Raw genomic sequence first — 68,246 nt, 5'->3', positions numbered from 1 at the left:
CCTATGCTAGTACCAATCATGACCACTTGTCAAATTCAGTCCTCAAATAAATGTAAGCAAGCAAGAAAGCGAGTCTTTACCTTGTTTTCTATTCTCTAATTCACTGGTTTTCTAGATAATTGCCCTTCGGAGAGCGAAGAGGAGAAATATGGAACGGTTGGTTTTGGCTTGTGGAGGAGAGGCTGTAAATTCTCTAGATGATTTAACTCCTGATTGCCTTGGTTGGGCTGGACTAGTCTATGAGCATATCCTTGGAGAAGAGAAGTATACATTTGTTGAAAATGTGAAGAACCCTTATTCTTGTACAATCTTAATTAAAGGTACTAGACTATTTTTGCAGCTTTTTGAAAAGTAGAGATTATTGTCATTATGCAACCACTTGACCAAGAGGCTATTGTAGTGACATTTGTTGGTACTACTTGTTGAGATGCATAGTTTTATTGCCATTGGTAAATTCAGTTGTGATTCAATCCTCATTGCCACCTATAATGTTGCAGGGCCTAACGACCATACAATTGCCCAAATAAAGGATGCTGTTCGTGATGGCTTGAGGGCAGTAAAAAATACTATTGAAGATGAATCTGTTGTCTTAGTGAGTTTCCTCAATAGAATTTCTTTGAATTTGTATGAAATTTATGAAAGTTCTACAATACCGATTCAGTAGACAATTATTATTAGTTTCCTCGATAATGTTTATCCTAATGTCCTTGTTACAATTAACTCTAGCATGTGCAGTGAACAACACTAAAATATTTATTGTGCAATGTACAATGCCTCTTTCTACAGTTAGAAATGGTCTTCATTCTTGAAGTTAAAAGTTTGGAAGGCACAAAATATGCACATTGGTATAGGTTGAGAACTGAAAAGAAATAGACATAAATGTGATGGAAAACGGTCTTGTGTAAGCAAAATCGAATTTGTGTCTTAACATAAGTTTTGTTTAATAGCATTTGCTACAAAGCTTGGACCATGAGTTTTATCAGAATGAGCCTGCAACAAGGTGACTGATAGTCTGATATGGCCTGTTTAAATGGGGAAAATTACAATGTGGTTTTTAGGTTTCTGTTTTCATGCCTAAGATTTGATTATATACATGATGAAAGAACAGTCACTAAAAGGCAATGTAATTTTTACTTACAATTTCTTTGCAAGGAATATGAATTGGCTAGGTTGTAACAAGATTGAGTCTTTCTTGGTTAGATGTGCGTAATAGGAGAGTGTTCCTTTTTGTTTTGGCAATCTTTTTTAATTATTATTCTTGTTATATATTTAACTGGGCACTTGGTACTTGCTGTTTATGCTTTGGATATTGGATTGTTATTTCCCATCACCATTCTAGAGACAATGAGTGAAGTAGAGGGAGCAGGAAAAAGGAAGAGGACAAATCAGCAACTAATACAAATGCTGGATTAATTGCTTGTTTAGCTACTGATTGTGCTGTTAAACATAAATTATTTTTTCATATTTTTTATATGGTTTTGCTTTGTACGATTAAGCTTTAGCTCATACCTACCTCAGTGCCTACCGTATTTGAAAAAGTGGCTCACATATTCTGCTACTGTTTGTTTTAGATGATGAGGTATGTTTCTTGTCTTTTGTCCAGGGTGCTGGAGCTTTTGAAATTGCAGCTAGACACTATCTAATGAACGAAGTAAAGAAGACTGTTCAAGGGGTAACAAAATGTCTCCCAAAATTTTCAGTGCTCATAAAAATATTTGTAAGCATTGATTATCTTTCTAAACATATCTGGTGTTTACAAACTTGGATCAGCGTGCTCAACTTGGTGTTGAAGCTTTTGCCAATGCTCTTCTTGTGGTGCCCAAGACACTTGCTGAGAACTCTGGGCTTGACACTCAAGATGTTATCATTTCTCTTACGGTATACTTTCTTTAAAACTCATTATTTATGCTCCTTTATTAAAGAAGAGGGGAAGTTAAGCATGTTTGAGCTTTGTCATGCCATCTGGATGTTCAGGGAGAGCATGACCGAGGGAATATCGTGGGATTAAACCAGCACACAGGAGAACCTATTGACCCCCACATGGAGGGTATTTTTGATAACTACTCGGTGAAGCGCCAGATCATAAATTCAGGGTATGTGGGAACCATTATTTGAATTTTGATGCTATTGTTCACTTTTTCAGTGTTAACCTTTTTCTGCTAAATTTGTTTAGTTCATAAACTCAGCATCTCTCTCTCTCTCTTAACCTCTTATTTTCTGATAAAGACAGTCTATTAGTTTGATGCTCATTGTTTGATCTCATGAGCTACTTAAACTTAAGAAGAAGAGTAGCCCTCTCCACTACCATCATGATGGCACATGTATTAAAGGAAGCATTTGGAAAATCCTTTTTCCCAAGCTTTCTTCCAATTTCAAATCATCAAATCTTTTGTCTTTGCTTTTATCTCTTGTATACTCTCTCTGTACTTGGGTTGCATCTTTTGCGCTTTTATTGATATTTTGATTACTTGTCAAAAAAAACTTGTGTCTTTGCTTTAATGTTTTCTGGTTTTATATAAACGGGTGAATGCTGTATGCTACTCTGCTTGCAGGCCTGTAATTGCATCCCAGTTGCTATTGGTGGATGAAGTAATTCGTGCTGGGCGTAACATGCGGAAGCCAACTTAGCTCGTGATATTCTTGAGGATGTGGTTTTTTTTTTTAATGTGGAAGTTTTCAACTGAATGTGAGAAACCTACTTTTTGTGAAAAGAGGGGTCTTATTTTTAGAGGATCGTTATTGAGGGAGTCTCCATTTGCATCTGACATGGGATTTTTTTGGTGCGCGCGCTATGTGCTGTTATCGGTATTCCTCAAGATTCGCAGTTGTAATGGGGACCTGTCACGAGGAATGTCTTATGGACATTTCTTGCTTTTGATGACCTTTTTATTGTCTTAATGGCATTTTGAAAAGAAACATTAAACAGACGATCGTTATTTCTACTTGCATTCAGGCCCTTGATGAATTGCGCATATGTGCATGCGTGTGCAATCCATTAGAAATTCTCTATTATTTGATGTTGTTAGATTTGGAACCCTTTTCGATTAGAGTAAGGGATTCAGGTCGAAGTCGGCAGGCAGTGAAATGATTCCATGCGAAGGCATTCATCAATATATTTTATTTTTCTTTGGCACGGAAGAAAGATTGAGAAAAAAAAAAAAAAAAAAAAAAATCCACCAGACAGAAGGAACATACAAAGCAATTTAAGGAGAATTTTTCCACTGTCAATCAAGATTGAGAGCCGGAGCTGGGGAGAGTGGGGGTGAATGCAGGCTGGAGGTGGCTCAATTTGTCACTTGGTGAGCACATGAGTTTGCGCTTTTGTGAACTTTTCTGACCTCCCAATTGGAAGAGGCCGGAAGGTTGGTGATGATATCCGATCTAGCTGGGGAGATTTTCCAGTCGGTGGTGAAATTTGGATGGTTAAGGGTTAAAATGATAGTAAGAGTCTCATTTCAGAATAAACTTATTGAAGTCTCGGGAGAGCCAAACGGGCAGCTAGGAGTTCTGCTAAAGCTTCTCCAGTATTTGAATTAGATGGACTTTGGTTGGAAATTGCTTTGAGGACCTGACCCTCAAAGTCACGACAAACAAAAAAAAAAAAAAAATTAATCTTCCAAGACATTTGTTGAGGAGGAAACCATTTATGCATAGTAGCTTAAGAGGATTTACTCTATTCAGAGAAATGCTCCAAAGCAACCTTTTAAATCTGTTTAGCCAATAATAGAGCATCAGGAGAATGGTTATCATTGAAAAAATGTGGAAAAGATAAACGAACCTCTTGCTTGGGAATGTTAAGAGACTTCTGGTGTCAATAATGATATGAATCCACTATGCCATGGAGAGATTCCCCAGAGCAAGAGTGTCTAAAGGGCTAAAAAGATTCCCTCCAACCAACTCGAGCAAAGGTACGACTAAGAAATAAATCCTAAGGGACTCCTCATCACTCTTGCTAAGGGGACATAAAAGATTAGGTGCTGGGGAGTTGACGAGGGATGAAATGCTAACCTTGGAAGGAAGCATATTTCACGAGATTTTTCAGAGAAGTAGTTTTCTCATGCAGATTTAGCTTTCAAAGGGCCTTCTATTTATTTTCTGCAAGGGGGGAGTGGGGCAGAACCCTCAAAATCAATTTGGAGCCGATAAGCTGATTTGGTGAAGGCTCCAGATTAATTTGTTTTGAGGGGGCTCTGGTGGGGATTCTCAAGTTGAGAATATTTTGGGCACTAGCAGCATCAAACAAATTTTGGGCACTAGAAAGATTGATGCAGGTTGACCTAAGCATTATTTTTGCCTATCACTCTTCAAGGTACAACTCCAGTGGAACTTAGAAAGTAATAGGTTTATAACCAATTGCCTGGAAGATGACACCCCAAATTAAAAAGAATACATCCATTTCCACTCTTAAGAAAAGAACCTTGATTTCCCACATACACAATTACATGCAGCCCTTCCAAGTCTGACAAAACTGTATATCAAAGTCTCTAGAGTGTGTCCAACTCCGAATGCTGTGCAGCATTAAAAACAAGTACCATTCCAGCAATGGTCCCCAATTCGGCAATTTATCAAATTGCTATGCAGAATTAATCAAACAATTGTTAAATCAAACAGCTGATAAAGATGCAACTGAATTACTTAGAACTAATAAGACAGCCTTTTTATTCCCAAAATTAACAGCTTCATACCCAAGCCTAGAGCTAGAAGCATGACCTCAGCAAATATCCAATAGGTAGCATATATTCTCGAGCCAACCCCCAGACAATGGGATGAAGATAAGGTTAGCCAGCTCCTCAAAGAGAGACCATTGAATGCATCCTCTCTCTGAATCCACCTCCCACAAGAAATTTCTATTTGTAGCTATTTCAAGACTCCAAAGGTAATATATTCTTCATGAATGGACAGTAAAAATTCCACCTGATGAGCCAACTGTAAGAGAAGCAAGGCAGCCCCTCTGGCCCTCTTACCATCTCAGATGCTACCACACTCTGATTTACCAACATGATTGTCGAAGGAGACTCAACAATCATTAGTGTCATTCAGAACTAGAACCTAACACCTTATTGACAAATCCCTTCTATAATCAGAGATATCCCTAGTCCTCTCAGCAACTCCATGTCTTTGTCTACTGTCATAATCCATCAAAGTGCCAACTTTTCTGCACAACCTTACAAAACGGGTTGCCTCCAACAATATCACTGGAAGCACTCCCACACATCTCCTTTCCCCCTCTGATTGAAATTACAAATCTTGGTCTATTGTCATAATCATCTCTCAAAAACATTTCTTAGAAGAATAATTTCCTAGTTGTAACTCCATAGCCAAATATAAGTCCTATACTACCACAATCGTGTATAGATTGGACCAAAATTCCAATCAGATAAACTCCATTTTGTTTGTTCTTCTTTTCTTTTCTTTGCTTTTCTTTTTTGGTGTGTGTGTGTGTGTAAGTAATCAGAGAATCTCCACATTGAACCATATGTTTTTTAATATACTAATTCCATAAGGATTTAGAATTATTCCTGCCCAACAACTTCTGAGGAAGATACAAACATGCAACTCGTAAATATCTGAAGACGAAACTCAGTTGCAGCATAACATGCATCACCCAATGAATAAAAATTCTTTTACCATGCATTAAATAATAAATTGTACATGAAATGTTACACCATAAAATGGCTTAGACTCCTGAAGATCCCTTTCCGTCTTGTTGAAGCATGTAGTCTCTCTTCATTTCTTCCAAAACAGAATCATTGGTGCTGCAAAAGCCAAAACAACTTCTAAGATATTTGAATATTCATAGTCATATTGTTTAATTAAAGTATTTCCTGACTGTTTCTTTTAAGTTACCCTTCTATATATTTTAATTTTTAATTCCATTTCACTACTGACAAGTATTAAATCTCCAAAAAAATTATGAATGAGCTTTGCGTATTACATACAGCAAAGTTCATGTCTGAACTGAAGCAAAGAAAATCTGATAGTGGCATTCAAAGTCGTAAGTATCTTAAGAGTGGAACTATTAAAAGTGACTACAACAGAAGAATTGCCAAATTTACGCTAGCATATCTCTATGACCAGTAGGATTTCCATTACTACAAATTGACAAATGTTTTCTAGAAAGCTCAATTAGGACAACTAAAAAAATGCATGGAGGCCATAAAAAATCTACGAGTAGTAATAAAATTAGAATAAAAGCATCATGAATATCAGGATCTGAAGTTCTGAACTAGGATACAAATTAAACATACTGATGCATATGATAGCCAGTTGCAAGTAGTTGGCTTTCATGTGTGTTTTGGCCTACTTCAAAAGCTAATGGACAGGGGACAACAGCACATCTTATTAATCATCCATTTTTAATTGCAAAATTGAATCTTACTCATAGAATCTTTGTTTATAATGTTGCTTATGAGTAATTTGCCAAATGGGGTTGAATTTGCAATTTATTAACTTTGATTGAGCAGAGGAACCATCATTATATAGCATATGACATATGCAACATCACAGGCTGTTGGATTAAGTGTATTTAAATGTCTTGCAGTGGAGGCTTGTCTGAAGTAACAAAAAATTGATCACAAATGGCAGTTTGAAAGGAAAAAAGCTGACCCTTTTTGTCTGGCTGATATATCTTTATTATTTCCCCCTCTCAATAATCTACTACTCATATGACCACCTTATTTTTAGATCACATTCAAAACAGAAACACCAAATTTAAAGTTTCACAAACATAAAATAACACTTTGATTGTCTTTCTTTTTCATCAGAGAGCTTTTGAGTAGTCATAAAGTTGGAAAGTTCATCTTCCTGTGCCAGCATACAAAATGCCTTTTCTAGCATCACCAAATAAAGTTAAATTGTTTTGATACTACTGTCTCACACCATTATGACCAAATCTATAATGATGAAAATATAAAATCCCTACATACTCTTGATAAGCTAGTATCTAGAAACACTCTAAAAATTTAATATGAGCAACATCAAAGCCAAATGTCATTGCAGAGTAAAAATTAGGTGATGGCAACATAATCATCCATACCACAACCATAACACATGAATTGCAGGATGGCCACGGAACAAGTCAAAGGCAACTTGCTAAATTAGTGTTAGAAAAGTTTGGATTAAACTGTTTAAAACATTGTGATTAAATTTATTTGAGTTTATGAAACTCAACCAGGTATGCCATTGTACACTGTCCTATCTGGGATTGTTTAGCAAATGTGTAAGTACAACAACCCTCGTTTAGTGGTTCTCTCTGAGTGTTTAACAATATTTAGCTGACCACCTAACCAGAGAAAAAATATTAGGCCAGCTGCCTTGGTAGGTGAAAGTAAACGCATCAAATCTTTCACACCAACCCACTCCCCCCAAGGAAACCCCATCATCTAGGTCAAAGTGACACTTCTCCATTGTGACAAAAATTTGGTGCTCCAATAACTTGATAGAACCTTTCTCAGGTGGTGCATGGCTACATGAACTCACTAGATATGAATATTCCTTTTAAGAAATATTCTGATAAATGCAGATAGGCACAACGCCAAACAAGTGTCAAGTGCTACTTCTCCTTACGATTTCCAAGTATTTTAACCAAGTTCAACAGCTGCTGGAGAACAAATATGAAGAAAGACTTTACAGCACTACGTCCAAGTAGGAATGTATTTGCAAGACCAGCAAAAACAGCTCAAAACTTGGTAACACGGTTAGTCTTCTGGAAGCCTTCCTCGCTCTAGACCATACAGCACAATGAGTATTGAACAGTCACAGCAAGCTATAAGCAGATGAATATCCTGCTTAGATGCTTTGTAATCAATAATGGGTCTAAAGCAAATATAATATCAATGATTCATATTTGTTTTTGTGATGGTATTACCATATTAATCACTAATTGATGCTTCTCTAGCATGAGAGTGAACTTTTACAGCGCCATTACAAAAATCCATGCTAACATCACATTTCAAAAGTCAAAGCAAAATCATAGAGATTTAATCAATATATTTACAGGATAGTTGGATCCTATGGACAGCAAAAGGACAACTTTATTAGCTGTATTCGGGGTCTAGAATATAATCTCATAAGACTAGGAGGTGAAAGTTACACAACTTGTGAACGTGTCAGAAACCGAGTCACTGTTTCCCCAATTCCACAATCAGGGGAGAACAGGGGAGGGCATGCTCCCACACCCCCCTCCCCCTCCTTTTCCTCCCCAACTATAATATTTGTAATACATATCAAAAACTTAAAAACAATGAAATGAAATATCGATACCAATAGGTGTCCAATATACAAAATCACACTTACTATTGATGTAGGCAATCATTCAACTCCTTAGCTTGCTTCCTACACTGCCAAACAACCGATAACGTTCTTCCCAAAGAACATTGAGCATACTTTGAGGTGTACTGATCACACTCCTTTAGAGCCTTCTGCTTCATTTTGCTTCTTAAAGCTGGTATTCGAACATAACAGACATTTATTAGCTCTTCCAAACTCAGATTGGTAACATACATAAATGACACTAATTAGAAAAATAAGAAACACAGTATATAGAAAAATGCATGAAATATACAATTTCCTAGCAAATCACGATTTTCTTTTTTTAAAAAAATAATAAATAAACACTCAATTTCGCCTCAACTCGCCCAATTCTCGCTTGGAACAGTTAAATAGGAAGAAGAAATAATAAAAGCAAATTATTAAAGGACTTTTAGCTGCTAAAGCAATGCAATAATAAATGCAGCAAGGAATTCCACAAAGCATTCAAGAAATCAGAGCAAGTGAAACTGTATGCTTCGTTGCCGAGAAATGGTGAGATAATTAGACAGATAAAAATTCCGAAACTATGAAAAGCATTTCAAAGATTTCTCTGAATTTCTTTTACTTTTGTATTATTTTCCCACGCTTTCATTTTTTTTTTCTCGGGAACCAAACGGGGGTTTAGGGTTTTTACGTGATCAGAAACCATTACCTTCTTCCACTTTCTTCTTCACGTGGTTTTCACGTGCTTCCTGTACGTATCCCATTGGGGAAAAATGATTTCAAAGCCTCGGGGACTCGGAGCCCTTCTGATTTCAAATGCTAGCGTCACGTTGGCTTTACTGGAGAGGGAAACTCCCAGACTAGCAACTTAGATTCGGTGAGCCAATCAAAATCTCTCTCTCACGTTGAGTTTCAGGGTGTAAGAGCCGGGCGTCTATTTGTCGTTTATCTCACGGGAAGGTGACGATATCATGGCTTAAAATGGGCTGTAAATGTCCGGCCAGATTGTATGAAGTTTTGGCCCAATTGCCCCCTATTTCTCAAAATATTTGGGCCCACTTATTAACCTATTGAGCTATCAAATTTTATTATTTAATTATTTTTTTTTATCCATATTGCGTCATGTGAATCATGTGATACTCATTTGGACTACAAACATAAGTTTACGGGGGATTGTAGTAAAAGAATAGTAACTCAAACAAGATTGTAACTAATTCTTACAAATCATTATAAAAATCGCAAAGAGAAGTATTTCTTAAAATGTGAAAAGTACATTTTTTTTAATAGTATGTGTTTCTCGCATATTTTTTATATAACATTAATAAGAAAGTATATAAAAATTAATAATACATGTCACTTTATTATACTAGTTTGTAAAAATTAACTATAAACCAGTTCATAGCTAATTTATGTCCTAATTTGCCTTTATCATAACTAAAAATTAATATTAGAAGCCAAGCGACTTCTAGCCATATTTGCTTTTATCACGTCAGTACCTTTTAAATTGTATTTCTTATATAAAATTAGTGTAAATTACAAATCACTTAATGCGGTATAAAAAATAATTAATAAGTCCTTGTGGTAGGTTAAAATGATAATTTAGTACCTGTAATTAAATTTTGTCATAACACTTGATAGATTCGATCTATTAGTATGCTACATCACCAATTTAATTATGATACGTGTAAGCTTTTTTTTTTTTATTAAAAAAAAAAGGATAGAATTAAAATATAAATATATAAAAATATAAATAAATAAAGGGGTGGCCTGCGAGACACCCTTAGCCCATGGGGATGGTCGCACGCCACTCCCGGCCCCATCTGGGTGGCTCGTAGGCCACATGCCACTCGCTCCCTTCAATCATGATTGTAACACTTCGGTCTCATATTGGGAAGAGATGAATAACTCACATATAGTGAGTGATTTATAAAGATAATCATGGGTGGTAAGTCACATATTGCCTAGTTACTAGGTAAAACTGGGTTTTATAATAAATTATAGGAGAACTTCAAATTGACTAGTCCTTTTTGAATGATAGCGCAGATGTGGCTAGCACTTTTATTGGGTCATTACAATGATCCTCTCAAATTATCTACCCGAATTTTAGAGAGTTTGGGTATGTGATTATAAGAGACTATTCATGAGCCCGACCTGACCGAATAAATGGTTGTGCAACTTATTTTTTATTTGGTCATGTGGGTCCTATAAGTGGTCTTTTCACAATCACTTGCCAGAATTCTCTCAAATTCGGGCAAATAATTTGAGAGGATCACAATTCAAAAGGAGCAACCACTTTCTTTTTATTTTTTTATTTTTTATTTTTTAAAGTTTTATATATTGATATCTTTTGTTTAATTAAGAGTGATATGTGTCATTATTCTATTGATGCAGATGTAATGCACTAACGGAATCTGTCAAATATTTTGGTAAAATTTGACTACAGAAACTAAATTATTATTTTGACCTACTCCAAATATCTCTAAATTATTTTTTATAAAAGAGAGATCGATTTGTAATTTAAGTAAACCACAAAAGGCTAATTTTACTTTTAAAAAAGAAACATGCTTTAGAAAAGTTGCTAAGAGGGGTATGTATTGTTCAAGATGGTACGCTTTTATTTATGTTTATTTTATTTTATTTTGTGAGTAGAACACCTCTGTTGACGCATGCCCTGTGGTTTGTTTTAAAATAAGGGTTAAATACTTCATTGGTATTTGAGTTTTAATCGTTTTTAAATTTATTACTTGAATTTTTCATTTGTATCATATGTGGTACCTGAGTTGAGGGTAAAAATCTATTTGGTACTTCTATTAAATTTTTCGTACTAAAATTAACGATCTGCCACGTGTTAACCACTGAAGTTGACACGTAGCACTATATTAAAAAATTAAAAATAAAAATCTTTTAAAAATTATATACAAATAATTAAATAATACAATTTTTTTAATTTTTTTTTATTTTTATTTTTATATAAAATAATAATTTGGGACTTCATGATGGGAGTGCTGCTAAGGCAGCATGGAGTGATGCACCTAAGTCTTGATATTTTTTTTTGTGTGATTGTCTTGTCTTATTTATCGTAATTGTGTTTTTATACATATTACCTTAAATTAAAGAATAGTTATTTTCTCATGGACAATAAGAATAATTATTTTAAAGTTATTTCATTTCACCTTTTATTCTTAATAAAATCTATTCATTTTTCTAAGATAATGGTTATTAACTTATTATGCATGCCAAACGCCCCTTTAGGAATATAAACTATGACGAGAAGGAAGAGATCTACTAAAGTATAAGAAAAATGTTATTTACACATCATGGACACAACAGGAGCATGACAACTCCTCACATGGGGGTGGGCCCCAGTGTGTGGGGCTGTTGTGTCCCTGTTGTGCTCATGATGCGTAAGTAACAAGCCCCAAAGTATAATAGCTGCCATCAGTATGAGCTGAACTTTTGAACCATTAAGCTGACTCAGCACAACTTACTTCACAACCAGTAAGAATAACAATTTGTTGTTTTTAGTAATTAATGCAAATGACTTGATATCATATAAAATATTACTCACCTGTATGATTTATTGCTTATTGATCAATCCAGCATCAACACGCTGAGAGAGTGCCAATGATCCAGATTCTGTCACATAGGTGGTATTTTTTAAAGGCCTTAAACTTTATGGTTGAAATAAATGGTGTTTACAAGACAAGTCTATAATTTAAAAAGGAGAATTTTAGAACTTCTTCTAGTATCCTTTTGAGATCATTTTATATTGATATGACACTCAAGTATTACCCTTGGGGATAAAACCGATAGGGTTATTTTCAAACATGGGGGTTCCTTTGGCTGCAACATGGACGTCCACGTGGGAGATCCTTGCGTCCTTGGTGGATGGTGATCGTGGGGCACTTTTGACGGCAACGGGGAAGTTGAACCTTTTTTTTCTTTTTTCCTTTCCTTTTTTTTTTTTTTTTTTTTTTTTTTTTTTTTTTTTTTGTTTCTATGTTTATTTGTTTTTTAGTTTGTTTTCTCATACAACCTGCTCTGTTTTTTATATTAGACCTGGACTACTTGTATGGTAAGTTGACGTGTATCTGGATACATGTGTCACATTTTTATTAGTCTAAAGAGGACAATATAACGTGTGACAAGGTTTTTCATTAAAAATTGGATGAAAAATTCAACAAGGTGAGAGCTATTTGTCACGCGAATAAAGCATATGACTTTAATTATCAAAGTAAAAACCTTGGGTCCTTATGTATCATAGAGGCAAAACTCATTGATGTTTGGGATAATCTGCCTTTTGTTTTTCTATTTTTTGCGCTTATGTGTAACCTTTGAACCGGGACTAATTAATCTAGCCAACTTTTCTATCATCATGCCTAGTTTGACATTTTGGGCTAGAAATTAAAAGCATATGAAATTGGAAACATATGGTTTAAAGGTACACGTCACCTCCACCTTATTGAAAACCATTTATTCTTTTGTTTTTATTTTATTTAGATACATTTGAGGCTATGCTCTTATACATCTTTTGTACAACTTTTTTGTAAAGTCATGAAACCCACATGTGATTTTATAGATTTAATGAAGAATTTGGATACATTTTGTACCCAAGATGGATAAAAGATAAGTGAGAGACTCAAACCAAATACTTATTTTTTTTAAATATTATTTTGTATGGGAGAGAGTATTAAAAAAATAGGAAGAGAGAGAGAGTGAAAGAAAGAAAGGTAGAGAGAAAAAAAAAAAGAAAAAAAAAGACTTTTTATAATGTGAATAATGAATATTGAATGGGTTGGAGAGCCTATTTATTGTTTATTGTTCACATTATAAAAAAAAAAAAAAAAATTGTTAACATACATAAAAATAATAATTTATAATACTTAATTTAACTATTATGAAACTATAATACTATAATAGGAACTAAAGGCGGCTATAAACAATAGCCATCCGAATTTCATTGACGAGTGAACAACAGGTTTACAAATAAATATTTTCTTAAAATTGTAGTTTACAATATAAATTCGTTCTATGTGCGACTTATGATTTAATAACAATATAAATTTAGCCAAAAGCGTAAATAATAATAACAATACGAAGAATTTGCATGCGAATGCAACTGGCGTATTTTTCTAATGCTACCCGGCCCATCTGACTCACATTTCACCTATGCCACATTGCCACAACAGCAAGCCATGACTTGCTCTCGATCAGCCTCGTCATGCCGGCATGCCGTCATGTCGCCCAAATGGACTCACATTATTTATATTTTATTGTGTTCAAAATAAATGAATAAATAAATAAATAATAATAATGATATTTATTAAACCGGAACAACAAAACCGTAGAACTGTAGAAGCCTCCTCGCCTCCCCCAAAAAGTAAATCCCCATACAACTTCATAAAAAAATTAAAAACCACTAATATGTAGTTAAATGAGAAACTCTTTTTCTTTTTCAGGTTTACCCCAACGAAAAAAAAAGAGTAAAAAATAAAATAAAATGAAAACGGCGAGAATATGATGTTTATAGACAGAACTTAAGAGTCCCTTCGACACCCAAAGGGAGACACCCCTTCGTCATCATAATGCACCAGTCTTTATTTATTTATTTTATTTTATAATTTCAATTAAGATTCAATTTACCAGTCACGTCTAGTTTATTAAAAAACATAAAACCACTGACAAATACTTAAATTAAAAACTCTTTATTTTTTATTCTTCAATTTTTTTTTTTTTCATAACGGAGAGAAACTCTGGTATCCGCAACTAACCATAACATCGGAGAGTATAAATTATAATTCACTTGTCAATTGAGAGTAGTTAGGAAATATTTATCAGTTATATATATATAAAATCGGAACATAAAATAGGAAACGGCGATAATACGGCCTTTGGGCTCCATTGCCAGGCTTCAACATAGCTGGAAATTTGTTCAAAAAAAAAAAAAAAAAGCTGGAAATTGTTAAAAAAAAAAAAAAAATAGCTGGAAACGATAGTCAAGTCCGCCCTCCCCCAACAAAGACGCAATGATGACGTGTCGCCCTGCAGGGCCTGTTGACGGTCAACGCCAGCGTGCAGACTCTCGCCCTAAGAAGGAACATAAAAGACCAAAAACTCCCACGGATTCTCCGCCTACGCACCACATGTCGCGCTCTGATTGGACCAACTCTCTTCCTTCTCACTCGTGGCGACCTTTATTAAACACCAGAAGCCCTCCCCTCCTTTCCCTTCTCGTTTCCATTTCTTTCTCTAATTTCACGCACTCACAGAGAGAGAGAGAGAGAGAGAGAGAGGGTCTTCTACGCGAACCAGAGAAGAGGTATGGTCGCTGTCGCTCTGATCGGTTTCTTTGCTTTGCAGGCTTAGGCTTAGGGTTGGGGTTAGGGTCAGATCCGTTGGATTTTCGTTTTGTTTTGGTGTGTTTGATGTGTGCTTCGTAGGCTGGTTCTTATGAGATCTGGAGCTATTGTTTGTTCGATTTGTTTTTTCCTTTGTCTTCCATTGTTATTAAGTTATTTTTTGGTTTTATTTCGGTGTTTTTGACTGGATCTGCTAGATTTGAGCTTTTGACGCATGTTGATTTGACCGGAGTACTGTTGAGATTTCTACTTATGATTTGGTTTGCAAGGAAGTGTCTGAAAAGAAAGAGATAAGGAAAATGATTGGAGTTTGAATCTCGGTTTTGTTATTGTTAAAGACGGAGGGTATGATAACCTTTCCTCAAGTGAGTGTCCAATGACTGTTTGTAATAGTTTATGTGAGTTTGTGGTTCTTTGGAGAAATTATCTATATATATATATATATATATATATATATATATATATATATATAGCGCAAGTGCGATTTGATCTGTTTGGTTGCTGAGAAATTTTGATTCAAGGAAAGAAATAAACGTGTTGGGTACTGGTGTTAGGGCTTGAAACTTTAAGGGGGAAATCAAAAATATTTCTCTGAACTGTTCCCAATGCTAAATTTGTCACCTTTCTTTCTCATATATTTCAGCAACCAATCACTGAGTTAATTTATATTTGCTTGCTATGTTAATGATGTAAATGATAATGAATTGCTAACCTATGTATATCAGGTTATGATTGAGAATTTTGATGTTTTGGATTTTCAGAAAACTGATAGTTGTCCTCACCGTGCCTCAATCATGTACTGAGGGTCGGGTTTCATTTTTCTGTATGTCACAACAATTTTAGGCATAAGATTTCAATAATTCCATTTTAGTTTTGCTTCCTAATATCTGCTAGCAACCAGAGAGATGGTCTGGTGATTAGTGCTTAATTGCTGACTGCATTCTAATGTTAATTCCGTATGTGATTTATCATTGTTATGCAAAGTTTGCCGAGTACCTATTTAGATGTTTGATTTAGAGTTTGTAATATCTAGGTCATGATATTAATAAGAATGTTTTGAATTGATTTGCAGACTTAAGTAATTGTTTGGTATAGCAAAGATGTCGCCCGCTGACTCTTCTCGTGAGGAGAATGTCTACATGGCCAAGCTGGCCGAGCAGGCTGAACGTTACGAGGAAATGGTTGAGTTCATGGAGAAAGTTGCAAAGACGGTGGATGCCGAGGAGTTGTCTGTGGAGGAAAGGAACCTCCTTTCCGTGGCTTACAAGAATGTGATTGGGGCCAGGAGGGCTTCATGGAGGATCATCTCTTCCATTGAGCAGAAGGAGGAGAGTAGAGGAAATGAGGATCATGTTGCAGTCATCAAGGAGTACAGAGGCAAGATTGAGTCCGAGCTGAGCAAGATCTGTGATGGCATTTTGAGCCTTCTTGAGTCACATCTCATCCCATCGGCCTCATCTGCTGAGTCAAAGGTGTTTTATCTCAAGATGAAGGGTGATTACCACAGGTACCTGGCTGAGTTTAAGACTGGAGCTGAAAGGAAGGAAGCTGCTGAGAGCACCTTGTTGGCTTACAAGTCTGCTCAGGTAGGTTTTTCGGTGTTGGTAGGTTTTTTTGGCTGACAAATCTGCTCAGGTACGTTTGTTGGCTCACCACAGGTACCTGGCTGAGGCTTTTATCACTTCATTTCCCTTTGTGATTGTTTTACTCTATTTTTAAGGGTATTTTCTGTATAATGATTTCTGAGCCTGCTTTTTTTTTTTTTGATACAGGATATTGCTCTGGCTGAACTTGCTCCTACCCACCCAATAAGGCTTGGTCTTGCACTTAACTTCTCTGTATTCTACTATGAAATCCTTAACTCACCAGACCGTGCTTGCAATCTTGCAAAGCAGGTATTTTCACTCTACTGCTTTTGCTTATTGTTTTGCAGTTGTTGTTATATGGGTATGCTTTACTAGAATGTGTTTGATTGCTTGATTCCTAGTTGTACACGTGATGTATAAAATTATAGGCCATTTTTTTTGGCTGGTTCAAATAAATATTAGCTTCTAAGAAATACATGTTAGCAGGTGATGATGGAGATCTGGATATTGAGTGATCTTTTTGGTTTTGTGAACGTATCCATGCTTGCTCTAGATTTATTATGATAGGGATGATGCTCTTGACTGTAGGTTATATTAAGGTTCTAAACTTTTTATTTCTTTGTTGTAGCATTTTTTTAAATGGAATGGCATTTGTTAAAAAATTGTTTTAGCTGTCTGAAGTTTTACTGAAATTTTGACAACAAGGATTTAAGCCATCCACAAGGTTGTCTGCCACTCTCTCTCATTGTCGCCTTTCTTAATATTTGGCAGGCTTTCGACGAAGCTATATCCGAGCTGGATACATTGGGTGAGGAGTCATACAAGGACAGTACATTGATCATGCAGCTTCTTCGAGACAATCTGACTTTGTGGACTTCTGACATCACGGTCCCCCTCTCTCTCACTCTCTCTCTCTCTCTTTCTGTGCGGGCGCACGCGAGTCCATAAGCTTGCATTCCTTTGCATTTGTGTGCGACCTGTGTGTGTCGCTGAATTTTTGTTGTCCAAACTGCTATGTTATCATCATGAACAAAAATAGGAAACCTACCTACCTGGCAGTTGCACCACCATAATCTTTGTGCATTAAATTCATCTTTATTCTTGTGTGCTGTGCATTTGGCATTTATAGAATGTAAGCTGGTCTGAGCTAGGTTGGTTTGATATTTAACCCGGGTTGTGCTGGGATCAAATTACCAGGTTTGATCCGTATGAATGGGTCATGGTACCTAAAATAGTGTAGCTTTCGGCGAACACTACCTGGACCCAAAATTTGTTTCTCAGTGCATTAAAAAGTAAGTGTCAAAATTGACCAAGGCTGGGTTGTACTGATTCTGGTCACAGTATACATTGATCTAAAGTTGCACCCGATCCATTAATAGTGGGTGGGTGGGTGCACAAGTTCAGCTGTGTATGATTGTTGCTTTCTCAAGTTTTCTTGTTGATATATTTTTTCTCGCTAAATGTATATGTTGTCTTCTATTTTATAGGACGATACTGGAGATGAAATTAAGGAAGCATCCAAGCGTGAGTCAGCCGAGGCTCCACAGCAGCCACCGTCGCAGTGATAAGTTCATAGGATGTGTACTCTGTACTTTTTTAAATTTGAGACCTTTTACATAGATGGCATGTGGGTTGTTGTAGCATGATTTCATAATGAACTGGTGATCTTGAGTGCTTACAGCAGCACTTGGGGTTGAATTGTTCCGAAAGATATGAATGTGCTTTTATTATTGATGAGAAGAATGTGGTTTGGTGTTTCAGTGATGCTGGTGTACAAGTAGTGTTGAAATTGATGCTCTTTAAGTATCAGGTGCATGGCAATTTTGGTCTCATTGTTTTTGCTTTCTGTTTTTGCATATTTGTTGTTGCACTTTTGTTACTTGGCAAGCCGGAATTTAAAACCCTAAATGGAGTTTGTCTTGGTGTGTCTCGACTCTCAAGTGTAGCAAGGCTAAGCCTGCAGTGCTTCCCCAAAGACGGTTAATCCTTTTTGGATCCTGCCGCATATATTCCCTTATAATTTATATCATGGTTCCTCTAGTCTTAGGGCTCTGCTGAAGCTAAATTTGGTGGTGGAACTGAATTGAATTTGTGAGGGTTTGCCTTTTTAAATTGGGGTGCTCCAGTAAAGGTGGGGGGGAGGCATAGACTTGATGGTTTCTTTTTTTTTGGATGAATAAGAACTTAATAAACCAATTAAACAAATCAACTACAAACCAGCAAAGCTGGAAAACCATCCGCCCAAAGGGCCTACGGCAAAAGAACAAACAAGAAAACACAAGCCCTTACACATTAGTCCCTGGGCAAACAAAGCAGAAAACTACAACAAAGAAACAGCAAAAATCAGCAACTTCAAGCTAAATTCTGCAGATTCCAAATCTGCATCAGCCGAGTATTTACTGCTGTCCTCCGGTACTTCCCCTTCCCCTTCCCCATAAGCCTTGACCTGATATCCCATTTAATCTCGGCAATAAGGGTCTCCTCCGAACACAATGCATTGCCATGGATCAAATTATTCCGATGTATCCAAATATGATAAACAACAGCCTCAAGACTCGGCTTACAAAGTCTAGTTTCTAGAGTGATTCACAGGGGACGGTTTCCCGTCCCCTGTCCGACCATTTTTATTAAAAATCCATTTTTTAATAAAAAGGGACGTGTCCCCACAAATCATTTTCCAGTTTTTAAACCTTACCCCTTCGGCTGATTTACACTCCACTGTGCAACTTCTGACCGACCCTCAACCAGATGGGATTCCAAACAATCCAGCATTACATTCCTCCACACCCAACTACTGAAGCTACACCTGAAAAATAGGTGTTCCCTACTCTCAATTCTGGCTCTACATAATGGGCATAAACAATCACCTTCATAGCCCCATTTGCACATTTTTTTCCTTAGTAATCAAGGCATCCCTAAAAACAAGCCAAAGCAAGAAAGAGTGACGAGGAATGGCCACCGAAAACCACACAATCTTCCACCTCTCAACAACATTTTCCTTCTCCCGCAGAGCATCCCAAGTTTCTGCACAATTGTAAACTCCTCTCTTTGCTTTCCAAATAGCTAGATCCTTTACCCCAATATTTACCAAAGAGAGCTGACCTTGGATGTGAACTAGAAGATCTGAATGAGCATAAGGCCAAAACCACTCCCCACCTTGGATGATGGAAGAGAGCTTTGCATCAACACAACTACCTACATCATAAACAGGTCCAAATCCATACCTATCAAGAAGATAACCATCTGAATGCCAACAGTCTAGCCACATGAATATCAGGGTTCCCTCGCCAACCTTGAAGCTCAAAAACTTCTTAGCCACATCTCTTAGCTTTAGAAGTTATTTCCAGCTCCAAGAGCAGGAATTAGGGATAGAAATTTGCTAGAAACTTTTACTCTTAAACCAATTCTTTTCTACCCAAGTAATCCATAAGAAACCAGCTTGAGCAAAGTGACTCCAAATATGTTTTAACATAGCAGCCTGGTTCCAAATAGCCATTCGTTTTATACCAAACCCTCTTCTTTCTTAGACTTGACGGTTACGTTTGGTAAGAAAATGAAATAATTTTGGAATAGTCATTCTGATGGGTAATTACATTTTTATAAACTGTAACACCAGCGTTATTTTATTCTATTTTTTTTTCATTCTTAATAAAATTTTATTTATTTTTAATGAAACAATCATTTAGGGTACCAAAAAGTTACTTTAATCCTCTTTTATCAATTCAAAATTTTCTCTCTCCCCATTAGCTTAGAATTTGGGCTGAGACTGGTTAAAGCAACATGACAATTTGGCATGAAGCTTTATGGAAGTGCAAAAAATATTAAAGAAATTAAAAATCAGTCATCGCCCTCGCAAGCAAATAGAGAGAATCTTATTCCTTTTTGCTAGGTTCGGAATTCCACAGTTGGCTTGACATTGTGGTGGCTTGATGCCTTACCCAATCTGAACGCAGCCTAATACAGTTGGAAACAAAATTAGACGTTTTCAACGTTGTAATGATTGTGATTACGGGAAGTATTATTGTCATAGAAGCTTATGGTAAAGTCACTCCCTTGATCAATATTAGGTTTGTTCGAAGGCCAGGGATTGAAGGAAATATATGAGGGGCAGAGGGAAAAATGAAGTGAGAGGGCAAATCCCTTCGTTTGAGAGAGGAGGCAAAACCTTTCGGGTCCAACTAAAACCCTTTGGCAATCTATGAGGGTCAAGACTTTCGATTTTTTTTTTTTTTAGTGTGTCCTGTGGTGGCCGAACAACCCCTAGACCGGTTAAGAGGGTGGCTCCCCTCTTTTCTTTTCTTTTTTTTTTCAGTTTTTTTAATTTTTTTTTATTTTTTAATTATTTTTTAAAGATTTTTTTAAATTTTTTTATACTAAAACACGTGACACATGGGGCCGTTAGTTTTTAGACGAAAAATTTGACTCGGGTATTAATTTGGTCATTTTTCAAAACTGAAGTATCATTTGTGATACAAATTAAAACTTAAATATCAAAAATTAAAATTTTTAAAATTCAAGGATTAAAAACGTATTTAACCATTTATTTTATTTTTTAAGCTAAAGGCGTTATCAAAAAGAGGCTTAAAAACATCTGTCCTTACTTCATCCCTCTTGCCAACCACGACCACGAGGGTAAATGGGTAATTGACGCTTGAAAAATGAAAATTTATACCACACCGTTCTTAGTTCCCACAACCGTGTGCTCTCCATAAATCTCCTTCGTCATCTTTTCTGGTCCCAATTTGGAATCGGGTTCGCTTTCTCCAACTGATAGAAAGTGACTTTGTCTCTATCTCTAATATATAAATTTTTTTTTTTTGGATGAATCAATTTATATATATAATTATATATACATATTAAAAAAAGAAGAAGCAAACACACTAACCCCCACTGCTGCTTCAACTTGAAGTACTCTCGCAATCGTTCTCATGGCCTACAATACCTCCGCCATCATCGCTTGGTCTGTACTCTCGCTCTGTCTCTCCCTCTGTCTCTCTCTATATATGTGCACATAGTTAGTGGTAATGGAAGAGAGATTTTTTTTTTTTTTTCATATTTTTGTGAATCTCAGGGGCTCAGGAGAGGACGGGCAGTTGGGGATTGGGAACAACGAAGAGAAAGAATGGGCTTGCGTCGTCAAAGCCCTCGACTTCCACTCTGTCCGCTCCGTCGTCGCCGGCAGCCGCAACTCCCTCGCCATTTGCCACGACGGCAAGGTCCCCTCCCACTACTTTTTCTGCAACCTTCTTTTTCTTCTTCTATTCTATTGCTTTAGATTCACTATTACTTATCTCAACTACTGCTGCTGCTATTATTATGACTGATTTTGTTTTTGTTGGGTGGTTGTTAGTTGTTTACGTGGGGGTGGAACCAGAGAGGGACACTGGGGCACCCGCCAGAGACCAAGACTGAGAACATCCCGAGCCAGGTTAAGGCGCTTAACAATGCTAAAATTGTTGAGGTAATTGCTTAAGTAATGCTTTCGATTTGAAATGCCGAAAAGGTTGGTTTCTCTTTCCATGCGGTAATTTTGATTTGTTGTAGGCGGCCATTGGTGGGTGGCACTGTTTGGCTGTTGATGATCAAGGCCGAGCGTATGCCTGGGGTATTTAACTACTCTTTCTTTGTTATTTTTTTAAAAGATTGTTTTTTTCATTTATAACTTGTTATAAAAAAGGGGTTCGCTCCACTTAGCTGAGAAGTTGGGTTCATGGTTGTGAAATTTTGTTATTTTGGTAAACTTTCCACTTAACAAAATAGACATAATTTGATGTTAGTTCCTTCGTTTCTGCTGTGTTGTTTCAAAGAGAGGGTTGATGGGATTTGCATTGATGCGTGCTAAACTAATGTAGGTGGAAATGAGTACGGGCAATGTGGGGAAGAACCGGAGAGGAAAGATGACACGGGTAGGCCTTTGAGAAGGGATATAGTGATTCCTCAACGCTGTGCACCAAAGCTTGTGGTTCGTCAGGTAATTTTAGTCATGCCAATGCATGGAATTGTGCTATAAGTTTATCACACGGTATCCTCTCGCTGTGTTTTGTTTCTAATGATTGAGTTTATAAAAATTTATTCTGTTGTATCATTTGTTTTCTAGGATATGGTTGAAAGAAATGTCCAACCCTTGGGTGAATCCAAGTTAGATAGTCATAAATTTTAATTTTTAGATCAATATGTTCTTTTTCACAGCTTGAAGGCCACTCATGTTTTAGCACCTTTATATATTACTTCAGATACTCATGCTGGTTCTTGTTTCATATGGTGAATCCATCTTACACCACATTCTCCCATCTTGAGCTCAACTTCATGCGTGGTGTCTGTGTGTTCATCTCTCTACAGTTACATCAAAATGTCTAAGCCTTTTTTCCCCTTTTCCCTGGGTTTATATTTTTTTATTCATTTGCCTCTATCTGTCAACATGGTGTCTGAGAGCATTCCCATCCGATTATGTACAATTTATCTAAAATAGCTAACGAAAACCTACTTTTGCTAGTTTAGCTAACCACTTTTCAACACCTTCCTCCATCAACTTATCTAAACTTCATCTCTATTTTATTAAAATAATCAATTTTAACCCACCTAAAAGCCAGCTGCAACCCACTTCCTCGATTCCTCAATCGCCCAACCATTGATATCTTGACACATCACCCTATCTCCTTCTTGAAGCTTCTTCCATCTCTGAAAACAATCTTTCCTCAACATTCAACAGCTCGCAAGTCGCAACGGGTCTTTTTCAAATTCATCATCTTCTTCTTACGACCCGTAACACATTGTATATCCTCTGTGAGATTTTCAGTGATGGTTAATGGCTCTCCCAATGGATTTTTCAGCAGTTCACGTGGATTGAGACAAGGGGATCCTCTCTCACCCTTGTTATTTGTTTTTGTGATGGAGGCATTGAGTCGAATGATTTCAGCTGCGGTAGGGGGGGGCTTACTCGAAGGATTTAGTGTGGGTAATGTTTCATTCTCACACTTGTTATTTGCAGATGATACTTTGATTTTTTGCAATGCTCGCCATGCTCAGTTGCGTTATCTTAGAAGCCTCTTTCTTCTATTTGAAGCTGCTTCGGGCTTGAAGGTTAATTTGGCCAAGTCAGCTTTAATCCCTGTGGGAGACGTAGTTCAAGTGGAAGGTCTTGCCGATATTCTAGGGTGTGGGGTTGCTAATCTACCGGTGAAGTATCTAGGCCTTCCGTTGGGGGCTTCCTACAAATCTATTCATATCTGGGATGGTGTTATTGAGAAGGTTGAACGTCGGTTGGCCAGCTGGAAAAGGTTATACCTTTCCAAGGGAGGTAGAGTTACCCTAATCAAGAGTACTCTTTCCAACTTGCCCACGTATTTTTTGTCTCTTTTTCCTATCCCGGCAAGTGTAGGTGCTCGTATTGAGAAGCTACAACGAGACTTCCTTTGGGGAGGAATTGGTGATGAGTTCAAGTATCATTTGGTGAAATGGTCTAAAGTGTGCACTCCAGTTTCAGAAGGCGGGTTGGGTATTAGAAATCTGGTGGTGTTTAACAAGGCTCTATTAGGCAAATGGCTGTGGCGTTATGGGATTGAGAGGGATGCTTGGTGGAGAATAGCGGTGGATTCCAAGTTTGGAAGTCTATGGGGAGGTTGGTGCTCCCTAGAGCCTACATGTACTTTTGGGGTGGGGTTATGGAAGAACATCAGGAAAGGGTGGGAGAATTTTGTAGGATTCTCTAGATTTGAGGTGGGAGGTGGGGCTAGAACAAAATTTTGGCATGATTTGTGGTGTGGGAACTCAACTCTTAAGGAAGCTTTTCCTGTGTTATTTGGAATTGCTCGTGCGAAGGATGCTTCAGTTGCGGATAATGTGGAGCCTGTGGGGGGCTTCAATCAGTGGAGAGTGTGCTTTTTTAGAGAAGCGCATGATTGGGAAGTGGATACCTTTGCTGCGTTTTTCCAGGTATTGCACTCGGTCAGTCTTAATAGAGGCAGTGAAGACAAATTGTGGTGGACCCCTTCCAAAAAAGGTTTGTTCAAGGTAGGGTCTTTCTTTAGCTCTCTGACTTGCGATGTGAGAAGTCACTTTCCGTGGAAGAGTGTATGGCAGACTCAGGCTCCTCCGCGGGCGGCTTTTTTCGCTTGGTCTGCGGCTCTAGGCAAGATCCTAACGGGGGATAACCTCAGGAAGAGGCATATCATTGTGGTGGATAGATGTTGCATGTGTAAGAGAAGCGGGGAATCAGTGGATCACCTTCTCCTTCACTGCGATGTTGCATACGCTATGTGGAGTGCTATTTTTTCTCGTTTTGGGCTGTCTTGGGTTATGCCTCTAAGAGTCCTTGACTTGTTTGAGTGTTGGTGGACGGCTGGGAGGCAAAGGAGTGCTGTTATCTGGAAGATGGTGCCAACATGCATTCTCTGGTGTGTTTGGAAGGAAAGAAATGATAGGTGTTTTGAGGACTTGGAGAGATCATTGGAGGAAATTTTAGCTTCTTTTTTTCATACTTTGTATCTTTGGACGGTGGCTTTTGTGTCACCGTTGTCGTTTACCTTTGATGAATTTCTTGTTCGTTTTTCTCTTTCTAGCTAGGTGCGTTCTCTTGTATACTGCCGGTGTATTGAGGGGCGCCTTACGCTTTTAATAAGACCTACTTATTACCTATCAAAAAAAAAACACAGCAGTAGCTGAACAGGAAAAAAAAAGAAAAGAAAAGCAAAAGCCATGAAGAGGGAGCTGGATCCTCATCTCCACTCTCTGCTGGACTCTTCGAACACGGCGACAGCCAGCTCTAGCAATATGGGCAAAGCCAAGATGTGCTGGGAAGACGACTTACAACAGTAAGAGGAAGAAAGTGAAAGAAAGTAAGGAAAGAACAATAAAATATTCACTAGATTTGTGAACAGTGCAACGCTACATGTGGCATTGCACTGTTCACAAATGGACGGCAGCTCTATTCTAGCGTTGCTTTACATAAGCTAATGGAGGAGGGTTTTCTTGTTTTTGTTAAGTACTCTGGCCAAAAGATGAGTTTAGCTACTCCACTGTGAGTGCTCTGAATGATTTTAAACCCACATTTAGAACTTTTTTTTTTCTTTTCTTTTTTTATTTCTTCTTTGTATGATGGACATAATGCTAGTGCTATAACTACAGTCAATTTATGGATCATTATGTTCATCTTTACAGCCTGGATGCCACCCATGTATATTCATATGCCTTCCACCCTAACTATATCACTCCATTATACTCTTGCTGCTCCTTTGCTTCGTATGGCGATTCCATTTCAACATACATTCTCTCATGTTGAGCTCAACTTTGTGACTATGCATGTGGGTGTTTGTGTGTTCATCTATCTTCACCTATGTCAACAGTTAGATCAAGGTAGCTAAACCTTTTTTTTCCTCCCTTGGTCTTAGATTTATCTATTTATTTGCCCTTATCTGTCAACATGGTATAAAAAAATCTTAGACCTACATTTAGAAAACTTCTCATCTTCATATGACGAATATAGTACACTGCTAAACTTGAGATAAATGTCAATCTAGCCTGCTAATTTGCAAAATGTTGTATTTTCAAAGCTCTTCATGATTACTTGTTTTGAAACTCATTCAATGAGCCAAGTCCACTTGTTTTCAAACCATATTCCAATTCATAGGGCAGTTCATTCCAAGATTCATTGTAGTGGTTGTACTTATCCGTGAAATACATAAGCATTTAAAGCTGTTTTTAGCTAAGATGGCTCTTTATTTTCAAAATCATTCATATTTTTTATGTCCTCATCTATTCATGCATTGATAAGCACATCAATATTTTGATTGATGCAACTATAAGTAACCCAGGTGTTTAGTTTCTTAAACTGGCATGACATAGTAATTTTCTTATCTCCACCTCTTCTCCCCCCTCTTCTCCATATTAGCGTTTATACATTGATGTGACTGCCCTATTTGTATTTAATATCCTCTTATTGCTTATATCACAGGTGGCTGCAGGAGGTACTCACTCTGTGGTACTTACACGTGAGGGGCATGTATGGACATGGGGTCAGCCATGGCCTCCTGGAGACATGTATATTCCCCTTAGACTTAATTCTGTCATTTTATTTTAATTCATCTCTTTTACCTTATTAATGAAACAGGTTAGCTTGTTTCAAACCTTATGGAGTGTGTTTTACTTCTTCTGTCACACTGTGATAGTTTGCTGCATGCTTGTAAATAAGTAGTCTCTATTTTACGTTTACATATTCTTTATGTCATATTCACAGAAAACAGATCTCTGTTCCTGTTCGAGTTCAAGGTCTTGAAAGTGTGAGGCTCATTGCAGTTGGGGCATTTCATAATTTGGCTCTCCAAGAGGATGGAACTTTATGGGCATGGGGCAATAATGAATATGGACAACTTGGAACCGGAGATACCCAACCAAGATCACAACCTGTTCCTGTCCTTGGACTTTCTGGTCTTACTTTGGTTTGTAACTCATCATTTAAAATCCTTCTGTTTTATTTGTATGTTCCATTTCCATTAGGTATTAAATATTAATGGTTTGCAAGGTGCAGTTCAAGTGTGCCTTGATCCATGATAATATTCTGTCAAAGCAAAGTGAAGAAAAAGGGTTTAAGAATCAAATTGATCATGGAGTGTGTTTTCTATAATTTACACTTTCTTTCTTGATTCATAAGTTACATGCACACTCAATGAGTCTCGAACCCACAATCTCATCCTCCACCTTGTTTAATTAGTGAGATTCAGCACGCTTGCTCAAAAGTGTCCAAGAAGCCTTCAACTCAATTTGTTTTTGTTGGTATCCACTTGGCTTAGTGTATCAACTTAGTCACCAGTTCATCTAGGTTTGAGGTCAAAACCATTGACAAAAGACTGAAGATTCGATGTGGTTTTCTTCAGTAATGAATCCTTTGTGGAAAGGTTTAGCACCAGTAACATTAGATCATACACTCTACATAACATAAAATAAAACCGCAAATCTGTTTTCCTCTTTTACTTTCATTGGTTCCGAGATCTTATTCTGGCTTTAGACCTTTCAACCATTTCATCTTTGATTTTTGTTATTTACATTTAGCTAGGATGGAAACAATGTCTTACATATGTTTTGATGGTTAAATGTTCAGAACTGTGCTTGTTTGTTGGTATGTGGTTGAACTATTCTGATAGCCCCTTTGACCTTTATGCACCTCTAGGTTGATATTGCTGCTGGAGGTTGGCATTCTACTGCATTGACTGATGAAGGAGAGGTGATCTCTCTCTCTCTCTCTCTCTCTCTCTCTCTCTCTGTGGTGTAGATCTATCGCGTGTTGTTATATTTACTTGTTCAGGCATGTTTAATTGAAAACGTGAAGCTGCTAGTATAGATTGACAAAATTAGGATCTGAAGTGGTGACCTTTTGTTTAAGATTAATCCCTCAAGAACTTAGATAAAGTTTTAATTAAGTTTATACATGATTTGTGACTAGCAAAATTACTGTTTGAACCATCGTTTAGTATTAATTTGTCCTTTACTTTCTATCTCATATTTGGTTGGTCTTTTTGTGGTAGGTCAGTTTATATGAATGTTTAAATGCTTTTTCAGTTTAAGGCTTGATTTTGGCTTTGTGGTCTTCTGCAAAATGCAAGAATTGACTTTACCTTTTTGGTTGAAAGTTATGTACTGGTGGCTTCCTGGTTGGAATATCATATATAAAATCTTATATCTTGAGTGAGTTTCTTCTCTGTTATATTGATTTTGAGTGCCAAAAAATCGAAATTGGAGTTAAATGCAGAACAGTGCCTATGACTGCTTTTTTCTTTTTGTATCTCTTTTCTCCATTCTGATACTTATCATAATGTCTTACCTGAATCGGCAACTGACTGAGCCATTGCCTACTGGAAAAGAAGCTGTTTTACACAAGTTTTCAAGTGTATTGCCTTAAAATATAAGCCATTCCCTTGCAGGTTTATGGATGGGGAAGAGGTGAACATGGGAGGCTGGGATTTGGAGATAATGACAAGAGCAGTAAAATGTTGCCTCAGAAAGTTCATCTCCTAGCTGGAGAGAACATTGTTCAGGTACTGGCATAGTAGCATAGATTCATTTTCCGCCAACCACCAACTATAGATTAACTTAACTGGAAAGAGGGGTGTCTAAAAAGCGTAGATGGATGTCCAAATCAGTACAGCTTGCAATTATGGTGTCATGATCTGCATAGTGTTGGGTGAGTAAGAGACAAATCAAATCCACAAGGTTTCTAACTTATGCCATCTTTAAAGCCAAAGTCACCATTCTTGTGGTTTCATCACCGAAAAAAGAAATCCCAAGGGTCTGCGAAATGTTCAATAGATACAAAGATCATATCAAGAACCATGAACAAAGAAATATGAGAACATTGTCTGGGATGGAGGAATTTGTTCGTACAGGCACAATCAACCTGATCTAAGTCATCTGTATGGATTCATAGAGTAATAATGGAAGCAACAATTAAAGAATTTCTGGTTTTTCCCATTGTACTTAAAAGTCTTAAAGGCATAAATCCCTTTTTCAAAATTGATTTTTACAAAGAAAAGTCATTACCTATAAAGTAATTAGCAAGGGTTGTATAGCAAAATTTTAGTACACAAGTTATGACAACGTTAAGTTGTTTGTATTCATTTTTACGTGATTCCCTATGCATCCTCATTTTTCTTTTGTTGCAGCTCCAATGGATGAACTATTCATTGAAAGGTTATTAGGGAAACTGTATTCAGTGTCATTTCAATACTTTGAAATCTTTTTCTGAATCTGCTACATAATTTGTTCATCGGTGATCCAGGTGTCTTGTGGAGGCACGCATTCTGTCGCACTTACACGTGATGGGCGCATGTTCTCAGTAAGTATCTTGAACACTCACTCGTTTAGGGAAATGCCATAATTTGTATTTCCTTGAAATGTAGCACCTTTTTATGTTTGTTTTTCCTATGATCGGAAAATATTGAAATATTGATTATGATTACCCTGGTCATGATTTTGACAGTTCGGTCGAGGTGACCATGGACGTCTTGGATATGGTCGGAAGGTGACCACTGGTCAACCAATGGAAGTGCCAATAAGCATCCCACCGCCAAAAAATGTCAGTGAGGATGCAGCCGAGGGGCGTTGGATTGCTAAACTTGTTGCTTGTGGGGGACGCCACACTCTAGCTATTGTAGAATGGGAGACTGATGAATCTAAAAACAAGCGTCATGAATTTCAGTCTCTATAACTTGCAACTTAAGATCAACAAACCCACATAGAAAGAACAATTTGATCGATGAGCAGGCGGGTGATCAGATTCTATAAATAATCCATCTAAATGTATTGCTGGGCTTGTTGGTTTGGATTTAGTGGTAATTGTTTGTAGGATTGCCGCCGTTTGCTTTATTATATATTGTTCGCATCTTCTGGAAGGCGTTTTGGTAGGCGTGGCTGCGTCACTTCCATTACACCTAAGATGATGGGAGAGCGTTTGGAAAAGCTAAAAGAAACACGTTTGCAAGTTTCATCTATGAACAGTGATAGAACATGCGTGTGAGATGTTTCATACTACAGAAGTGTCGGTCGTCTGGGGTTCGTGACCCATGGCAACGCCGCCAGCATCGTCAGCGCCATAGCTCCGATAACCTGGTCCATATCTGCCGTCAAACACCCCAGCATGGAGAATCCCCACATACAGCAACTGACTCATTAGTGATATGAATATGAAGGTCTCCAATGTCCGCTGCAAATTATCAGGTTATTATTAGGTTAGAATATAGTTTGATTGAAGGCCTAAATGTCCAAGCAATTTACTTGAGAACTCTTACCAAGCGTTTTCCTCTATGTCCTCCCAAAATGATTTCCTTGCACGCTAGACTGCCAAGATATCCAAACCAAAACTTAAGTCAGAACATGATTGGAATGAATTTAAACTGAATGTTGGGATTAATTAGAGAGAGGTGATTGTGTGGAATACCCAAAAGCTATAGCAGTAATAGCCCAGGAGATAACTGCTAAAGAGCTTGCCCCAACCAAACTATCACTCCGCCAAGCCCGAAGATGCACTTGCCCAGACAGCACAGAACAAACACCAACCACACCAGCCATCAAAGCGAAGATCAACATAAAGCTTGTTGATGGGTTCCCACCCAAATCTGTAAAGACGTAATCGAAAGTATCATATGAAAAAACACTTAAGAGATACCCAGGTAACTAGAGAGAGAGAGGGCATACGGGGGTGATTCTGTTCACCATTGATGTATTTGTCAAGGGACCATCCAGCCAGTCCAAGAACGATAAGATACGCCACCAAGTTGGTCACCAAAAGAGGACCGATTAGGTCTCTGCCACGCCTTCCAACAGCCATTGTTATGCTCAAGCTCCACTTCTGTCAAACATACAGACAGACCGACAGAAAGACACGGGTGGTTTTTGAAGTTGATGAAAGAAAGGATTTGCTTAATTGCTTGGGTGGTTTCTTTTTGTTGAGTACTTCAAAACAAATACAGGTGTGTGTATTTGGAAGTGTGTAGTAAAACGTGGAGCGGTGGAGGGGTCATCATCCATATCACATATTTAGAGGCGCGTACGGGAGACAAAAACTTAGTTGAATTACAGATTAAGTGACGTAATTAACCGCATGTAAGGATCAGTTCTATTTAATATTTGAGAAATGATTCTTGTATAGTTATTGTACATCTCTTTTCTAAATTAATTATTGAATTTTTAGGACCTACAAGAACCCATAGATCTTACAGATTCAATGATTGATTTAAAAAAGAGATATATAAAAGATGTACATGTAACATGTCTCAAGTGCTTTAAGGCAAGACAATGATGCTTGTCTTTTTAGCAATGGGTACGGCTATGGCATCAGTGGGGTGGGGTGTTTGGTAAAGATTGTTGAGTTGATTTTTTTTTTAGTAGTAAAAAGTGATTGATATGATATAAAATAGAAAGAATTTGTATGGAAAAGTGAAAAAAAATAAAATTGTATTATAGTGGATTTTGTTTTATTTGAATAGTAATAAAAAATTATTTATGTGATATAAAAAGTGAAAAAGTTACAATGTTTTGAAGCTGGTTGTTTTCACTTCTCTCGAAAAAATCAAATCCAAAACATTCTAACCTTTTTTCACTTTTTATATCACATCAATCATTTTTTTTTTTATTATTCAAATAAAAAAACTATTTAATTAAAATTAAAAAGAATTATCAACCCCTTCCCCATGGAAAAGCTCCGTTCTCTCTCCTCTTTGTGATATTTTTTCTCTGTAAACCGACATGGAAGAGAAGCCAAAAGCTTCCCTTCCCCCTTCCTTGTAACACTACTATTCTCCCCACTTTCTCCTCTTTCCGCCCAAACAACCAACCAACCAAAAACCTTGAGAGTTTTCTCTCGAACCAACCAACCAACAAGCTTTCTGCTCCGACTAGAGGGTTCTCTAACTTCAGAGAATCTATCCACCAGTTACATCATCGGTGACTGCTTCTCTCTTGCTGGATCGGTTTCTCCCTCCTCCTTCTGCTCTAAGCCATAGTTCCTTTGATATCTTGAAGTTTTTAGATCTGAGTGTTTCCAACTCAGATCTACTAACTTCATTAGGCATTTTCCATCCAAACCTCCAATCCGTCAGGTTCCATAGTCCTTCAGCTTTGATCCATCGGTAGCGTCTTCATCATCGAACCATCATTCACTGGAGTGTGCTCCTCACGTGCCAACGCTAGGTCACGTTGATGCTGGTTTTGCTGCTCTCCACCAACTTCCTCTGCTTTTGCCGATCTCCGAAGGTGGATTGGCCGCCATCGATGGTGTATTTTGGGTTTACTTGTTGCTTCTATATCTTTTATTTATGTGTTTGTTTTTTAGCTTTTCTGTTGCAACTTCTCCTTGTTTACCCATGTTTTGGTGTTTAGGTCATTGGGACTCAATATACATCACATATCACCTCCACTGGCGATCCCGGTTTTGTGGCATCCGTACCTCAAACCAAATGGCCCGTATCTTCGCGAGCATTACTATCGCGTACTTTCGTTTTTAAGTTAAATTTTGAGTTGCCCAACCCTTGTGTTTTTTCTTTCCTGTTGTAATTTTTGTTCATGTATCTATAATAATAATAATAAAAAAAAAAAAAAAAAAAAAAAAAAAAAAAAACTCACTACAAAAAAAAACTTTTTTTACTTTTTATAAAACAATACCAAACTTTTTTATACATTATATCATATTAATCACTTCTTATTACTATTCAAACAAAAATTTCACAAGACAACCATTTACCGCGCACACCCGAAGTGATTGTTACCAAACACCCTCGCGTCTTGTCAGTGATGCGCTTTTAGGACGCATGTTGCACATGCATGGATCCTCAATAAAGTAAGGTAAACCATATCTTGTCCCAATCCTAATCTTGAAGCCCAACTCTCCGTCCTAGTCTGTTTTTGGCTGGCTAGGGCATTCAACAGAACATCTCCACTTCCTAAGAATTCAAGGCGGGCTCCAAAGGTGATAAACTAAAAGAGCACTAATAACAGATACTCGTTCTATTCCTTAAAATAAGAAAAATTAAAAAAAAATTACAAAAAAAAAGCTACAGCAGTTACCCTATTTTAGGCTCCATGCTTGAATAGCTACAGTACTACATGCTTGAATAGCTACAGTACTACCCAATACATCGGGTACAGTAGTAGCACTGTAGCTACCCAATACTTAATATAATGATAAAAAAATGCCTCTCTCTCTCTCTCCTCTCGCAGCTCCCAATGACTCCTTCCACCACTGGCGATCACGAGTTCCTCGCCACTGGCCAATATCGCTTAGGTCCATCTCCGGCTCCACCGGCTTCGATTGGTCAGCCGCCTCATAGGCCTTGCACAGTCGCACTTGATCGAATGTCTCCGAGCTTTCAAACTCAGATTCTCAACTGATGACAGGTGCAAAGGCTTCGAAACTAATAGGGTCAGTCGCTCCTGTTTATGCAGAGCCGGTAAAAGCAGCGAGGATAGCCTAATCGACGCCGCCGGCAATCTCTTTCGGAGGAACAAATCGGACCCATTAATCGTCGTCATGACAGATTGTTTCAAGGAGCAAATCATGGCGTAAAAGATCGAGTTTTCAAAGGAAAATCCAACTGGGTTTTCTGGGTATCTTGCAAAAAGGAAAAAAAAAAAAAAAAAAAAAAAAAAACGATCGGAGAATATTTATAGTTTCAAAGAGATATGGAAGCTTTTACACAATCAGCTTGGATTTTCTCTGGATTCTGGTGGATCTCCAAAAATGGGTATAGGTTTCTAGTAAATTTGTGAGAAGTATCAGTTCGGTTTTGGAATGTGGGGTGCCAAAGTGGAGAGGGATTGTAGAATCTACTTGCTCAGCCACCATGCCTGGATTCTGCATCTGTGTGCTGGGTTTTACTTCAGCATCTTGCGTTGAAAGGAAGACGGAGAAACGAGAGAGAGAGAGAGAGAGAGAGAGAAAGAAAAGAATAAAAAAAATTAAAACTTTTATTGTGGAGTGTATTTGTATAAGGAAAGAAAAAGTGGTTTGATTCTCTAAATTTTTTTTAAAGTAGGGAAAATGATTGTGAATCTGCTGCTAGTGCTTAAGTAAAGACTTTTGTAATATTTAAACAATATTAATATTAATTTTCTGTTTATAATTTTTATTTAAAAATTATTTTTATTGCTTATTCCTCTTAATTTTTTTCAAACAATTTGTAGAATTTGTCTCTACTGTTGAACATTTGGTTTCTGACATATTTGGTGTCATTCTCTTACACATTTTTTACAAATTCACCATTAAATATGCGGAATTCACGTTTTTTTTTTTTGACATGTCCACACAAAAAGAAGAAGGAGGATTCAAACTAGTAATCTCCGCTTCATGAGGCGTAGTCTTCAGCTGATTGAGCTACCCCTTGGAGATGTGCAAGTGAATGAAACCAAACATTGAATATGTGAAACCTACGTGTGGTTCTATGGATTTAATAAACGAATTTAGTCAATATGTTAATTTTACGTTTATGCAAAATTACTTACAGCTTTAGGGTGCCATTAATGTAGCTTTTCATTTTTATTTTTATTTTTTCCCTTTCTTTCCCTCTAAATCTCAATATCTTGGAATTCAATTTTTTGATTTTTTGATTTTTTGATTTTTTTTTTACCATAATTGAGTCTTAACTAAAAGCATTGACTAACCATTTAACCATAATTGGAGCCTTAAAATATTTCTTTTGTTAAACAAAAATTAATTATGTTATTACTAATTGAGACTTTAGACGGCCGCCTAATTGGCCTGGCCAATGAACCTGCCAAATTTGTGAAATGGCAGTCAACTCGGCTATTGAAGATAGGTCATAGGTGAGGAACCTCATGACTTATTCCAAATTTGTCAAGAGGTTTGAAACTTTTAAATTGTCACTTATTCCCAAAACTTAATTAATCACTTAATCAGTGAATGTTGTGACAGAGTCCATAATGAAATTTAACAGCACTTCCAAAAACAGGGAAGAAATGAAAAAAGGAAAAGACCTTTATTCTTCATGTAAATATACAGATATATATACTTGTCTTTATTTCCGACTAAGAAGTAAGAATGGCCCCTTACATGATACAAGAGATTAGAAACACTATATATATATATATATATATATATATATATATATATATATATATATATATATATACATCTTGCGTCGTATTTCCACATTTCTATGCAAAAACTGTCAGATGCCACTCGCCAGGACGTTCAGAGGAGGTTCAATAAAGAAAAGTAAAGAGCTTAAAACAAGAATGAAAATGGTGAAGAAAAGAAGTGATTTACAAGGATCAGAGTATCGTCTAACAAGTGTGATTCCTTCTTCTTGACCACTTCTGGAAGCTGCATCATCCAACTGAAGCGTTGGGCATGTGAAAAGGCCATACGCTATACCAGTAAAAGCTGCTCCAAAATGTGTCCTACACCAAGGGATTTCATATTTCAAAACCCATCAAAGTTTTTTTATTTTTTATTATTCTTTAAAATAGCCTAGAAAATTTCAAGTGGTACAAATCTTACCAATCATCAATTGGACCAAACTGGCTTAATATGAAGCCAAGAGCAGTAATGATCATCCCCTTCTGGAAAATACTTTCTGAAGCATCTTTTGCAGTTACATCTTTGTTTTGGAGTTGATAAACCAGCCAAGCTCCTATTATGGCAAACACTGGCCCCTATATATATGTGTGTGTGTGTAATGGACTTTGTTAAATATAGAAAGGTGAAAACAAAAATGATAAGAATCACATAGAATGACCAAGGGAAATTGATCACATGCAACATAGGCAACCTCATGGAAAATTGCAGGTTTAGAGATATTATGACATCAGTAGCATGTGATCCTTCATATGATCTCCCATGAAGGAAATAGAACTAAAGCATTATGGAGTCATTGAAAGAGAGGAAAGAAGTTGCAAAGCTCTTACTGTCCCACCAACAGTCAGCTCTGGTGTGTGAAGAAAGCTCGTCAAGTTGCCAGAAATTCCTCCAAGTATATAGATCAAGAAAAATGTAAACGAACCATAGCCTCGGCAAACTGGAGGCCCAAATGTAAGGAGCCCCCAACAGCCAAGAGACATGTGAAGAAGTCCTGAGTGCTGCACATAAAACAACATTTTGAGAGGTGAAAAGGATGGAGTACTTGTGTCTTCCAATAATATGGAGAGAGAGTGGAAACAATTGTTAGGATAGCTTTTTACTTTTTAGCAAAAAAACAAAAGTATTAACAAACAACTCAAACACACAAAATACTCAAAATTACTTTAACTTTTATGTTACATCACGACCAAAACGCAAAAGATACCCTCTAAAAAGTTTTACCAAACAAGCTCATATCCCTCAAAATGTGGTAATGACACCTATCACCTATGACCCTATAATGTATCTATGTATCTAGCATTTCTCCGAACAAATAGTGTTAGATACTGTATTGTTATCCTATAATTGTCCAACAATATTTACGCGACACTCTAAATCAACCATTTGATCTTTTTTTATTTAACAATAATTAATTGAAGGGTAAGTTGGGAGTATCACATCAACTTTGTTGGATGAATGTTGAATAAAATTTTAGTATCTAGAATTTCTCTAAACTATCAAGAGGAATGTTGAAAAGTGATATTTAAACTGCTAAATAAAAAAAATGCTGAACAGCTATAGAATGGAAAGACGAACCCAATCATCAATCTTGTACCAGAAACATTGGTGTCACCAGCCTCCACCATTCTCCAACCAAGATCAAATGATTTACTTTTGCTCCATATAATAAGGGGAGAGAGAAGAGCTCTAAGTCAGAGTTCCTTATCGGACTTGCCATCTCAAACAGAAAAACTGCAATGTTTATAGAAACCAATGCACCTCTGCATCCAAGGCAAAGATTAAAGAAGCATCAGAGAATTTTCGTACTCCCAGCCATTATTACAAAACATGAAGTGAAAATAACAGCAAGAAAATTCACACTGTATCTTGGAGCAGGGCTTTACATTAAGTACAAATTGGATGTTTCATCATACTGCAGCCGTAAATCTTGAGAACTTTCCGGAGCACTACCACCATCTCTATTTCTTACTTCCTTGTAACTCTTCCATTCCTCCTCGTTACCTCTTTTGGAATTTTCACTGATAGAGACTGGTTTTCCTATTCGACTGCCTTTGTCAGTATCCTCAACGAAAGTAGATGACTCATAATTTTGGGATTTTGCATCTGAAAGAAAGAGAAAAGATATAAGATCAGTTTTCTTGATGGAAACAACTACCCACAATCTACATGTAAAGATAGATAGAATTAAGCACTGATCCCACTCATAAGAAGAAAAAGCATTGTGGTTGGTTCTAATCATAGTATTATAATTTATTGCATCACAAGTCCTCCTTCTATTCCTCCAGAATGCTACAAATTCTACTACGTTTAAATTCTTCAATTGCTTTTGTAACAGATAAATAGACCACTCAGTTTTGGTGTGGTCATCAGAATTTTAAGTTTGTAATTGTCTTAGACTAAGTGATAAAACCAGTAGGGTTATAAAAATATTAGGAATCCAGAAAATCACATTTTTGTAAGTTAGTCTAGGAAATGAGAATGCTCGTGAATGAGTGAAAATAGTATAGAAGGCTTGATGAGTGTATTGGGAGATTTAGGGGCTGTCCTGAGAAGAAATAAGACAGAGGAAACCGCTTGAGAAGGTTTATGCATTTATGAAAGAGCATAGCAGACACTAGCAAGCTGAAGTTAAGGTTCCATACAGATACTTCAGAAAGAGATTATATTATAACTCAGTCTTCGCCAAAAATTGGGCTTAATGGTGTGCTAAATTTGAGTCACAACCCACAGTAAATTTGAGGTTCAGTAATGGTGAAGTTTGGCATCTCATCAATTTCTTCATTCTTCTCTTTTTCCAATCATGCAGCACAACGTGTGTAAAAGACTAATGGAGTCCAAAGGGAGGTGTTCAAAAAAAAACTAATGGTAGAATCAGATGAAACTATCATATATCTACTAAAACTGCTTATCATCATTCTCAATATGTCAAAGACGTGTAGATTATAAGCATTAATAGTTTTTAGTTCACTAACTGATGCATGGTCATTCTTTGTTAAAACCAACTTACTCACCTGTATTAAGTTTGCCAAGATAGGTGTTGAGAGAATCCAACCACTTCTTTGATCTGAATTCATCACGTCTACCATATAGCTGCTTTGTCTTGTTTGAAGCATCTGAAGGAGACAGATTTGCATCATCTTGGAGTTTTCCAAAATAAGAGTCTAATGATCTCAGCTGCTCTGTCTTGCTTGAAGTATCTGAAGGAGACAGATTAGCAGCATCTTGGAGTTTTCCAAAATAAGAGTCCAATGATCTCAGCTGCTTCTCACTATTACTGGACTCTGATGCATAACAAACCGAGGAAATTGTTTCTCTATGTGAATCATTGTCTGAAATGGATCTTAGATGGCTTTCTATAAGACACGCTTCAGTCATGCTCCTGAATGACAAAGAACCTCCATAAGAAAGCAATCGTCTAAGTGCATTCCCTTCTCTTGTCTTAGTTCTTGTCAAGGAATCAGTAGTAGGATATGAGATATTCCATCTACTGCACATGTCACTTTGGTCTTTATAAGGCATTTTGTTGCATATCGGAACCACAGCCATGTAAACCTGAAAGAACAACAGTACAGAGTAGTGTCAGGGTATAAAAAGAAAACAGTTCCAAGAAAGCCCAAAAAAAAAAACACAAGAAGAAGAAGGAAAGCATATCATCAAACATTGTATCTTCATTAAATGGCAACTGAATCTGACACCAAGTCAGCATTTTCACAATCTAGAAACCAAAAGAACCCAAACAAAGGGTTCCAAAGTTGTAATCCATTTCATTTCTATCAGTTTTCTAAGCAACCAACCAGAGGACAGTCAAAAGCTAACTTACAAGAACGAAAAGTCCAAAAAAAAAAAAAAAAAAAAAAAAAAAAAAAAAACACAAAGGTGAAGTTAATTATTATGAATGCCATGAAAAGAAGGCAAGGTTGTTTATTACCGATAGGGAAGACAGAGACTATACTTTTAGTATGAATTCCCAGATATTAGGAGGTTGTAAAGCCTTGGGAAAGGGGTAGTTTGCAGTCTGGCAGACGTTGTCTGGTACTTCTTAGTACTATATGCATGTCTGGTTTCCATTAATGAATGAAACTCAGGATTGAAAATAACTGGCAGGATTTGAAATCCAACGATTCCTGCCTTATCTCTGTTGGCCCATTCGTATGTTGCCACGTGTGACTAGCATAATCCCATCCCTGATAACTTCTTTGATAAGTATGGGATTTGCATGGGCCCACTTGTACATATGTGCTGTACTCTCAACTCTCTGCACTCGACTGTCAACGTCTGACCAATAAGTTCTGGGCCTGTGGGGTTTGTGCTTGTGGGATCACGATTCATTCATTCATGTTTTCGGCGTTAATTTAATTTTTATTTTGTTGGACAATATCGTAGAGAAACAATTTAAACCTGTGGACTGAGACACCCATAGATCTCTAGAAGATTTCTCTGGGCTTGTTTTTTCTTGATCTTTATTTTTCAAAAAAAAAAATCACTTCTAAACATTTTGACTTTTTTTAAATTTTTATATAACATAAATTACTTTTTATTATTATTCAAACAAAAATAGTAAATTTTTTTTTTACTTTTTTATACAAATTATTTCTAATTTATGTTACACCAATAACTTTTTATTACCAGAGGTGGACCTATATGGGGGCCAAATTTTTACCGTTAATTTTGTTTATTTTTTTAGTTTTCCCCCTCCAAATTTTGTTTACAAGGCCGAGTCCGCCACTGTTTATTACTATACGAAAACAAAATTCACGTAAAAACAAAACACCTTTACAAACAAGCCTCTATGTTCGGCCGAGCATATCACAATTTATGGCAACTATTTGATGATGTTTGACAAAAAGAAAAAAAAAATGAATGCTTTTACACTCTCTAAAATGGATAGAGGAGGATGAGTTATATTTACACTCCAGTGTATTTATTACAATAAAAACCTTAAAGCATCTCCAACAAACTTGCTACTTTAGCCAACATAGTCAAATTTGACTATTATTAACATTTTTTCTTCTGCAGCAGAATAGTTAATTTAGCATTTTTTCCTAACACATGAACAGTGAATAGGCAATGTTGCTTATTCACTGTTCATCAGTTAAAACCTTTTTTATTAATATTTTCTCTCTCTCTCTCTCTCCATCTCTCCCTCTCCATCCCTCTTTGAACGACGTCAACGGAAGGCAGTGGTGCTCGGTGGTCTTTTGTGGCATCCTGAGGTGTGTGGCGGTCCTTCTAGCAATTCTATGGTGCTTTCTAACGAAGTCTGGCCATTATCGGTGTGTTTCGTGACTTTTCGGTGACTTTGTTGTGTTTTCCGACGCTAAGTGATTGTCTCCAGCGAGTTTCCGATGGGTTTGTGGTGTTTAACGGTAGTTCTTGTGATTTCCAGCAGTTCTGTGGGGGTTTTCCTGTGACTTTGTGGTGTTTTCCGGCGCTGGGTGATCATCTCCGGCGAGTTTCCAGTAGAGTTTTCCGTCAACGTCCAGCAGAAGATGAGGGGAAAAAAATAATAATAAAAGAATGAAAATAATATTTAAATGAAAGTAGATAGTAGAATAGAGATTCTATTGGAGAAAATATAGAAAAAGTAGTAGCTAAAGTAAATAGTTGTACTTTTTTAACAGCTATTATAACTTTTATTGCTAGATATGCTCTTAGGAGATATGCAGAATATACACAAGAGAATAGAATAAAGAAAATAATAACAGTTATGCCTCTTTTTGTTATTTTCTTTTTTTAAGTACAAGATAAAAAGAGTACATATATTAAGGAATTAGAAAATAAGAGGATGATGCCTTTCCAAAACAGGGGGAAAAGGATCCAAATAAAACAGAAGAAATGGGAATGCAACCAGAATGAAGTCTAGTTGCGGCCCAATTTGCCACATAATGGGCATAGAAGTTTGCACTTCGGTTGATAGAACTTACAGACCAACTAGTTGAGGGGAGGAATGAGAGAATGAATGTGAGAAATAGTAGATGCAATATGCCAATCTTATGTAATTAGAGGATTTTGTAGAACCAGAGTGATAATAGTGGAATCCCCTTCCAATATAAAAAAAGGCGCATGAAGAGATAGAGCCAAGTTAGTAGCTAGAAAAGCGGCAAGAGCTTCTCGATAAATAACTGTACAGGGAGAGCTAATCAGCGAGGAACAATGTGTAATAGTACCAAAATAGTCCCAAATAACTACTGCTTAAGCTGAAAAAGAATTTCGAATAGCAGTGTCATAGTTTATTTTGATAAAATGAGAGTTAGGCCTCCTCCAAACCTACTATCAGCAGAGACACACCAAGCACAAATAATATCAGGAGATACAAAAAAGTTAGTAAGGTTAACATTATGTTTCCAGGCAAGCAAAAGACCACCTCTAGAGAAAGAGGGAGGGGCTTGAACTAAGTGAGTAAACCCAAGCTGTAGCAAAATAGAGGTAGCAACAATAGCAGCAGTTTTAGTTTCAGACAAAAAAATAATATCAGGGTTGTTTAGCCTGATGATGGCCCTGAGATTGTGAATTATAGAGCTGTTGGCCAGACCTCTACAATTCCAAGATAGAAACTTTATGGAACTGAAGGGAGCATAGTTGAACCAGTCACCTCAAAAGTTAGAGTAGAATCAGAACTAGTAACAGCAGTCTTGAGCATCCACTAAAACCAGTTGGGTAACACTGCGAGCCTTACAAGCATCTTTGTAAATTATCTTTGCAGCATAAGTAGAATCAGATGAAACCACCATCTCAACCGGGGGGAAATGAGCTGAAGGCAGAGGCTGAGAGCTAAAAGCAGTAAATAAAGCCACAGGGGAGACAATCGCATGCTTTAGAGAAGATAAGGAAAGAACAGTTATATCCATGCGATCTTGTAAATTTCGGGGAGAGGAATTAGGTGGAGAGGGCTGACGCTTCAAAGGAGGTGAAGGTGAGTCCAAATCACTAGTAACAGTAGGTCGTTTTCTTCCAACAAGGTGACTAGAACGGGCAGGAAAGGGCGGGGGAGAGTAAGCGGGAGAAAGGCCAATGGGAGTTTTTAGCGAGTATGGGTGTCTGGGTGGTAACGGGAACCAGATGGGGAGGATTTTATGGGAGAGGAGTTTGAAGTGTGGTAAACAGGTGGGCTAAATGTAGAGGGCCGAAGATGTTAGAGATCCAGTGAGACGACCCTTTTTTTTTTTTTTACAAACATAAACGAGTCATCGCAGTGGCACGACTAAGTGTCGCTCAGCCAACATAGACACATGTCCCATAACATGTACCTGATATACAGAGTTACATCTACAGCGGAATAAATCATGATACCAATACACATAGCGGAAAAGCATAACTATAAATGAACCTGTTATCTATACATAAGTGAGCCATAACACAAATCTATCTGTTTAAAGTTTAACTACATTTTACTAATACAAAAGAATGGCTTATACAAAATAATGTGTGACACACACGTCACAAGCCATATACAAAAGTACCCAAAATGAGGACACCTCAGTCCCATCCCACTACGACTGTCGCTACGGGCTTCAATCGTAGTATCCCAAGTAGTGAGCTACCGGATCATCATCCGCCTTAAGAGTACCTGCAATCACAGGAATATCATCTACACGGTTGTGGTGGTATCCACATCCGCATAGGTGAAAGAATGAGTTCACCGCCTTAGCATGAAACACACTAAGACCTCAGTGGTATAAGACTAACTGAGTTTTCACAAAGAACCAACCTCTATTTATTTTTAGTCGTGCGAGTACTATATTAGCCACAATTTACCAATAGCTAATGCAGCAAACACCGACTATTTAGAAAACATTTAAAACATACTATATAGCTGTGAACATATGTAGAAGTTCCAGACATCCCTCTTTGGAAGTTTCTACATATAGACCCCTCTATAATAATACTTTTCACCGGTCGCTTGGACATATGTGCACACGATCACTCCATCACAGATATCACGTATACACATTAGTCTTAAGCAAAGAACATGGCATCTTACTCTTCCATACTAGGATAACATCCTTCAACAAAACACTCGCAACACCATCTCTAATCGTATTCCAGCTTCGTGCCTTGACGTCAGTAGATCATGAGAGCACTAGAGTTAAACTCAATCATGCTAACACGTCTTTCCTGATGAACAAGAACAGTCAACCTTCCTACTCATAGACATGCCATTACTCGCACCTGGGCAGTCATGTATCCATGTACTTTCAAGTTCAATGTATGCTATTAACACATGACTATCCGATAAAAATATACATAAGATCTTTTTCATGAAGACTCTTATGCATACCAATACGTCTAGTAAAACTACTCATAACATAAAAACATCTCTCACAAAACAATGCTATATATGCTATGCATGCCTCAATGTGTTGCTGATACTGCCTCAATGTGCTGATACTGTTACTCTGCTGATACTGTTACTCTGATATGTATGCTCTATACTACATGCTCAATGTTCCGTGCTTGACCAGTATATATTTCCTACTGTGTCACGCTGAAATTATGCAGTTGTTAAATCACGTCCTCTCAAAACTAAACAAATCCAGCATTTAATCCAACACTTTGAAATCATTCAAAACTTAGTTTCTTTATCAAATCTGCGCAGTTTCAACATGACATGTTCTCAAACAAATTTGCATAATTTAAATCTCAACCGCAGAATATACTCAAACACTTTAAATCAATTAACACCTTTCACTCATGCATCAATTCTTAAACATCATTGATAATATTTGAACATAATCGAAACTAAACAAATCATCTCAAAACATACATTTCATCATATGGTTGGTTCGGTTTCATAAACAACATATATATTCTTATCAATCCAATACATATAAAAATATATATTTTCTCAGTGAGTAGAATACCCACCTCAGATTGCTTATACTCCCAATATTCAAACGACTCTAAGCTCAACCGTAACGTGCCGCTAAAAATACAAGACATTGAATTAGTTAGCATTCTAACTAATATTACCATTAGATAGCTTTTGAATTGCTCAAAAGCCACACTACTATGTTACCCACAAAATTTAAGGGTTTACATTACTACCCATTAATTAACTAAACCTATACATAGAATTATTCCTAGGTTTACAATTAAAATTTTCAATTTATGCAAACTACAAGCATTAGGACCTAACCCATAAATACCTAAAATTCCTAAATATTAATCCATAATTTCTAATTACTTTATTAAACCCAATATTGCTAACCCATAAGCATTACTTAGGGTTAATCACAATAAATAACATTTTAACAAAATACCTAAAAACTAAAGTCTATGGAAAACTTACCAAAAATTCACCACGCCAAGATCCAGTGCTTGGGAAGCTCCTAGCAACTCCAAACCACACAAAATCTAGAGAAAACGCCAAGTTAAACTAATTTCTACAAGATTTATAAAAATCTCCAAAAATACGAATTTAGCGATTTACCTCAAAACGTTCGGTCAAAATGTAGATCGAGCTTTAAGGATTGTTTTGCCAAAATCGGATCTAAGATTGGACCGTTGGATCTTTGTATATCGTAGATTTTCTCTAAAAATTTAAAAGAGGAAAAAATGGAGAGAAGCTCCCTGTGGCTCGTAAAAATAAGAGGAAGGGTACTTTTTATTGAAGTGGCCGAATACCACTTAATAAAACTAATGGCCAGGTGGCCATGAGTGATGATGAGTGAAGGGCATAGGCCTTCACCAAATTATTTGAACGTGGGGCGCAGCTTTTTTTTTCATATATATATACATATATATATATATATATGTTACTTTATTTTATTTAGTCACCTTTTCATTTACTTGTTGTCTTTTAGTTTTGACTTTTCCTCACCTAATTCAACAATTTTCTCTTGTTTCTCACATTGGCTGACACTCACCTGGCTTTGTTTTGTTTAATTTTATCACATTTTCTTTTCCTTTTAATTAATCTTTTATTTGGTTTCTTATTATTTCACTTATCTTTTCTAGCATTTCTATTTTCTATATTTGTATTTCTTATTTCATTTTATTCACCTATATTCTTTTCTGCTCTTTTTTTTAGACTTAAAAATATTAATTACATTTTCTTTTCTTGGCTATTATTAACAAATCCAAAAGATAAAAATAAAACACTTTACCACACTAAATAGACTTATTTTTATTTTATCCTAATAAACCCATTGAACATTTTCTTGGACATTACATCCAGAGCCAGCTGGAAATGGGGAGGGGGTAAAAAGACACTGGGCTAGGGTCGAGGCTAAGATAAAGTTGATGGGTTGGAAGGGTGTTCGGGTGGGCCAAGTGAGGGATGAGATAATTGTGGAGAAAGTCGATACATGAGCCAAGCCAAAGGTGTGTGATCCATAACAACAGAAGAAAAATATGAAGCAATTAAGACTCCCTTACCACGTTCAGTCGGCGATGCAGGTTTGATTAGAGAAAGAGTACCAACAACAGGAGACGTGGCAGCTTCAGAACCAATCAGATGCAAGTACGGGTTGTGTGGGGCCACGTGCGGGAGAAACACAGCTTGAGGAGATGCCGAATCGTACAAAACTTGGTGAGCAAGTTGCACTGGTCGGTGATGATGAGAATAGGTGGCTTGTTGACGAAGCGCCGGTGAACCTGCCGGGGATGAAGCAGCACAGATAAGTGCAGAGGAAATTTTTAGCGTAGAAAAAGCCAAGACAGTATTTGCTGGAGCAGGTGAAATGGCCCGAACCTTCAAACTTGGGGAAGAAGAAGATCGAGGACCTAAAGAACAAAAGCCCGAAGAGATATCCCATACTTATCTTGGAGTCTTTGAGGTGGTGGAGCCGGGCAGATTTTCTTCCTATGGCCAATCAAACCATAGAGGGTGCAATAGTCCGCCAATCGCTCATAAAGAAAGCGTACCCAAGTAGCAGAACGTCCTGACCTTGGAAGAGAAAACCCAAGGACAAGAGGCTTGCGAGTATCAATAGCAACATGAAGCCGAAGATGGTGAGTACCAATAATACCTTTGGTGGAATAGTTTTCAACTTCCAAAACTCCACCAAAGGATAGTCCAATACTTGCGGCATTTCGAGCAGACATATTTTGGAAAGGCAGACCATGAATTTGAACCCAGAAAGCACAGGTAAAAAGCTCAACTTCCTCAAAAGTAAGATCATGAGTCCAGGGTGTTAAGACAAGTAAAGAACCCTTAACATTCCATGGTCATAAATCCATAATTTTGTCAACATGAGATTGCTGAGAGACCGTAATAAGATATTTGTTTTCAGAAAGATCATCGATCTTGAAGGGATGGGCAAATTTCCAGGAATTAGCCAGAGTTTCACGCAACCAAAAACAGAGGGTGGTTTGGGTGATAAAAACCTACCTATGATACGGTGGAGAGCTTGATGTGGAGTAGCAGCAAGTGGGAGCATTTCCAGAGTGGAAGGGTCATCGCAGTTGAGAGCTTCAGTCCCATAAATGAGGTCTTGCATGTTAAAAGGCGCCGAAGTCATCGGAAAAAGGTTTGGAAACCAAGAAAAAAAAGAAAAAGAAGAGGAAGAAGACGAATATTTGTGGAAAGATGCTTGAAAAGGAAAGAAAGGGAAGTTTGATACCAAAAGGTCAAAATATTTCCAAAGAAGGAAGATGAGAGTCAAGGAGGAAAAGGTAGGCTAATTGAACTGAACTCTAGTTTAATAGAGAAGGTGGAGTTTCTCTCACTAGAGAGAGATTATTGATCTTTGTTTTGTACTTAAGAATTTAAGATACGTGACGATAGACTACACTTTAACGGTTATGCCTCTTGATTTAGGCAGCCAGCTCTATTCCTTGGTTTCGATTCACTCTTTAAATGCTTCCATTGATATCATGGCTTGATTGTCGGTCGAAATACAACCCCTCAAATTAGGCTGAGGTTTTAAGGTACGCGAATGCGATTAATAACTACATCATTATATCCTCCTTTATATATATATATATATATATATATATATATATATATATATATATATATATATATCACCAAAACGACGTCGTTTGGGGGATACAGTCTCATCTTTTGCACAGCTGTAGCTTAGCAATATCTGTAAGAACACGTAATTTAGAAATATATGACAACAAAAAAGAGATACAGATAATTAAGTTGGTTCGACTTATGGCTTATGTCCACATGTCAAAGCCTTTTACTGGCTACGTCTTTGTTTTTATGTTTGATTGTATACAAGTGGTAGCCAACTCGACTACATGGATTTTAAATTTATATGTTTTACCACTCGCAATAGTACGAATCAATTGTACTATAGTAATGATTATTGAACCACAAGGATTAAGGGGTTGATTTGAATAATGGGATATTCAAAGGAACATATTTAACTTAACTTAACAATAAAAACAAAAAGTAAAGTTGTAGAATTGAAGCTACAACAAATCTAATGATGAAAACAAAGAAAATGAAAATTAACTTAAAAGAACTTAGGGTAATGATCGCGTCAAATCCTAAACCAGTGAAATGCTTAAAGTCTATATGGATCTTCCTAACATGCATGATATGAGCGCGTAATGAGCGTCAACCGTTAAGACGACCTCGACATGAAAACACTTTCGTTACGTAATAATAAAGAACCTAGTTTCACATTAAGCAACCCCACGTAAAGATTAATCTATAATTGAAAAACGTTTACACTACAAAATGTGTGGGGTGATTAATGCTCCCTAACTTACATCTCTATAAAACATCCTAATAAGCATACATAATACATGGAAACTCTAATTAGGCCACAATGATAAAGTATCTAGTTTCACACCGATCAAATCATGTAAAGGTTACACTATAATTAAAAGACGGTTTAGACTACCAAAGGTGTGAAACAATCGGTGCTCCATAGCATACCCTATAAGGTAACTCTAATAAGTGAACATGCATTATGTCAAATAGAACCATTGCACAAGACATCGTTCTCTTTCAATAACGTTGGTTTTATTCAAGAAATCAAGAAAACTCATAGACAAGCGAATCCCTTTTTCATGAATAAATGGATTGGAATATTGAAGACAAAACTTTTTAGCATGAGTTTTGAAATCCTCTAGTCTTACACAATCATCACACATATGAAGAAAATCTCAAGAACATCAAAAACACTTCATGACTTTGGGAAAAGATTTGATCAAACCCTAAGAAAGGGTTTTAGCTACACAAGATTAAACTAATCTAAGCATGAAATCTAAGGAAAACAGTAAAGGAAACAAGATTAAAATGAACTAAAAACAACTATATTAATTTATGAATTTCGGATTACACAAAAGAAATGAAAAGGAAGAACAAAACCTAAGCTAGAACTTAAAATTTAACAAAGGAAGTTGCTATCTGGATTTAAGCCCATAAAACGTGCATCAAAGGAAATTAAGAACACAAGAAATTAAGTGATACACCTGAGAAAATCCGAAAACCCCAAAAGATGCATAAACTAAACCTAAATCCTAATTTCATATATATAGGAATTTGGATTTACAAAAGAAACCATCAAGAATCAATTTGGGCCACACAAGCAGAGCTGGTCGGCGTCCATTTATGTTCACTAAACTCAACTTTTGATTTGGATCACACAAGGATTTGAAAATATCTGGACCTTCTGGAAGATGAGAAGTCGATCGATCGAACTTCGATCGATCGCTTTTATGGTGTTATGAGAATCGATCGATCGCATCTCGATTGATCGAAGTTGGGTCGACTGAAGGTTGATCAATCGAATTGTTGACTGTACAAATAATCTATCCATCGAAATGCCTTAGACAATTTTCATCTTTTCAGGATCAACCTTGAACTCTGGAAATGACCAACTTGCCCTTGATGTATTTTCAGGTTTAATTAAAGTGTTTTGAACTAGATTTCAACTAAGACCGAAAAATAAGACATAACACAAAATTACAACAAAACGTTATATATACAACACAAACTAAGTCTAACAAATGCAAATTAAGGGGTCTTGAATCGAATAATTCAAGACTTATCAACAAGACTATTTATACAGAAAGAGTCTGAATGTTACATGTCTCTTCTACTTTTATTTAACTCCAATAAATTTAATTTACACAAATCATCTTGTAACTATTGTCTCTTGAGTACTTGTAACTATTGTTTCAATACTTCCTTGCAAACCTAATGGTAGATCAGGTACGTTGAGATTTAGGTCTAGTTTGGCAAAAACATGTACAGAACATAGTAGTGGGTTGTTAATTTTGAAATTAGTAAAAAGTGATGATGTGATATAAAGTAAAAAAGAATTTGTATAAAAAAGTGAGAAAGTTTTGTATTGTAATGAATTTTTTTGTTTGAAAAGTAACAAAAAAAATTATTGATGTGATATAAAAAGTGAAAAAAGTGAGAATGTTTTGATGTTGAGTGTTATTATAAAATATGAAAAAGTGAAAGGAAAAAAGAAGGTACATGAACAATAAAAGGCACTATTCTGTTCCGTTCATGTTCTTGCCAAACAACACCATAATCTTAAACAACAATGGGCTAACAATGCATCTTATGGCTTGAATTATAACATCGGATACTATGATCGAAATTTGGACTTGGGCGACTATGGCCAAAACTTGGACATCGACTTCTTCGGTCGACAACGACAACTATGGTTGGGACTTAGATATCGACGACTATTTGGCTGGCATCGGCTACAATTGCCGAAATTGGACCAACTATGAGCCTTAAATAAGTCACATGGGCCAAACATATGCCTCTTTGAACATATTTTTTTTTAAAGAAAAATGAGGTTACGCAGATATGCAATAGGAGAGGAAGATAATTAAGATGATTCAGCATATGGCCTACATCCATACGTCAAAGTCTTTTTTTGGCTACATACATTTTATGTTTTTTTTTTTTTTGTTGAAGAAATATCTTTATAAAATGCTCAATCAGAAAAATGACATTCTGCTGCCACAACATCTTGAATGAAATGAGGACACTCCCCAACCCAAGTGTGGTTCAGCAGGTTGGAAATCGCCTTTTTAGCCATTACATGAGCAGCCATGTTTGCTTCTCTACGAACATGATTCACTTCCACTGCAGAAAAATGAGAGAAATATGACTTAATATCATCGATCAACTGACCAAAAAGCCCATCGCACGACTCCGAAGCACGCAAAGCCGAGACCACCACCATTGAATCTCCCTCCAAAACAATTTGGTTAGCCCCCATTTCTCGGCCAAATTGCACCGCACTCCAAACTGCTATTGTTTCAACAGCATTAGGATCCACTATGTAAGGGACTACTTCCATCTTTGCTGCCACAAATCTTCCTCCCTCATCTCGGATAACTATGCCCACTCCCATTGTCATCGATTCCTCTGAAACGGCAGCATCCTAGTTGATCTTCCAAGTACTTTCCTGGGCCTTTTTCCACTTTGGTTGAGGCAATTGCATGGCTCTAGGAGAAGCTTCAGCACTGTTGGTTGCAAGATTAAATCCTTCCACAGATGCTTTAGCTGCAGCCATAACCTGCATAGGAGAAGAAAATAAACCATTGAAAAACAAAGTCATTCCTCCTATTTCAGATCATTCTTGCCACTGTCCATGCCTCTACCAGTTCTTCTAGATCCAATCTCCCCCACAAAATACAAAAATAAGCCCAGGCCATCAGTACAACCACATGACATTTTTTGAAATTTCTTATCTCCCTCTTGCCAAATTGCAACAGTTGCTGGGCACCCCCAAAGACAATGGAAAATAGTTTCCGGTTTTGCATTACAGAAGGGACAAACTTTCCAACAAATTAACCTTGGTATGTAGCAAATTGTTGCAACTTTCCAACAAAAGTTTTTGAGAACTGGAGGAGCACTCAAACCCCAAATAGTCTTCCAGACCTCCACATGGTTGTTAGCACCCGACCCCTCTCCTTTACTTTGAGCCAGCCTATTCATTGCCATGTGATTGGCATTTCTCACAGTAAAAGTACCTATTGTTGTACCTCTCCAAATAAGCTTATCCTTCTGGTTCAAAGGGCTAAGCATAACACTTCCAATTCTCGCCGCTTCTCTAGGATCAAAGATATCACGCACCAGGTCTAAGTTCCACCATCTAGTTAAAGGATCAATCAACAAACTTACCCTGGACTCATAATGAAACCCTGAGTGACAAGGAGGAAGAAGCCGAATACGAGGGGTTGGAAGCCATGCATTGCCCTAGATTTTAATATTTTCTCCATTGCCTACTCTCCACCCCACCCATTTTGCACAAGAGGCCTTGCCTTTATAATACTACTCCAAACAAAGGAAGGCCTTCTTCCTAACTGAGCCTCCATAAAATCTACCCGTGGGTAGTACTTTTCTTTCATTATATGTGCCACTAAAGTAGAAGGATTAGAGAGTGAACGCCAACCTTGTTTTGCGAGCAAAGCCAAATTAAATATCTCTAGGTCTCTAAATCCCATTACTCCCCTATTTTTTGGAGTACCCAGTCGCTCCCACCTCATCCAATGGACTCGCCCTTGATTGGATTTATGACCCCACCAAAACCGGCTCATGATAGAATTGAGGGACTTGCATAAAGATTGCAGCTGCCAGAACACACTCATGCAATAAGTAGGTAAAGCTTGGACTACCGCTTTTATTAAAATTTCCTTTACCACCTGGGAAAGGAACTTCTCCTTCCACCCATCCACTTTAGCCTTCACCTTACCACAAATACTAGCAAAGGTTTGCCTCTTTGATCTGTCCACCATTGCTGGAAGGCCCAGGTATTTCTCAAATCTAGTTGTAATAGTAGCCCCTGCTGTATTCCGGATAAAACCTTGAAATTCTGCTCGAGTGTTTCTACTAAAGAAAATGAAGGTTTTTGCCGCATTCAGTTGCTGACCTGAAGCTTTTTCATAGGTTTGTAACACTTGAAAAAGGTTTATCCATTCCATAAAATTTGCCCTGCATAAGAGGAGTGAATCATTCGCAAAAAATAAGTGGCTCAACTGAAAACCACTTACTGCAATTGGAACTCCAGTAATGTGCTTTTCTGCTTCTGCTTTTGCCATTAAAGAGCTCAATCCCTCCGCTACAATTAAAAATAGATAGGGTGACAAAAGGTCCCCTGGACGCAACCCACAAGAGGGAGAGATCTTCCCATACGACTGGCCATTAACCAAGACTGAATAAGTCACACTTCTAACACAATCCATAATGAGGGAAATCCATATTTCTTCAAATCCCATAGTCCGCATCATAGCCTCAAGAAAAGGCCACTCCACCCTATCATATGCCTTCAAATCACCATTTTGACTTCGGTAGTACAAGGAAGAGTAAAACCATAACTGAATGCAATGCTTATAGTAGACTTTTCTCATGACAAGATCAATACAGCTTTGTCCCAGATGCATCCCTCAAATCACCAGGTCCAGATGGATTTGGAGTTAAATTTTATTAGCATCACTGGGATACTATTGACGCCAAGGTTCGTGGTGCAATTCTAGAATTTCTAAATGGGGGGGGTACTCTTAACCCTACTATAAATGAAACTTTCATTGCATTGATTCCTAAAACGGCAAAGACGACTAATGTGGTTGATTTTAGGCCGATTAGTCTATGCAATGTGGTGTACAAGCTAGTGGCTAAGGTGCTCGCAAATAGGATGAAGCTAGTGTTACAATCCATCATTTCACAACACCAAAGCGCATTTGTACCGGGTAGGCTTATTACGGATAACATTTTGATCGCCTTCGAAGCTTTTCACACAATGAATTCAAGGATGAGGGGATGCATCTGGGACAAAGCTGTATTGATCTCGTTGTGAGAAAAGTCTACTGTAAGCATTGCATTCAGTTCTGGTTTTACTCTTCCTTGTACTACCGAAATGCATTCATCAATACCTTCCACTCCCTCGGATTTGAAGAGATTTTGAAAAACCGGGTAAAAGCTCGCCCCACTTCTTCTGGCTGGTTCCATACATGCCCTTCCAAGTCTTGTATTGATCCAATAAAATTAGATCGATGACGTTGATAGGCCCAAGCATGGAAGTACTCCGTATTGCGATCCCCATTATTAAACCAGTTTCTTTTTGTGCGTTGGCGCCATTTCATATCCTCCATGTCAAGAAGTTTATTGAGATCTCCTTGAACCCGTTTAATGGTAGCCAAAATCCTTGGGAGCTCCTGCCTCTGTAACCTTTCTAGTCTAGTGTTTAGGGAATTAATGGTTCTGGTTGTGGAACCAAATTTAGCCCTTCTCCAGCCATTGAGTGAAGCCTTACTTTTATTAAGACTTTGAAGCACATCTGTCATGGAGTTCCCACTCGAAACATTCTCATTCCAAGTCTGCTGGATCACCTTGTGACAATCCTCATCCAAATTCCACTTTGCTTCATATCTAAAGAGTCGAGGAGGTTTTTTGTAGGTCACATCAAAAGTCAACAATAACGGCTTATGATCTGAATTACTTACAGGGAGAACTTTAACAATTGCATTCGGGAAGGCTTCACACCAGCTCGGGGTTGCAATTGCCCGGTCCAGCCTCTCCTTAATGAACTCGGCAGACTCTATATTATTAACCCAGGTGTATTTTGACCCTTTGTAACCCAAGTCTCCCATATTACACTCTTCAAGGGTAGACCGAAACCGTTCCATTTGATCTTCATTTCTCACTGCACCTCCATATTTTTCACTGAGATCAACAATTTCATTGAAGTCTCCCATGCATAACCATGCGCCTTTACTCAGTGAACTCAAATAGGAAAGAAGAGACCATGAGTCTTCACGGAGGGCCCGGTTAGGATTACCATAAAACCTTGTAAAGGTCCATGACGACTCTTGCTCCCTAACATTAATATTAACAGAAATATGCCTCTGAGAGAAGTGCATGACCTCCACCTCTGATGTAGGTCTCTAGAAGAAAGCCAATCCACCACTTTGACCCACTGGATCAACACGTATCATCCCTTCAAAGCCCATTAAAGTCCTGAGCCTTTGCAGCACCCCAACATACACTTTTGTCTTAATGAGAAACAGAAAGTGGGGTTTCTTATTCTTCACCAAAGAGTGAAGCTCCCGAACTGTCCAAGGGTTCCCAAGCCCTCGACAGTTCCAACATAGGAGATTCATGGTGATTGGCGGGGCTGCATTGCAGCCTCCGCCAAGATAATCGCACACTCAGAAGTAACCAATTCATACCTTTTAGGAGAGGCAAAAAATTGAGACTTCATTGGTGAGTTATCTTCCTTCTTCATAGTCACAGCTTCCACCAAGACCCCATCAGAGGTTCCACACAACTCTGTAAAGGCAGCTCCTTCCTCCCTCGTTCCCAAACCATCCTTATCAGAACCTCGTGATGTAGTCACATGTGCTGCCCCTCTGGCCACCCGTTTCCAATTCCTTTCCCCATCTCCTAAATCCATCCTTAGGCTTAGCCTAGAATAAGCCTCCAAGGAATCACGATCCTTTTTTTTTTTTTTTTTTTTTTTTTTTTTTTTTTTTCTATAATGATTTAGAGGGGGAGAAGGAGCCTTCTGGAGCAAACCCCCACGTGTTGAAGAGTCTGGAGTTTTAGTCTTGTTGATGGATGGCTTGGCTGGACTGATTCGGTTAGTGTCTTCTGCACGTGGACTTTGGGAGCAACTTTGACTAGGCTCCTCATTGATGACCCGATTATCACACTTGGGCTTGTAGGTCTGTCTAGGAAAACTCCAGGAGTCATTGGGCCGACCCCCCTCACCCATAAGCCCTGCCCCTACAGTTTTAATTCCAGTGTTCAAATCTATCTTCCTCACATATTCCTTTTTCTTGCCTTTTTCGCCCGATACTCCCCCCTTATGACCACCTTTCTTTCCTTTTTTTGCTCATTTCCTCGAATCAGAGGCGTCTCCCATGGGATTTTTAAAAAATTCCATTAGTTTCACATCCCGGATTTCACGTTTTATACTTTCCATATTTCCCACTTTCTTTCCAATCTGATTGGTAACGGCATCATCCGATTTGCGAAGAGGCCGGGATTCCACATTTGAGACAGAAACGTTGGTCCGAGGATTTGCCGCCTTCTACTGTCTTTCCTTTCTAGGAAAACTTGCCTTTGGTTCCTCTGCCGTCTAATCTTGATCGGAAACCACCGAGGAAAGAGGTGGGTCAGCTCTTTTGCCCTCGAATTCTCCCAATCGTCTATTGGATTCATCTGCCCGCAGCCAAAGCCCCCACCCCTCAGACCCCTCATCATGGCTTGATTTCCGAGCAAGTCCCTCCATACAACCTTTGGGACCGTGAATAATTCGGCCACATCTGAAATAGAAAATAGGTAATTTCTCATATTTGAAAGTGACCCAACATGAGTTTCCCGAGATCAACACTGTTCGACCCCGTTCCAGCGGTTGATATAGGTTGATTGCTATTCTGACTCGGAGGTAACGACCTCACCCCACATCATCGTCCCCCACTGCTACATCTTCCACTTCTCCTATCGTTCGTCCTATTTGGGTACCCACCTCGGTTCATGCATCCTAACGGCATATTGTGAATTTGGACCCATATAGGAGAGTATTGAAATTCCATCTGAGAAGGTGCAAGTCGTCCGTCGAACTCGTTTAGGACTAGAAGGGTGCGGTCACAAGACCAAGGTCTTCCCGCCAGTACCTTTTGTTTATCACCATCTTCCTCAAACTCAAACAGCCACAAGTTTTCCTGCACCTCGTTGTTAAGCTTTTTTGGCACCCCTTGCTGTTCCCCTACAAACAAAGGGATTCCGCCCAACACGTTCTCTTTTCTATCCGCCATTATCTCCCTTCTAGATGAGAGTAAACGCCAGAAGAAAAGACAACACCACAAAAACTCCAACTCCGGAACCCAGAAGGAGACCATGCTTTATTCAAATAAACTGATAATTTGGCGTTCAATTGTTGTGCACATGGCATACATTTTATGATTTGATTACATACAATACTCAATTAATTATAATAAATTTAATTTACACAATCCATAATCTCAGCCCAGGTGCTTCCATTCAAACCATTTTCCGGTCACTCATTATCTCTACGTGTCTTGTTTGTTTATTATGGGATTATCAAGTTTTTGTTGATTATTATTGTGTTGCACGGACTGCATTATATGCTCCACTTATTAACAATCACGGGTTAGTCTTTCGTTATCTTCGCTAATATTACTAGACGTTTCTAACGGTGTTCGTGGAGCACGATAGCGTCGATTTTGGCTCACATTAGCATAACAAACCCACACGAAGCAACAAATATTGCTATCTTATTAGTCCCTATATTTTTTCTGTTTCTGCAAAGAATTCACTTGATGAGAAGATCGATTTTACTCGATAGAAAAATAATCAAATATTTCTGATATGATAGTTTGTTTTGTTATTTTTAAGCTGGAAGCTTAATTGGAACGTAAAATCAAGATATGAATTTCATTTAAAACACTAAAGCTTTAAAAAATAATAATCTAAAAATGCTAAAAACAGGCACAAAACAGTTTCAAAAATTGTTTAAAATATGCTATAAAAAATGCCAAAACCCCTTTATATATGTACAAAAGGACAATTACATGATAGACAGTTAGCGGTGCATTTTTGCCTTAAATAATCGTAATAACCGTGTGGTTAATTGTTAATAATTGTCTTTCTAAGCGAAGAGATGCGTTTCCAAGGGGTAGTTCAATCGGCTAGGGACCACGCCTCATAAAGCGGAGGTCACTAGTTCGAATCCCCCCTCCCTTCTTGTGTAGACATGTTAAGAAATAAAAAAAAAAAAAAGTGAAGAGATGCGGTTACCTAAAAATGATAACCGCATGTATAATCATGATATGCACATTATGCTACGAAAACCCATACCATACCATACATGATTAAAAGGGCAAGATGCGGGTAATGAATAGCATTACTCATCCCAAAAATGGCAACGTTTTGGACCGACCAATTTTCAGCGCCCTTCATCACCGCTCCAAAATTCCAAATCGCGGGAATTCATTTTCCCTACATTTTAATTCCTCTTTTAATTTATCGCGTCCCGCCACTGCCAATAACAAATAATAAGAGGGAAAAAACGAAAGCGAACGAAATTCAAAAGAAGTTCAAAAGGCACATTCGCGCCAAGCAACACTCTTTTCTCTCTTAAGACAGCGTAAACAGAAAACAGAAACACTGAAAAGACTTTTCAGCAATGGCCGTTGCTTCCTCGACCTCTGCAACCAAAGTCCCCGCTAAGAAGGAGAAGGAGAGCATGGACACGAAGAAGGGGAGCCAGGTCGTCGACGGCGAGGGTGGTAATGGGAACAAAGCGAAGCGCGCAAAGTGCCCCGGAGTTCGCGTCGTCGGGAACCGAATCTACGATTCTGAGAATGGGAAGACCTGTCACCAGGTGATTCCCGTTTGGATTTTCGAATTCCCTGTTTCTGTTATGTTTGGCTGACGAGAAACCTGAATATTTATTAGCCTTCTTCTCTGTTTGCGATCTAAGGAAAATAACGTCTTTGCTCAATTAAGCCCAGAGGCATTAATTTGTTTTATTGCAAGTAGGGTGTCCCTTTAAGACTTGAATACCCATTTTTGTTCTTTTTGGTTGGTGAGAAAAACGTGGGCAAATGAAAGAAATTAAAATTCCTGAGTCTCAGTTTGTCACACTTAGTTGGCTTTGCAACATGGATTTAAGTTATTGTATAGGAATTCCCCCTTCCCCCTTTGAATTAGAAAAAAAGTTATTGTATGGGAAATGTATACATCGCAAATCCTAGGTTTCAGAATTTTTTTATTTGTGGCCATTTTGAAGATTCATTTCTCTTCTCAGCGACCGAATGGAGTGCTAATGACAATTTGAGTTGATGAACTTTTGATTGGTTGATTTTTTTTTTTTTTTCTCTGTAGAATTTTAATGATTGTTTTCTTATATTTTTGATATAATGGTGAAGTGTCGTCAAAAAACAATGGATTTTACGGCATCATGTAAGAACCTGAAAGTAAACAAGCCTTGTACCATAAGGTTCTGTCACAAATGCCTATTGAACAGGTTAGATTTGATGATAAACTTCTTTTTCTTCTTATTCAAGTCTTAGTTTTGTGGAATAATTGATACTAGTTTTATTTATGCTATTGGCCAATTCATTTGGTTTAATTTAACTTAGATATGGAGAGAAAGCAGAGGAGATGGAGATGTTGGATGACTGGAAATGTCCCAAGTGTAGAGGCATTTGCAATTGCAGTTTCTGCATGTAAGTGTTCGACGATGTGAGCTACCCGTTATTTTTATTTGTTATTGTAAGTATTTTTGTGATTCTGAAAGATAATATTTTTTTTTCTAGGAAGAAAAAAGGTCAGAAACCCACTGGCATACTAGTGCTAACAGCCAAGAATGCTGGGTATTCATCTGTTTTGGAAATGCTGAAAGTCAAAGGTCCTGATAATTTGGGTGAAGAAGAGGTTGTTGAAATTGCAGGTGTCTCGCCGAAAAAGGCGGTTGCTTCAAACAAGGTTTGATGGTGTTTCCTTAGTACCATGCACCAACATTTTAGCTTTTGGTTTGTTTGAATGATGGGGTTTATGTTCCTTCACAGGGACCTGAAGTGGTTTCACCGAGGAAAATGGGAAAGGAAAATTCTTTTGATGGAAAGGCTGATGCTGACTTGAATTCTCAGATGTCGGCAACAGGCTGTAGTGAGAAGAAGTCAAAGAAAACAAAGCGGGGAGGATTGAAGGAAATGTGTAATGGCAGCAGGGATGAAGGTGCTGACCCAAATAGAAGTAGCCTGATAAAACCTATAAGGTCTGAGGAGATCTCTAAAAAAGAAGTTCAAATAAATGGAAAAGATAGCAGTGTCCTCTCCAAGAAGGATGCTAAAACTCAGCAAGATGCAGGAATGTCGAATGCTTTGAAGAATGAGAATGCCCGGGCCAAGCCTAAGAAAGTCCGAATGCCATGGTGTACCATGAATATTGAGAACACAGAATTTGACGCTGACATTCCTATGCCTCAGGGTGCCAACTTGGCGAGCATAGCCGACATTGAGTTACATCCTGAAGATGTTGGACATGCATTACAATTTTTAGAATTTTGTGCCTCTTTTGGAAAGGTAAATTTAACTCTGGTTTTATTAAGACCAAAACTCAAATCTGTGAATCTGCTAATTGATTGCCGTATCTTTGTTTGTCTGTTAATTATATATCAGTTGATTGTGCAATCATTATTCAATATGGACAATTAAACAATTTAGCATCGATTGTTACAGTCATGGTTTTACTACCAAACAACCATAAAATTCTTTTAGGATTTATAAATACCATTCCCAGGTATAGATCAAGCCCCATCCAAGAAGCCTTCAAGAACTTAACAAGAAACCTAATTGAGTGCTGAATTTCTTAAAGATACTGCATCGATTGGTTATTGCAAATTTCCATTTAATGCCAATCTATTTAATGGTCTATGTTCCCATACAAAAATATGCCACTAAGCTTCTTCCTCTACACTGCTGCACTCTTATATTGGCTGTTTCTTTAGGTTGGAGATTGATTTCCTTGTATTGCATGTCAGTTATATATGTGTTTGTATGTACAGGCATATATTTAGATTGGGAAGTTATACACCAACCCAACATATTTTGAACTCATGACTTCATTCTTGGTACCCCCATTTTTTTTTTTTTTTTTTTTTTTTTTTTTTTTTTTTTTAATTTATTTAGGTGCTTGATGTTAAAAAAGGACAAGCTGAATCTTTACTTCAAGAATTAAGATATGGGAGACGTGGGCGGCGAGCTCAATATTCAATGACAGTTCAATTTCATATCCAACTTTTGTCTTTAATACAAAAGGATGCGGGGAAAGAGTATGAATTTTACTTAATAACCCTATATATAAAGTTAACTTCTTTCTTCTTCTTTTTTTGGATGGACTAGTTGATTATCTGCTAGCATTTTCTGTTTAGGTTTCTTTCATCAAGTCCGACAAATGAAAGAAAGTCATGGTGGCCAGCTCTGGGGAAATGCATCTCCGAATCCCAATGTGCGTTGAAAGAACTGCACTTGGATTGCTTTGATAGAGGTGCTGATGAATATGACAACTTAAACTTCTCAATGAAACTTAGAATCATAAATTTTCTTTGTGATGAGGCTCTAGGCACAATGTAAGTAAAAAAGGATTTAATGTGTAAATTATGTTTTTAAATATCTTTTTTCTTTCATTCTTCTTTCTTTTTCTTTTCTCCAATTTTTATATTTTTACATTTTAATTTATAAGCCTAGTTTAGAGTATGATGGGAAATACTTGAATATAAATCTAGAAAATTGAGGAGTTGGATTGATGACCAAAATTCAAAAGTTGTAGAACAAGAGAAGAAAGCAAAAGAAAAGCTTATCGCTGCAAAGGAGAAGGTAATGAAAATAATAAGTCATGCATCTTTCCAAGCTTAGAAATAATGTTCTTTAATTGGTTTCTAATCTGAAACTGGTTTTTGGTATAGGAGAAACGTGTAAAGCAGAAGTTGCGGGATGAGGTGGCCAAAGCTATTATTGCAAAAAATGGTGTTCCTCTTTCTATTTCAGAGCATGAAGCTATTATTTCAAGAATAAAAAGTGATGCTGCTCAAGCTCATGCTGAGATGCTTGATGCTAAGGGCATGGTATCTAAGAGTAAGTTCAGGATTTCCAATTTTTAAAGTTTATCTGATTTTGTGGTGTTCAAGATACTTTCTTTAAAAAAATATTAGTAGGGTTGATCTTTCACTTGTGGAGTTGACGCTGTGAAATCTATACAGGGGAACCTTTCTATATTTGTCTGAGGGTTTACAATATTAAACATATCACCTTCTAATATTATGTTAACGTTTGAGAATCTATTTATTTAATTTAAGCTTTGGTAATTAATAGTTGTCTGACACTTTTCGCATCAACTGGAGAGGAGCCAGTTAATTATACAAGAAGGTATTTTTGTAATTTCACATAGTGAACTGTCATCCAAAAGAAGTTGCTGAAAATGTCTTAGGTGTTAGTATCCTCATTACAAATCCCTGACTAGCCAATGGCTGATCAAATTTTTTCCTTTGCCATATAATATTTGAGAAATAAGAAACAAAAGCAGCGTAGTGCCGATCAAAATATCATGTTTTGACACCGGTTTAGGGAAGTTGCAGGGTGTTTTCACCATACAAACTCAAGTAAAATGTGAAACCAACACATGGGTAGACTGATTAAATATAACCTTAGCAACCTATCTACTGTATTGCAAATTATATTGGTTTGGTAATTGCTTTACTAATTTTTGAAGTTATGTATGTTATATATATATATATATATATATATATATATATATATATATATATATATATATATATATATATATATTTGCATATGTATACTTTTTAAATACTTAGAGAATGTTGTGTTTTTCAAACTATTTTTGACATTTCCTTTCTTATAGAGAGGCCAAGATTTGATGCTATTAGAACAGAGGCTATGTTTTTGGATGTTGATGGTCGTGCATTTTGGAAATTGAAAGGCTATACTGGTGAAAAGGATATTCTACTTCAAGGTTTGTTTTGTTTCTAAATGTCTTAATTTACTTTGTACAAGATCCAGTTAGTGAATCCAGATGTCGTTTTTACACAAAAGTATCAAGGTGTTTTTCCTTGGAGAGTGAGGGCAAAGCACAAATGTCCAGCGCACAAAGCTAGAACCATCTGAGACTATATATCATACCATTAATATCCAAGCAATCAGCAATAATAATTCTACATGATTCCAACATATCTACAACTATCATGTTTCATTGTGCAGATATGGGAACCTGGGATGCAGTGGCGTCTGATGAGAAATGGTTTGTCTATGGTGCTGAACAGAAACAAGCGATTGAGCAGTACTTTTATTCTGTAAGGTAATTGTTATGTACAGTTAAACTTTTGTTTTTATCAAAGCTTTATTTGAGGGTTTGAGTGCTTTTTATCTCACCAGAAGGTATTTATATGAAAGTTCATCAAGGGTGGGAAGGTCTTTAGTAATATAGAAACCCTTTAATCACATATTGATGTGGATATTTTTTCTTGAAACTAATATAAAATTCCCATTTGAAATTCTAGGGAAAGGTTTATAAGCTTGTAGGAAGCTTTTAGAGACATGGGTAACATATTGAAGTGGTTTTGATACTGATGTTATTTAAAGGTTTGTCTGGACAAGGTTTCCCAAATTTTCATAAGCAGATATTTCTTAAGGAAACTCTTAATTATTTTTCCATACATTTTGGTAATGCTTCTTGCAAGTTGTGGCATAGTCCAAGTTGCTTCTTAGTTGATCATAAGCTGTTTCCCTTTTCCCCCCTATTGGGTTGGCCAAGGGGATCTCTGTTCTGTTTGTATATCACAACTTGGTGTTTGTGGGAGCTAAGACAATTACTATTATTTGATTTCCCAGTGCCAAATAAGGAAGAACCTACATGCTAACGAAAAAAATTAGACATTACTCTCCCTGCCCTCGCCAATAGTTTTGTTGGCTTCCAATCATCGTTAAGTTATGTAGAAACAAATTCTGTTATAAAAAGAGATTTTTGGGAGCATGGCTGAAATTGGTTATGTGATGAAGCGAGGGACATAAGCAGATTATAAAGTGAAACTGTAGTTTTGGGCACTTGGTTCTAAATTCATTGGGATCAATCAATAACCTACTGTCAATATCTTTTATGCAATGATGCAATCTCCCTATCATAGACTATTCTTTCTTTCTTTCTTCTTTCTTCTTTCTTTTCTTTTTTCTTTTTAATTGTTTTTTTAAAGGCTAGCTGAGATGCTGTGGTGGAGTTTTCCATATTCCTAGGTCATTGTATGAAATGTCATTACCCAGTGTTGGTCTCGCGTAAGTGAGGTCCTAGGTCATAGTATAAATAATAAATCTATGGAAGTATCTACTGTTGATATTTATGTGGATCTACACTCAGTTGCGACACTAAGGAAAGATAAAAAGTATCTGTATAAAGCGAAAGCATCTAAATGCATCTGTCAGATGCCAAGGATTTGTAATTTATGGTCCCGTTCTTGTTTGGTCTCTGCTGTGCTTCACCATTTTGATGTTTCTTGTGCTTTGCTTGCAGGGGAAAAAGGCCAAGGATTCAAAATGTTGGTCACGCTGTTCCAAGTGGAAATAATGGAGCAAAGATATAGCTGGTGCTTGGATAGTTTGCCACCTATAAATATTAGAACTTGGGGTAATTTTACAAGAACCTCTTTATTTTTGTGATTGTTTATTTCAGGTACTTGGTTGCAAATGGAAGTGAGTTTCTTAAGGTAAATGCAATATCAAAACCTAAAGGGTTTGTGAAATTGTGCTATAAAGGTTCAGTATAATGTTGAAGTGAACTGGATTCAGGTAAGCCAAAGCTGATTTCAATTGTTTCAAAACCTATTGGTTGAGCTTGAATTGAGTGTTGGATGCCTATATTGTTTGTAGCCCGATTGAACTTTGATCATACAAACTTGAGCTGTTCTGTGGAACTCAACCCAAACTATTGATTTGGGTTTTGTAATGCCAGCTACCAACCCAAGCGATTGACAGTGGGTAAAATTAGTGGGGAATGTTCATGCCAGCTATATTCCAAGACACCTTGCATCATGGAAAAGGACTTGACTGTCATCATCATTATCATTTACACTATGATTGTTGCTGTTATTAGAAACTGCATATTGGTTTCAGTTTGTTCTAGAGAAGTTTTCTAGGACAGGTTGATTTGAGAGCTTTTCTTGTAAATTGGGATAGTTTTGTTTAAATGCAAAAAACCTCTTTAGAGGTCAAGACTAAAGACTGACCAAATTTTCTTTTTATGGAGCAGGCAGCTAAGAAGAGAGATTTAGTTTCTGCTGTACTTTGGATCATTCTCTTGCTTCCATTTTTTTGGAGATATAAATGTGTATATCTAAAGGGAAGTGCGAATAGACCATATGAACCAATGGTGGTTTTCTATCATGTTTTGTATCCGGGAATGTTGTATCAGCATGTATGCCTCCCAGTGAAAGTTATGCCCACTTTCGTATTTGTACATCGTCTCTTCTCTTTTTCCTTTTTCCCAAACAGAAATTTGTTGACTATGGGGGGTTTTAGGCTCCCAACTGTACTTGTAAATATGAGCACAATGTGGCATTATGAGACTGATCTGATATATTCTTTCAACCATCTCGTATTCTTATGCTTTTATGATTCTTGTATAGCAGTCTAAATGTTATTGCTCTTTCAAAATTTGCATCCCTATATCATTTGACCAATTCTGATATGTTGGTTGAATTTTTTTTCCCATGTAATTTTGAAATATTTAGAAAAGTAAAGAAGTGAAAAAATTTATTTTACCTGTACATTTCTTAATTTTTTTTTTTTTTTTTTCTTTTCCCATTTACTTCTTTCTAAAGGAATAGAGGAAGACGGTGAAAGAGTCTTGGCAATTTGGGTTAATGGGTCGGGTTCGTGTCGACCAATTGACTCGCTTACACAATTGGGTCCAATACAAACCCGACTCGATTATTAATCGGGTTAAAACATGTAACCGAACATGATCTGATTTTGAATTGGGTTCCACGACACGAACCCGAAGAACCCAATTACTTAAAGGGTCGTGCTAGACGGACGGAGTATGGAGTTGACAAACGGGTTCAGGTGTTTCCGTGTTTAAGAGCCAAGAGCCAAGATCCAACATATGTATTATATAGAATATTAGAAGCGGCAGCCAAACCGTGTTATAATTGTGCTCGCGGGTCAACTCGCAGGTTGACTCTCTAGACACGATTATAATTGAGTTGACTTGATTATGATTCTAATTCGATTAGTTCAAATTCAAACACTGTATCTTTGTGTCGGGTTCACAGGTTGTGTCAAAAATTGCCAACTCCAAAAAGACTATCGGAAATTTTTGCAACGATTGAGGGATTAAATTGATGAGTGTGCTTCCATTGCAGTGGAGATTTTTTTATTTTTTATTTTTTGGAAAAATTGCACCGTTGGTCCCTGTGGTTTAAAAAGTTCATGAGAGATCCTTGTGGTATGCAATAATTACGTTTTACTCCCTATGTCGATTTTCCGTCCACAATTTTGACGGAATCTGTTAGCCCTACACGTCAGCGACACGTGTCACCATCTTATTGGCGACACGTGTCACCATCTTATTAGCGACACGTGTCCATCTTAACAAAAAAAATAAAAATTTATTAAAAAATAAATAAAAATACTTATTTTTTAAAAAAATTAAAATTAAAAAAAAAAACAAAAAAGAAAAAACAAAAAAAAAAAAGAAAAAACAAAAATGGGAAAGGGGGTGGCGCGCGGCCACCCCCAGAGGCCGCCGGGGATGGCGCATGGCCACCCTGAGTGGCTGGGGGTGGCGCGTGGCCACCCCCAGGCCATTGGGGGTTCTTCTAGGGGTGTCCCGATGGACACCCCCGGCCACTGGGGTGGCCGAAGGTGGTCCGAAGGCCACCCCCAATGGCCTGGGGGTGGCCGCACGCCACCCCCATTGGCCAAGCCACCCCCTTTTTCATTTTTGTTTTTTCATTTTTTTTTTTTTGTTTTTGAATTTTAATTTTTTTAAAAAAATAAGTATTTTTATTTATTTTTTAATAAATTTTTATTTTTTTATTAAGATTGGACATGTCAGCGCCACGTGTCACCAATAAGATGACGACACGTGGCGTTGATATGACATTTGACGGAATCTGTTAAAAATTTAACAGAATTTGACGTCAGGGATCGATTTGTAATTATTATATACCACATGGATCTCTCATGAACTTTTTAAATCATAGGGAGTGAAAAATAATTATGGCATAACACAGGGACCAACGGTGCAATTTTTCCTTTTTTTTTGGGTCATTAAGAAATAAAACAAAGAAGAGAAACTATTTTTAAAAATAGGGATAATTGCATCGTTAGTCTCTGTGGTATACCATAATTATTTTTTACTCCATATGGTTTAAAAAGTTCATGGGAGGTTCTCGTGATATGCAATAATTACAAATCGATCCCTGGCGTCAAATTCTGTTAAAATTTTTAACAGATTCTGTCAAATGCTACGTCAGCGACACGTGTCGCCAATAAGATGGCGACACGTGTCCACCGTAATAAAAATATATAAATTAATTAAAAAATAAATAAAAATACTTATTCTTTTTAAAAAAAAAAACAAAAAAAAAAAAAGCTGAAGGAGCCGGCCACCCCCAAGCCACAGGGGGTGGCCATCTCCAGGCCACTAGGGGTGGCCGCACGCCACCCCCAGACAACTCTGGGGTGGCGCGCGGCCACCCCGAGTGGCCAGGGGTGGCTGACCCCTTCAGCTTTTTTTTTTTTGAATTTTTTTTTTAAAAATAAGTATTTTTATTTTTTTAAAAAAATTTATATTTTTTTATTACGGTGGACACTTGTCGCCAACTTATTGGCGACATGTGGCATTTGACGGAATCTGTTAAAAATTTTAATAGAATTTGACGCCAGAGATCGATTTGTAATGATTGCATATCACGAGGACCTCCCATGAACTTTTTAAACCATAGGGAGTGAAAAATAATTATGGTATACCACAGGGACCAACGGTACAATTATCCCTTAAAAATATTTTAAAAGGGATATAAAAATTGGAGAAAACATGAGGACACGTCATCTAGAATTTGGCGGTAGAGAACTGCCCAACTGCTTCTGGTCCTGAAACTGTATCCACATGCTCTCCTTTCTAGTCTATCGGAGAGACTCAAAGCACTGCTCTGCGAGACAAAATGAAAACAATATCAGCGCCCAGAGGAGGAACCATCCTCTGCTCCCACACCAACCACTTCACTCTCTGCAACCGCCTTTGCTTTCTCTCTCTCCATCCCAGCTGCCCACCGCGACCTCCTAGTCTCCACCTCACACGAGCAAGCCGCTTCCTCCCCCACTCCACACCCATTTCTCCCATAACGCACCGTTTCGTCCTCCGCGCCGCCGAGTCAACCCCGCCCGCCTCAATCTCCCCCGCCGACAAAACCATCGCCACCGACGACGAATTCTCGCTCGCTAAGGTACCGGCACGCCTAGTATTGAAGTGGATGAGTTTGCAAAGTCTATATAAATGTGGAATTACTATTTCACAATCACTGTAAAGTTAATAAGGGTTTGTGACTGATTGTTTGCAGGTTTCATTTGGAACAATTGGCCTAGGTGTTGGGGTTACACTCTTGTCGTGAGTGATTTATATATAGTCTTTGAGAAATACCATGTTTTTTTTTTTTTTTTACAACATTTTTAAACTCTAATAACACAGTCGTTCAGTGCCATTCTATATGAAGGTGGATTGCTCTGAATTTATGTATTGGTTTGTTTGCAATCTATAGGTATGGGTTTGGGGCTTACTTTAATATCCTCCCGGGATCTGAGTGGTCAGCAATAATGCTAACATATGGCTTCCCTCTTGCAATTATTGGCATGGCTCTCAAGGTAAATTGATTTTTTTTTTGGTCCTGGGATGGTCATTGCATATGTAACTATTTGACTGCTTTGACCGTTAGAAATAGCATATCAGCTACGTTTTAGCTGCTGAATAGTTCAAAATCAAGTTCTACTCTCATAAGAGTACTCAACTTTTACTTTCTCTTCTTAATGCCATTGAAAAAAAAAAAAAAAGCTTAGAGAAACTTGTGGAATTCATTTAGGGAACATCAATGATAAGCGTATTATATCTTTAGCCCTATAAACCAATGAGGACATCCTAGAATTTTATATCTGTGCACGAAGGCTCATTGAAAACATGATTGAATTTTAGTATTTGAGGCTAAAAAAAGAAAAAGAAAAAAAGACACAGAAGTTCCTACCAAAATTCAATTGGAGCTGCTGCCCACAATCCTTATGGGGTATGAGCACCCAATCTTGCAAAACATGGACTGGTAACTTACTCTAGAAGGAAACAACATTAAAAAGGTGGGATTGGTCTGCCATTGAACAGTTACTAATAATCCTACGCTGAAGGTGATACTTTTCAGGAAGGGGATTGTAATATATTTAGGATCTTGTTCCACCATTGATTTTCAGCCAATGATCTTAATGTTACTTTTTCGGCATAACTCCGGATAGATCAAAATGCCATTCTGCATTCCTACTTACCAAAAAGCCATTCTCGATTCCCTTATTTATTTAACAAAGTTCTATAAGAAATGCTAAGTGCAGTTTTAATTGCCACGTAAAGGGGGAAAAAGTGTAGCAGCCACAGTGATTTGATCATTTTTATGTTGCATAATTTAATTTCTCCACTTGATATTACCTTGATTTGTATTGTTAAAACTACATATCTCTCAAAGAAAAATAAAAAATAAAATCTATATAGTCTGCTTGAATCCCTTTGAAGGATGAAGTTATGATAATTTCTTATGTATTAAAATTTCAGCACATTTTTTAATTAATAGTGATGAGAATCACTTGACGTGTCTTTCTGTCTGCATCATAGATAGCCTTTTGACCATTTTGCAGTATGCGGAACTGAAACCAGTCCCATGCTTGACTTACTCAGATGCTCTAAACTTGAGAGAAACATGTGCCACTCCAATCCTTAAGCAGGTACTTTAATTAAATCAG

At 37.3% G+C, this 68,246-nt stretch overlaps 10 protein-coding genes and 1 long non-coding RNA gene across 15 annotated transcripts in view; 5 read left to right on the top strand and 6 right to left on the bottom strand.

The window, feature by feature from the left end:
* LOC133859239 (T-complex protein 1 subunit zeta 1) overlaps positions 1-2,928 on the top strand; it is a 7,404-nt gene extending 4,476 nt beyond the window's left edge. The window contains exons 10-15 of the mRNA XM_062294570.1: positions 116-320; positions 498-592; positions 1,604-1,672; positions 1,771-1,878; positions 1,975-2,093; positions 2,553-2,928. Of these exons, the coding sequence (XP_062150554.1) occupies positions 116-320; positions 498-592; positions 1,604-1,672; positions 1,771-1,878; positions 1,975-2,093; positions 2,553-2,628 (672 nt within the window). The 3' untranslated portion in view covers positions 2,629-2,928. The remainder of the gene's footprint in view (positions 1-115; positions 321-497; positions 593-1,603; positions 1,673-1,770; positions 1,879-1,974; positions 2,094-2,552) is intronic.
* Positions 2,929-5,461: 2,533 nt separating this feature from the next.
* LOC133861382 (uncharacterized) lies at positions 5,462-9,184 on the bottom strand. Its single transcript, XM_062297166.1, has 3 exons — positions 8,963-9,184; positions 8,296-8,443; positions 5,462-5,756 (listed from the first exon to the last, which is right to left on the bottom strand). The coding sequence occupies exons 1-3, from the start codon at positions 9,015-9,017 to the stop codon at positions 5,678-5,680; spliced, it is 282 nt and encodes a 93-aa protein (XP_062153150.1). The 5' UTR covers positions 9,018-9,184; the 3' UTR covers positions 5,462-5,677.
* Positions 9,185-14,411: 5,227 nt separating this feature from the next.
* LOC133859237 (14-3-3-like protein A) lies at positions 14,412-17,958 on the top strand. Its single transcript, XM_062294568.1, has 5 exons — positions 14,412-14,572; positions 15,685-16,198; positions 16,385-16,507; positions 16,970-17,086; positions 17,686-17,958. The coding sequence occupies exons 2-5, from the start codon at positions 15,713-15,715 to the stop codon at positions 17,761-17,763; spliced, it is 804 nt and encodes a 267-aa protein (XP_062150552.1). The 5' UTR covers positions 14,412-14,572; positions 15,685-15,712; the 3' UTR covers positions 17,764-17,958.
* A 1,109-nt stretch (positions 17,959-19,067) lies between these two features.
* On the bottom strand, positions 19,068-20,924 carry LOC133860462 (uncharacterized). Its single transcript, XM_062296063.1, has 2 exons — positions 20,871-20,924; positions 19,068-19,526 (listed from the first exon to the last, which is right to left on the bottom strand). Exons 1-2 carry the CDS (start codon positions 20,922-20,924, stop codon positions 19,068-19,070), a joined length of 513 nt encoding a protein of 170 aa, XP_062152047.1.
* Positions 20,859-29,577, top strand: LOC133859235 (ultraviolet-B receptor UVR8-like). The gene is made up of 11 exons (XM_062294566.1): positions 20,859-21,158; positions 21,270-21,414; positions 21,549-21,659; positions 21,743-21,803; positions 22,051-22,169; positions 26,148-26,233; positions 26,430-26,631; positions 27,360-27,413; positions 28,111-28,224; positions 28,965-29,021; positions 29,166-29,577. The coding sequence occupies exons 1-11, from the start codon at positions 21,127-21,129 to the stop codon at positions 29,391-29,393; spliced, it is 1,209 nt and encodes a 402-aa protein (XP_062150550.1). The 5' UTR covers positions 20,859-21,126; the 3' UTR covers positions 29,394-29,577.
* A 69-nt stretch (positions 29,578-29,646) lies between these two features.
* On the bottom strand, positions 29,647-30,676 carry LOC133859236 (membrane protein PM19L-like). Its single transcript, XM_062294567.1, has 4 exons — positions 30,380-30,676; positions 30,123-30,300; positions 29,974-30,022; positions 29,647-29,888 (listed from the first exon to the last, which is right to left on the bottom strand). The coding sequence occupies exons 1-4, from the start codon at positions 30,510-30,512 to the stop codon at positions 29,709-29,711; spliced, it is 540 nt and encodes a 179-aa protein (XP_062150551.1). The 5' UTR covers positions 30,513-30,676; the 3' UTR covers positions 29,647-29,708.
* A 3,979-nt stretch (positions 30,677-34,655) lies between these two features.
* On the bottom strand, positions 34,656-38,864 carry LOC133861228 (RHOMBOID-like protein 9, chloroplastic). 3 transcript variants are annotated; one of them, XM_062296965.1, is made up of 8 exons: positions 38,731-38,864; positions 37,790-38,330; positions 36,662-36,881; positions 36,373-36,538; positions 35,606-35,776; positions 35,199-35,353; positions 34,828-35,098; positions 34,656-34,791 (listed from the first exon to the last, which is right to left on the bottom strand). In XM_062296965.1, exons 2-7 carry the CDS (start codon positions 38,322-38,324, stop codon positions 34,867-34,869), a joined length of 1,479 nt encoding a protein of 492 aa, XP_062152949.1. In that variant the 5' UTR covers positions 38,325-38,330; positions 38,731-38,864; the 3' UTR covers positions 34,656-34,791; positions 34,828-34,866. The 3 variants fall into 3 exon arrangements, with proteins under 3 accessions (XP_062152949.1, XP_062152947.1, XP_062152948.1); XM_062296963.1 differs by having other exon boundaries at positions 38,707-38,858; XM_062296964.1 differs by lacking the exon at positions 34,656-34,791 and having other exon boundaries at positions 34,802-35,098; positions 38,707-38,858.
* A 3,181-nt stretch (positions 38,865-42,045) lies between these two features.
* On the bottom strand, positions 42,046-44,459 carry LOC133861136 (uncharacterized). 2 transcript variants are annotated; one of them, XR_009898963.1, is made up of 4 exons: positions 44,209-44,459; positions 44,068-44,132; positions 43,644-43,701; positions 42,046-42,366 (listed from the first exon to the last, which is right to left on the bottom strand). It is a non-coding gene; the product is annotated as an uncharacterized LOC133861136 (long non-coding RNA). The 2 variants fall into 2 exon arrangements; XR_009898962.1 differs by lacking the exon at positions 43,644-43,701 and having other exon boundaries at positions 44,209-44,453.
* A 5,636-nt stretch (positions 44,460-50,095) lies between these two features.
* Positions 50,096-53,573, bottom strand: LOC133860461 (uncharacterized). Its single transcript, XM_062296062.1, has 4 exons — positions 52,587-53,573; positions 50,944-52,031; positions 50,596-50,839; positions 50,096-50,230 (listed from the first exon to the last, which is right to left on the bottom strand). Exons 1-4 carry the CDS (start codon positions 53,571-53,573, stop codon positions 50,096-50,098), a joined length of 2,454 nt encoding a protein of 817 aa, XP_062152046.1.
* A 3,254-nt stretch (positions 53,574-56,827) lies between these two features.
* On the top strand, positions 56,828-63,839 carry LOC133861234 (uncharacterized). Of its 2 annotated transcripts, none has more exons than XR_009898980.1 (13): positions 56,828-57,061; positions 57,609-57,706; positions 57,822-57,908; positions 57,999-58,167; positions 58,251-58,766; positions 59,373-59,515; positions 59,615-59,812; positions 59,969-60,059; positions 60,149-60,317; positions 61,105-61,215; positions 61,461-61,557; positions 62,764-63,038; positions 63,499-63,839. XR_009898980.1 is itself a non-coding variant. In XM_062296974.1 (13 exons), the coding sequence occupies exons 1-12, from the start codon at positions 56,864-56,866 to the stop codon at positions 62,831-62,833; spliced, it is 1,947 nt and encodes a 648-aa protein (XP_062152958.1). In that variant the 5' UTR covers positions 56,828-56,863; the 3' UTR covers positions 62,834-62,877; positions 63,499-63,839. The 2 variants fall into 2 exon arrangements, 1 of the variants encoding a protein (XP_062152958.1); XM_062296974.1 differs by having other exon boundaries at positions 62,764-62,877.
* A 2,505-nt stretch (positions 63,840-66,344) lies between these two features.
* The window catches only part of LOC133859231 (uncharacterized), a 9,126-nt gene continuing 7,224 nt past the window's right edge, over positions 66,345-68,246 (top strand). The window contains exons 1-4 of the mRNA XM_062294565.1: positions 66,345-66,700; positions 66,815-66,861; positions 67,013-67,115; positions 68,142-68,228. Of these exons, the coding sequence (XP_062150549.1) occupies positions 66,419-66,700; positions 66,815-66,861; positions 67,013-67,115; positions 68,142-68,228 (519 nt within the window). The 5' untranslated portion in view covers positions 66,345-66,418. The remainder of the gene's footprint in view (positions 66,701-66,814; positions 66,862-67,012; positions 67,116-68,141; positions 68,229-68,246) is intronic.

This window comes from Alnus glutinosa, chromosome 2 (assembly GCF_958979055.1).
Source record: "Alnus glutinosa chromosome 2, dhAlnGlut1.1, whole genome shotgun sequence".
In the NCBI taxonomy this organism is placed as follows: Eukaryota; Viridiplantae; Streptophyta; class Magnoliopsida; order Fagales; family Betulaceae; genus Alnus; species Alnus glutinosa.
This window is presented reverse-complemented; position numbering and strand designations above follow the sequence as displayed.

Coding starts and splice junctions, on each gene's coding strand:
- LOC133860462 (XM_062296063.1), bottom strand. CDS start 20,924: ATGACGAAGGAGATTTATGGAGAGCACACGGTTGTGGGAACTAAGAAC. Junction 19,527..20,870: donor TGGGAACTAAGAACGGTGTG/GTATAAATTTTC, acceptor TAACTTCTAAAG/CTAAGAGATGTGGCTAAGAA.
- LOC133860461 (XM_062296062.1), bottom strand. CDS start 53,573: ATGCACTTCTCTCAGAGGCATATTTCTGTTAATATTAATGTTAGGGAG. Junction 50,840..50,943: donor CAAAATGGGTGGGGTGGAGA/GTAGGCAATGGA, acceptor TTATGAGTCCAG/GGTAAGTTTGTTGATTGATC. Junction 50,231..50,595: donor GTGCTAACAACCATGTGGAG/GTCTGGAAGACT, acceptor TCTCCTATGCAG/GTTATGGCTGCAGCTAAAGC.
- LOC133859237 (XM_062294568.1), top strand. CDS start 15,713: ATGTCGCCCGCTGACTCTTCTCGTGAGGAGAATGTCTACATGGCCAAG. Junction 16,199..16,384: donor TGGCTTACAAGTCTGCTCAG/GTAGGTTTTTCG, acceptor TTTTTGATACAG/GATATTGCTCTGGCTGAACT. Junction 16,508..16,969: donor CTTGCAATCTTGCAAAGCAG/GTATTTTCACTC, acceptor AATATTTGGCAG/GCTTTCGACGAAGCTATATC.
- LOC133861382 (XM_062297166.1), bottom strand. CDS start 9,017: ATGGGATACGTACAGGAAGCACGTGAAAACCACGTGAAGAAGAAAGTG. Junction 8,444..8,962: donor GAAGAAGAAAGTGGAAGAAG/GTAATGGTTTCT, acceptor TTCGAATACCAG/CTTTAAGAAGCAAAATGAAG. Junction 5,757..8,295: donor AATGATTGCCTACATCAATA/GTAAGTGTGATT, acceptor TGGCTTTTGCAG/CACCAATGATTCTGTTTTGG.
- LOC133859235 (XM_062294566.1), top strand. CDS start 21,127: ATGGCCTACAATACCTCCGCCATCATCGCTTG. Junction 21,660..21,742: donor ACAATGCTAAAATTGTTGAG/GTAATTGCTTAA, acceptor GATTTGTTGTAG/GCGGCCATTGGTGGGTGGCA. Junction 26,234..26,429: donor CCATGGCCTCCTGGAGACAT/GTATATTCCCCT, acceptor TCATATTCACAG/AAAACAGATCTCTGTTCCTG.
- LOC133859236 (XM_062294567.1), bottom strand. CDS start 30,512: ATGGCTGTTGGAAGGCGTGGCAGAGACCTAATCGGTCCTCTTTTGGTG. Junction 30,023..30,122: donor ATTACTGCTATAGCTTTTGG/GTATTCCACACA, acceptor ATATCTTGGCAG/TCTAGCGTGCAAGGAAATCA. Junction 29,889..29,973: donor GACATAGAGGAAAACGCTTG/GTAAGAGTTCTC, acceptor GATAATTTGCAG/CGGACATTGGAGACCTTCAT.
- LOC133861228 (XM_062296965.1), bottom strand. CDS start 38,324: ATGGCTGTGGTTCCGATATGCAACAAAATGCCTTATAAAGACCAAAGT. Junction 35,777..36,372: donor TGGTGACACCAATGTTTCTG/GTACAAGATTGA, acceptor TTTTATGTGCAG/CACTCAGGACTTCTTCACAT. Junction 35,354..35,605: donor AGCTGACTGTTGGTGGGACA/GTAAGAGCTTTG, acceptor ACATATATATAG/GGGCCAGTGTTTGCCATAAT.
- LOC133861234 (XM_062296974.1), top strand. CDS start 56,864: ATGGCCGTTGCTTCCTCGACCTCTGCAACCAAAGTCCCCGCTAAGAAG. Junction 59,516..59,614: donor CAAAAGGATGCGGGGAAAGA/GTATGAATTTTA, acceptor TTTTCTGTTTAG/GTTTCTTTCATCAAGTCCGA. Junction 61,216..61,460: donor AAAGGATATTCTACTTCAAG/GTTTGTTTTGTT, acceptor TTCATTGTGCAG/ATATGGGAACCTGGGATGCA.